Source organism: Leuciscus leuciscus (assembly GCF_965113295.1).
Source record: "Leuciscus leuciscus genome assembly, chromosome: 9".
Classification (NCBI taxonomy): Eukaryota; Metazoa; Chordata; class Actinopteri; order Cypriniformes; family Leuciscidae; genus Leuciscus; species Leuciscus leuciscus.
In genome coordinates this window covers 32,950,243-33,019,580 of record NC_138733.1, presented here as the reverse complement: position 1 = coordinate 33,019,580, position 69,338 = coordinate 32,950,243, and the positions used below count along the sequence as shown (strand labels likewise).

The 69,338-nt window shown below is 41.7% G+C and overlaps 3 protein-coding genes and 1 long non-coding RNA gene across 16 annotated transcripts; 1 reads left to right on the top strand and 3 right to left on the bottom strand.

Annotated features, from left to right (window-relative positions):
• Nucleotides 1-13,589: 13,589 nt before the first annotated feature.
• LOC309506942 lies at nucleotides 13,590-16,542 on the top strand. Its single transcript, XR_014208973.1, has 5 exons — nucleotides 13,590-14,491; nucleotides 14,594-14,666; nucleotides 14,979-15,035; nucleotides 15,389-15,462; nucleotides 15,553-16,542. It is a non-coding gene; the product is annotated as an uncharacterized lncRNA (long non-coding RNA).
• Nucleotides 16,543-18,564: 2,022 nt separating this feature from the next.
• Nucleotides 18,565-40,047, bottom strand: LOC309506915 (E3 ubiquitin-protein ligase RNF14-like). Of its 7 annotated transcripts, none has more exons than XM_082180942.1 (7): nucleotides 39,696-40,047; nucleotides 23,413-24,532; nucleotides 22,876-23,006; nucleotides 22,197-22,700; nucleotides 21,849-22,071; nucleotides 19,131-19,303; nucleotides 18,565-18,811 (listed from the first exon to the last, which is right to left on the bottom strand). In XM_082180942.1, exons 2-7 carry the CDS (start codon nucleotides 23,561-23,563, stop codon nucleotides 18,665-18,667), a joined length of 1,329 nt encoding a protein of 442 aa, XP_082037068.1. In that variant the 5' UTR covers nucleotides 23,564-24,532; nucleotides 39,696-40,047; the 3' UTR covers nucleotides 18,565-18,664. The 7 variants fall into 7 exon arrangements, with proteins under 7 accessions (XP_082037068.1, XP_082037070.1, XP_082037073.1 ...); XM_082180944.1 differs by lacking the exon at nucleotides 39,696-40,047 and adding an exon at nucleotides 26,803-26,854 and having other exon boundaries at nucleotides 23,413-23,573; XM_082180947.1 differs by lacking the exon at nucleotides 39,696-40,047 and adding an exon at nucleotides 26,803-26,825 and having other exon boundaries at nucleotides 23,413-23,570.
• Nucleotides 28,373-42,778, bottom strand: LOC309506916 (E3 ubiquitin-protein ligase RNF14-like). Of its 6 annotated transcripts, XM_082180949.1 has the most exons (8): nucleotides 42,550-42,730; nucleotides 40,075-40,201; nucleotides 34,013-34,173; nucleotides 33,503-33,633; nucleotides 32,815-33,318; nucleotides 32,467-32,689; nucleotides 31,907-32,031; nucleotides 28,375-30,182 (listed from the first exon to the last, which is right to left on the bottom strand). In XM_082180949.1, the coding sequence occupies exons 3-8, from the start codon at nucleotides 34,161-34,163 to the stop codon at nucleotides 30,048-30,050; spliced, it is 1,269 nt and encodes a 422-aa protein (XP_082037075.1). In that variant the 5' UTR covers nucleotides 34,164-34,173; nucleotides 40,075-40,201; nucleotides 42,550-42,730; the 3' UTR covers nucleotides 28,375-30,047. The 6 variants fall into 6 exon arrangements, with proteins under 6 accessions (XP_082037077.1, XP_082037076.1, XP_082037075.1 ...); XM_082180951.1 differs by lacking the exon at nucleotides 40,075-40,201 and having other exon boundaries at nucleotides 28,373-30,178; XM_082180950.1 differs by lacking the exon at nucleotides 40,075-40,201 and having other exon boundaries at nucleotides 28,373-30,182; nucleotides 31,955-32,031.
• Nucleotides 42,779-42,912: 134 nt separating this feature from the next.
• On the bottom strand, nucleotides 42,913-67,739 carry LOC309506917 (E3 ubiquitin-protein ligase RNF14-like). Of its 2 annotated transcripts, XM_082180954.1 has the most exons (7): nucleotides 67,611-67,733; nucleotides 56,959-57,119; nucleotides 55,742-55,872; nucleotides 48,789-49,292; nucleotides 48,449-48,671; nucleotides 47,910-48,019; nucleotides 42,913-44,912 (listed from the first exon to the last, which is right to left on the bottom strand). In XM_082180954.1, the coding sequence occupies exons 2-7, from the start codon at nucleotides 57,107-57,109 to the stop codon at nucleotides 44,778-44,780; spliced, it is 1,254 nt and encodes a 417-aa protein (XP_082037080.1). In that variant the 5' UTR covers nucleotides 57,110-57,119; nucleotides 67,611-67,733; the 3' UTR covers nucleotides 42,913-44,777. The 2 variants fall into 2 exon arrangements, with proteins under 2 accessions (XP_082037080.1, XP_082037081.1); XM_082180955.1 differs by lacking the exon at nucleotides 47,910-48,019 and having other exon boundaries at nucleotides 67,611-67,739.
• Nucleotides 67,740-69,338: the final 1,599 nt, after the last annotated feature.

The following is a 69,338-nucleotide window of genomic DNA, read 5'->3' as shown; positions in this document are numbered from 1 at the left end:
GATTCCCACCCATCAATCGTCGACGAGAAGAGCAACCGATCACAGATGCAATTCCACCCCCAAACAATTAACAATAATTTACTATTTATAAGCGACGACATGATTATGAAACTTAAAAGGTGGAATTCAGAAAGAAGTGCATTGTGTCCTTTATGCACAGTATAAATAAATGAAAAAAATCATTAAGAACTTTACTGGCTCATCATTTTTTATTAGAGCGTTTGAAAAAAGAATGACTGCCGAAATGTATTTGCACCGTACTGAATAAATTATTTTGTGCGCTTGAATGTACCCTGTATTTGGCCCCTGAATGTAACATGTGGCCTCTTAATGGCCCCTGTTACAAAAAAATCCTAGAACCGCCACTGCTCTATTTTGATGTAGATCATTAAACCATTACGCAGGCTCTGAAATCAGTTTTGTGAGGTACGTTCATGCGCAAATGCTGCCTACACAGTCATTGCCTTACAGAGCAGCGAGGCAACAAGTCAGCTTCCTAAGTTTCCGCAGCCAGCTGGTGTGTTCGACATCGGCTGCGGCTGGATGCTGGTGGGGAGGAGCTAAAAAATGGAGATGTGAAGTCGGACACTTTCTGCTTCCAGTGACGCTTGCACTGTGTTTGATATTTACCGCAGCTGAAGTGAAATAAGTGCAACATTTGTCAAATACACAGACGTTCCAGATACGTTTCCATTTAATACTTTATGTACTGCATAATACAGCGTCTGTTGGTAAAACAGAATAAAAGTTCAAATATAAAAGAATAAAGTTCAACATTAGCCTATACTATTTAAATACTTTTTTTTATCGGTTTTATTTTGATAAACATGATACAATATAATATCGCGACTACATGAAAAGAGATTTTACTTGCTGATTTAAAATGCTGATTTGTGAGCATTAGTGGAACTGAAGGTGTGAGAATAAACATGAAACACGTGATCGTGATTGTCATTCGCGCTGTGAATCCGGCCAATCGTGGAACAGTTGTGTCGTCATCAGAGCTCGTGCAGCCGCTCTTGAATGAACCAGTCGGCTGCTCTCGAATCGCTCTCGCGGTACTTTGTCTCAAGTCGGAAAAAAATTCTAACCGGCATGCACTGCTTCAAGTCAGCTGCAGATCGATCTATGCGGCGCAGCATGAAGTCGAACAAGCCAAGCGATTCCAGAGGGAAGGGCTCTGATGTCATCCTGAATGCCAGTTTCATTGTAGGGGGCATAACATGTGGTTGGGGGCATGGTTTGTCTACCGTGGGACGCAGTCGGACATACTTGGAGAGATGGTGCATATCGGTTGCAAAGGGGGCACTAGTGAGCACCTAAAGTGACAAGGGCCACCCTACAGTTTTGTGAACTTAACGGACACGTGCACGCGGTAACCATTGCAAGACCAAAAGACCTCAAGTGCAGACAAAGTGTGCCATTTGGGACAGGGTCATTGAAAGTGGCTTTGTTCCCTCTCCTAAATTTTTCCACAAGTCGTAGAAGAGCCTGCCAATCAGCATTAGCGCCAACCTCAGGCTGAATTACGCAAGGACACTAGACCTCTGCCAAAAGTGTTCTGCATGTGTTCAGTCATTTGAAGGTCAAATTAGATTACTAGCAGTTAATCAAAGTCATACATAGCTTACAATATGACCCAGAATCTGCCCCAACTAAATTTATGGTCAGGAGCTGCAGCCGCTACTGGTCAACACTTTGTATGTTAAAACAACTTATTGCATGAAAGTTTGTACCGTGCCGACGTTTTACCGCAGTGGGTAACATTTTGAGACGGTCCCTTAATATCATGCGCTTCCGCGTCCGTACATTAACCTGTATAATGCCGCTATAATAACATTTGGCTGTTAGTAATTTTTTATGCCCGTGCATAAATGTTGAATATCATTTAAAACTAAATGTAGTATTTAGATGGAAATCAATTCTAGTCAAAACATCCCTTACGAAAAATAATCATGGTTTTATTATAGTAAAAGTGTACCATGGTCTTTTGACAGATTGATTACCACTTGTACAGTTTGATTACAAATACAAATACCATGGTTAAACTAACAAAAACATGGTTAATTTGTGGTTACCACGGTCTAACTATATTAACCAAGGTTTTTGTTTTGTTTTTTTGAGTAGCCTATAACATGATACATTTTAGTAGCCTAAGGTAGTTGCTCAATACAATGCATACTGGTAGGGTACTTACCTAAACGGTAGCACATTGTAAGATGCAAACTCAACTAAATAACTAGACAAATTAAATTAAAGGGTTAACACGTCCAATTACGTCCATAACTAGCCTACTTTAACGCTGGACTGATTCAGTTCACTCTTTTTATTTTGAATGATCGGCCAAGAAACTTAAAAGCTTCTAAAGTGGTTAATATTCTTACTTCCTTCTTCTTCTTCTTCTTCTTCTTCTTCTTAGTTTAACCAGCTCTTCGTGTGTTCCGCCAGTACTGGGTGTGATTCCCAGTGGATGTCGTATAGTGGCAGAAGCTGACCGAGTCTTCTGCTTGGTCTTAAAGCCTTCGGATTACGCGAACGTCTACAATTATTTCTCTCTCGCTGTCTGTGATTATGCATAATCGTCTGTCTTCTTTTTTTATTTCTCACTACACGTGTTAAAATATCTACTTTATTTGAAATGAATGCTCATTGCTTTACTCAAAATATACTGATTTCATATTTCATTAAAATCTGCATTTTAAAATATGTGTGTCATTTCTAGTTCCATGGCTGACATTGCATAATGCTGAAGAACTAAATTCTACGATCCTGTTGATGCTGTCAGTGGAAAATGCACAAAACGCACACTATGAAACAATGACGATACAATTTTTGTTGCATTTCTCTCGATGCTCAGACTGACCACCACAAATTCAACAAGTTTTATTATAACAAAGCAAACAAATGCAATAGAAAAGTATGGCTTCACAACATCTTCCTAAGTGCAACATTTAAAAACTTACTAAAACAACACATCATAATATTAACCAGAAAAAGAAAAATGACCTTCATTTTTTCACAGAATTGTGTGTACTGAGGTTTCAAAAAGCTTTTTTGTTGTTGTTGTTGTTGTTTTGTTTTTTGCATTAGGCAAAAGTATTCTTCATCGCTGATTGGTTATATCGAAGCACCTTGAGATGTAGAAATATTGTGGATAGGCAACATGTATTTGTCAAACATGTCAAAAGCTGATGAATAAATACAGGGGAAAATGTGAATGTTATTTTCTGGTTGATTAAAGTACGTAAATTGAAAAAGTGAAATGGATAAAGTGAATTAAAAGCTGGTAAAAATCCTCCACTTCAGTGTCCATTTCCTGATTTAATCAAGAGCAAAATAATAACTGTATTTTAAACCTCAGCGAAGTACACCAGCATCTTTAGCATACATTAAATGTGAAATTTACTGTGCATTTCAGAGAGATTAAAGGTTTATAGAAATACAGTACTCTGTTTATAGCAGAAAGATTATAGTGCACTATTGAGGATTTCTTGCATAATTTTTAGCTAAAAATGAATTATTGACCCAGTACCTAAAAAAACAATGTTCAACACCACTTTATTCCTTTAACGAGTCAATATGATAACCTGTATAAGAGGATTAAGATGTTGATAGAGATCTCATTATTCCGTTGCACCTTTATGTTTGTCAAGATAAAATGCAGACAGTTCTAAAAACACTCCGTATGTGCACATGATTTGGGGATAAGTGTGGATAATAAATGGATGGATAATTCTAATCTTGGATACTGTTTAGGGTGAATAGTATGTGACTATATGATGTTTCGGTGTGGTTGCATGCAAACATCAATTTCAGTTGGACTAAAGCAATAATTTATCTTTTTTAAAGTTACGTTTTTTTACTTGTCTACAGTTTACAGTCTTTGGTTCTACAGTAAAACAGCCCTTGAGAGGTGAAATAAAACCAGTCACATAACATCTCAGGTTACGACTGTAACCTACTGTATGTTCCCTGAGAACAGGGAACGAGACACTACGTCATAGACGCTTTGGGGAACGCCTCAGGCGTGACAGGTGTCTGAAATGCACAGCTAAACTTCTGTTTAGCTGTGCATTTACTGAATGAGCACTGTGCCGCTGTTCGTCCGACTGTTTGTACTGTACTGTATTTTATTTTATTTTTCTAAACTGTTTTAATTATTCTTATTTCTTTTAATTATTTTAATTTCTCCTATGTCAGCAGGGCATTTAGCCCGTAACTGTAAATGCCCACTCAGAAGGTGTAAAAGAAAGTGATAATGTGAAAGTGACGTGTATTAATGTGGGTTTGAAAGTAGAACAGTATTTAAATGACGATATTAAAGTTTTCGTCTGAGAAAGAATGTGAACGCAGTGCTAAAGAAAGTGAAAAGAACGTGTGAGTAAATGAGGGAGAAAAGAAAGTTAAAGGAAAGTTGATAGATGGAAGTCGTAAGAAGATTGAAGGTTAAAAGAAGGTTGAAAGATTTAAGTCTTAAAGATGAACTGAACTGAAAAAAAAAATGTTTTATAACGTGTTGTTTATGACAATTAAAAGTAAATTACACTAAAAAAAATAAAAAAAAATATCAAAATAGCTTTTTTTTAAAGCAACACAAAAATTGCGTTTGTTAGTATAAGAACGCTGGCAATTCTGATGACGTCACTGGAATGGTAGGACCTGCGAAGGTATATGGCAGCTGCAACTGCAGGTCCTATACACACGAAAATGAGTCATTTTGGTTACGTGTTTGAGCCTGTGAGGGACAGGCCAGTAGTACTGACTACCACCACAAGGAGGACGATCAGTTTCAGGCTCCAACTACAGTACAGGATCGTTTGGGGGGAGCGGCGCGCGCTGTATCGATTCGCCTCACTGATCAAGTGCAAAAGAAACTACGAGCATGCAACGCCGTTACGTTGTAAATTACACGAAATAAAAGTAATGCAGGTATGATCCAGATTGTATTTGCAATGTACATAGTCAATTATTAATGGAGCAATAGTGGTTCATGGTGTTGAGGGAAATGTGGTGGGAGGTTGGAGGGCTGTAGTAGCCTGTCATGCACTCTCATTTATTGTATACAAGCACATTATGCATTTTATTAAATAGAGACTGCTTATATATGTCGTGTGCATTTAGAGAAAAATACTAAAACATGGTTGAGGTACTGTGCGTTTTAGAAAGTCAAGGCAGATAAATGGCAAATGTGATTGGACGAATTCATCCAATGGGATCGCTTGTTCAGTTAGCTGCACGCAAAAATGTTAAAATCAAAATACTCCCTGCATCAACAATGTTAATCCTGACACGATGAACATCAGCTAGCTTCAGGGTGAGTAGAGAGGGACATTGGATTCTGTTGACAGACCTGATGCGGTTTAGTTAGCTGCCAGTAAACGCATCAATCTGTGATATCGTCGGAGTCATTATTTATTTATACAGTTTATATGGTCGGAGTGGTGGCTAGCTTGTGGAGTTTGACAAAAGTGCTTCCAACTCGTTTAGCTGCTAGCTTTACCTAGGTTGGATCGTTTGGTATCTAGCTTGGTTTTGTGACTCAATTTCAATGAATGCCGAGTGTGTCAGTCTCAGTTTTGTTGAACGCTATAAAGCCTGGTTTCCTTGTCAAAGGTAACGTTAGCCTGTGAAAATGTATCGTAACCCCAGCTGCCTTAATAATGCGTTTACTAGCAGCTAACTAAACCGCATCAGGTCTGTCAACAGAATCCAATGTCCCTCTCTACTCACCCTGAAGCTAGCTGATGTTCATCGTGTCAGGATTAACATTGTTGATGCAGGGAGTATTTTGATTTTAACATTTTTGCGTGCAGCTAACTGAACAAGCGATCCCATTGGATGAATTCGTCCAATCACATTTGCCATTTATCTGCCTTGACTTTCTAAAACGCACAGTACCTCAACCATGTTTTAGTATTTTTCTCTAAATGCACACGACATATATAAGCAGTCTCTATTTAATAAAATGCATAATGTGCTTGTATACAATAAATGAGAGTGCATGACAGGCTACTACAGCCCTCCAACCTCCCACCACATTTCCCTCTTATAACACCATGAACCACTATTGCTCCATTAATAATTGACTATGTACATTGCAAATACAATCTGGATCATACCTGCATTACTTTTATTTCGTGTAATTTACAACGTAACGGCGTTGCATGCTCGTAGTTTCTTTTGCACTTGATCAGTGAGGCGAATCGATACAGCGCGCGCCGCTCCCCCCAAACGATCCTGTACTGTAGTTGGAGCCTGAAACTGATCGTCCTCCTTGTGGTGGTAGTCAGTACTACTGGCCTGTCCCTCACAGGCTCAAACACGTAACCAAAATGACTCATTTTCGTGTGTATAGGACCTGCAGTTGCAGCTGCCATATACCTTCGCAGGTCCTACCATTCCAGTGACGTCATCAGAATTGCCAGCGTTCTTATACTAACAAACGCAATTTTTGTGTTGCTTTAAAAAAAAGCTATATTGATATTTTTTTAAACATTTTTTAGTGTAATTTACTTTTAATTGTCATAAACAACACGTTATAAAAAAATTTTTTTTTCAGTTCAGTTCATCTTTAAGGGAATCCTTTGAAGGAAAGATCTATAATAATATTCTTTCTTTTATTTTTTAAAAGTACTGTATTTTATTTTATTTCTCTAAACTGTTATAATTATTCTTATTTCTTTTCATTATTTTAATTTCTTCTATGTAAAGCACTTTGAATTGCCATTGTGTATGAAATGTGCTATATAAATAAACTTGCCTTGCCTTGCCTTGAAATCAAATATCAACTCACGGCAATCATGTTGACCGGCGACAGCCCGTGAATCATCAGCTTGATTGATTAACGCGCGACCTGGATGTATAAAGGGGAGCCTAGAAAACATGACAACATCCTATCGTCTGAAGGGACTGTTGGTAGGCTGGCCCCGAGGCATGGCAGGGAGACGTAGTGTCTCATTCCCTGTTCTCAGGGAACATAGGTTACAGTCGTAACCTGAGACGTTCCCTTTCGAAGGGAACTCGACACTACGTCATAGACGCTTTGGGGAACGAAATACCCACATGCTGAGGGGAGTGCATGCCCAATGGCAGTGACAACTGTCAGAACCAGCAATTCAAATGACGCTAGAACGACTCACCCTCAGGTCACACTGGGCTGTCAGTGACAGCACTCCCTACGGTCATAGCCCAAGCTAAAATATACCACAGAAAACGTCCATAGTTTAAAAGGAAGGTCTACCTGGGCCAGCTCAAAGGCCTAGGACCACAATTCAATAATAGAAGGGGTCCCTTCTAGAGAATGTGGTTAGGGGACACGAGGGAACCCCAGCCAGTCACTATTCAGGGGAACGTGCCACCTGAAATACCACCAGGCAGGCCTGACCTGGTGTCACAACATAAGACACTACAGTCTGGCCACTTCCTGTCTGTCTGAAGACAGAGCCTCTGGACACTTGCCTTTAAGTAAGGCATCCAGCCCGAGGGACTGCGAAGCAGGCAATGAACCACTCGGCCCGGATCTCAGAGACGGGATATCCTGGAGAGTATGACTCAGCATAGCGCCTTACAACCCTTACCAGCGAGGGGAGTTTCTCTACTCGATCCACGGATCTACCCAGTGTTTGTGTTTCAAAACACTGAGGAGGCCTGGGAGGGCCTAGGAATGAAATGCCACCAGGCAGACCTGACCTGGTGTCACTACATAAGACACTACAGTCTGGCCACTTCCTGTCTGTCTGAAGACAGAGCCTCTGGACACTTGTCTTTGGGTAAGGCATCCAACCCGAGGGACTGCGAAGCAGGCAGTGACCACTCGGCCCGGATCTCAGAGACGGGATATCCTGGAGACTCAGCTGGTCGGGTGCTGCGCTCATCACTCCGCCCAAGTAGCAGTGCTTCGCCTTCTGAGAAAATAGTTCCCAGTATTTAAATGTTTAAAAAAATGTCTGTCTCATATGACCTTGTTATTTGTACACACTGTGACTATACAAATCACAACATGTAAATAGGAAAATGTTGGCGTTATTTTGTCACTTATTGGGATTAGTATGCTAGCTGTAGCCATTTACATCCAGTCTTTGTGCTAAGCTAGGCTAGCGGTGGGTGCATCAAACAGACTTAAAGCACGCACGGAGATGCAAAAGGTATGTATGGACTTATCTAACTCTGGGGGATACGGTGAATAAGCTAAAGTCCCAAAAAGTCGAAGTGTTCCTTTAAGAATGTATCTCTAGGTATAGCTCTCAACTTTATCAATCTTGGTATCTCGTTAACCGTCTCGTCCTGACTGATCGAAACATATACAGGATATTACAGTAAAATGTATTATTCTATGTGTACCATCTTTCTGGAGTAGAAATGACGAATTCTGACATCGTCATAAACTATGCAGATGAACCGTCCCGACAGGACAAAGAACCTCTTCCCGCTCGAGAATCTCTGAAGGTGATTTGTCATTCACGCAAAAGGAGGCGTGAACGAGGATTTCCTTAAGAGGACGGGACATTTAGTTTCATTTCACTTCAGTTATTCTTCAGTTATTCACCTCAGCTATCCTTTTCGGTTTTCTTCACTTCGGTTTTCTTTTCTTTTTAGCTTTAGTTTTAGTCTTTTGTCTTTGTTTTTCATATTCTCCTTTGTTCATTTCCACATACGAGTGAAATGAACTTAGCCTGAATTATTTCTTTGGTAACTTCACTTTCAATGGACCTTTAAACTCCCCGCGACTCTGTGCGCCCCAGAAGAAACGAGAGAGCACGCCCAGCTCCGAAGGACCGACACGCGCACGCCTTCTTTCCTCAGCAACACAAAAAGAACCATATGCAAGTATTAGCTTTATCGAGCCTTTAATGCGTTAAGAGTGTTCGCCCCAGCAGGGTGATATGATTTCTTGTTGTCTCTCAAAGGTTACTTTGTCTGTGATTTTGCCATACTGTGATCATTCTGTGATCTCTCTCTCTCTATTTCTCTCACTCTCTCAGGCTACATTTACACGGAAACGATCTGAAGAGAAAACGCAAAACTGATCACTTTTTATTCTGCGTTTAGACGAGCGTTATGGGGGGGAAATCTGCGTGCATACGGTGATGCAAAAGTGTGTGAAATTCGATGTAGTATGCACTCCAGGCGGCTAGGTGGCAATGTGAAGCACTGATCGGTGCCTTCACTGACTAGCAGACTTTCTGTTGTCTTTATATATATATTCCGTGTGTAACTGTAGTCACATGTATTCGTAGTTTCATTTATTAAAACCCATTATATTCTTTATTGTTTCTGTCTGCTGCTCACATTGCGAAGTCCCTTAAATGTTCGATCTAAGCTACAAGCTTTACATCTGTTGATACTTTAACTAGTATTTTTATAGAACAGGAAAGTTATTTTTCGCAGCCAGGAAAATAGCCTTTTCGTGAGAGTCTATAAAAGGATAACTTTTCTTGAAAGTTGATAAAAGATTGTGCGATCAGTTCGCTGGATGAACAGATTATTCGATAACAAATTAATTCCATTAAGGGTTATCCTGAGAATTGATCTATTCTAGACTATTGGTATATTAATGGTTAATTATAATTCGTTGTGATTAATTATTGATATATACAATTGATCTATTTTTGCCTACTTGTATTGATAATTGATTATAATCCGTTGTATTTAATTGTCCCTCTATACAGATACATTGGCAAAGGTATTCCCTTTTCGGGTTATTTAACCTGTATGCGATACGTGATCATATTCATGATCAGTTATTAAAATATATTCCCTTTTTTGAGCTAGTGTCGTTACACTATTAAAAAAATCACTGCTGTAATTAAATCTGTACAATATAACAGTAGCCTACTTCAAAAATTTATTAAAATACCCAGCAGAGAAGTGATATGATTATTTATTACTTAAATACGCTTAAATTGAGCACATAAATAAGAATATTTGCTATCAACATAATATCTGTTTTAATATAACAGTAGCCTACTTCAAAAATGTATTAAAATACCCAGCAGAGAAGTGATATGATTATTTATTACTTAAATACGCTTAAATTGAGCACATAAATAAGAATATTTGCTATCAACATAATATCTGTTTTAATATACTGTATATATATATATATATATGTATGTATTTGTTTTTTTCAGCACTTCAGGGTTATTATGGAGCCATAAAAACATTTCAGTTCATTACATTTCAAATGTTCATTATTTGTTTAAAGAAATCAAATTCAGAACTATTTAAAATTCCACATAATATTAAATTTTGTTAGATTACACTTGTCAATAATTCAAATTTACACAATTCAAATTCAAATCATTACATTTCAAATGTTCATTATTCGTTTAAAGAAATCAAATTCAGAACTATTTAAAATTCCACATAAAATTCAATTTTGTTAGATTACACTTGTCAATAATTCAAATTTGCACAATTCAAATTCAAATCATTTTGTCATATTATAAGCTCCATAGTAATAACCTAAAATTTGACAAGGGACCAATCAGGCTGGGTAACTCAGGGAAAATAATGTAGTGCATAATGCATTCTAAACACCATGTTCTGAATGACGCCTGAAAACAATTCAATATATATAAAAATACATGTATATTGCACAGCTATCATGTCAAAGAGCAACTTAAGATCCATTTATACCTGGTTCCTCTTTGCCAGATGGGTTTTGGGTTGCTCTCTGAATGACAGTGAGGGCAGGTACACCACAACAGCTCAGTGCAGTGGTGTTAGCGCACATGGACTGGTTGGGTAAGATGCAGCCTTTCCACACCACAAGAGAGGCCTATTCAGAGCCAGTGTCTGCAATTCTAGCCAAAGGGATTGCAGCAGCAAGACAGGTTGTGGTGCTTTTGAATGGGCCTCTAGAATAAAGGCAAGTGCTTTGTATGTTTTTGTGAGGTATATTGTCTCATTACCTGACACTGTGTGCCTTGCAAAGACCCAACCCTACAAACACTGAGACTGGGCAGACATTTACTTAACTTAACATCAGTTCATATGCAAGCATAGAAATGTACAGTTATTTTAAAATATTTGCCTATTAGATTCTCCATCAGTCTTACAGGAAAAAAAATTAATTTGGTAACATTAATATACTTTAAAATTCCACAAACTAAGTTTCACTTTCATTGTTATCATTTTCTTATTTTGGACACTTTACTTAGAGAAGAGTATAGTTATAACAGGAAAATATTAGGAGAACTGGGGAAGGAACAAGATCAGGAAACTACTTGAGCCAGTTTCAAACTTACAGTGTTGTACAAAAGGTTCTTTATATGATTTATGTAATCTTTTAAAGGGCCATATTTGATGATAACATTGAAAATCTTATTTTAATCACCTTATTTTGATATTTCTGTAGAATGTGCTATCTAGCTTTTAAAAATATATATAATTTTGTGCAGTTGATAACCACACATGCTTTTACAGGCTAGTCAAACATGCTCAACTAAAAACAAAATCCAGAAAAATTGCTTGGTACTTCTGGGGTCTGTGGTATTGTTGCCAAACACATTATTAAATTGTTATGGGTCTGCTAAATGAATAAATGTTTTAAAGTTTCTTTATTCAGAGGGAGTGCATTACAGTGATGGAAAATCACTTTAACATTTAATGTAGGCTATACTTAACACATTATACACATTCAGCAGGTAATAATTGATAAACAATAAAAACTTTATTGCGTTTCTCAGTCTCAGTGCTTTGTGTTCTTCACAACATCCTTTAATACTTAAAAAAGTACTTGTGAAAATAAAACAGCACACATTGTAATATCTAATAAAAGCAATACAAGTGACCAAAATAAGAAAATACGGAAAGTGAAACTAAGTTTGTTTTTGTCTTTAATTCCTGTAAGACTGATGGAGAATCTAATAGGCAAATATTTTAGAGTAACTGTCACAGCAAAATTACATTGCAGAAATGGTTGTTGTACTAACACGCACTACAAAAGAGAAGAGAACTAAAACAGTCTTTAATAAATCCACAAGAAACACTCAGAAAATCGTAGGAGTAAACATGAACACAACCACGTTAAATAAAGACGATACTGGACATATTAACTGAGAATACATGAACGTAAATATATTGAGAGAGTAATCAAGATTTTTTTTAAAAAAAAGGAGTGTAGAACTAATTAACCACCAAGGAAACTAACTAGAGAAAACTAGAGAAAACAGGCAACACAGGGAAAACAAAACAAACTGGAACTTTTTGGACCCATGCATAAGCAGTAGGTCTGGTGAAGGAATGGCTCATGAACACCATGTCAGTCCAGGGTCAAACAGAGCCGTCTGATTATGGAGCGCTTTGCTGCAGCAGGAAATGAAAATCTTGCAGGAATAGCCTTTAGTAGTTTTCCAGAGGTTTCTCTGTTCTTACACAATACACTTTATGAAATACCAGTATGTGCAAATAAATATAAACAAACACAGTATAAATGTTCATTTGATGGCACATGGATATGTAACCTATGCAATGGCACTTGAAAGTTAGATTTAAAAAAACATAATGTGCCCTATCTTGCACCCAGCGCAAGTGACTTTGTACACCGACGCATATATCATTCCTATTTTGCACCCGCGCAAAGCGGACTTTTCCCTCTACAGAAGCACGCCGATAAGTTAGGAAATACATTTGCGCTCGGGGGGCGGTTCAGCACAAAGAGGAGGCGTGTTCCGGCGCAAACGTTCCTTCATGCTATTTTGCAGGTTTAGAAAACAATTGCGCCACTAACCAGGAAAAAATTGTTTAAAGTCAGAGGCACGTTGCGCATGTTATTCACATGGTATTTTAAGGGCGCATGCTTGGCCATAATCAATGTACCGTGTGACCAACGCGCATACACTTTGATTCTCTCATCTACACAGAAGCAGCAGTTTTCATTTTTGCAAATCATACATTATTACGATAGATAGATAGATAGATAGATAGATAGATAGATAGATAGACAATTTATTATAAAAGCATAGGCTACATCTAGCTTACACATTTACCCAAATTATCATACGCCTGTTTAACCGAAGTTAATTTGGGTGGGTTTCTCCATTTCAATGTAACTTCTCTCTTTTACGGCCGAGACGAGAGCGTTGCTCTCCTTGGCTGTGAACCGCTGCTGGCGCGCGCCTGGCAAATCCGCCGTTACAATAGCAATCCGCTATAGAAAAAGCGCGTCTGCTCTTAAAGGGAATGTGAGATGACGCTCTGATTGGTTTATTTCACGTTACGCCCAAACCACACCTATGAATAATGAAGCTACTTCAGACCAACCCATTTTAGATTTGCGCCTGGCGCAAGAGTCATTTATCCCGCCGGGAAAATAGCAACAGCGCCGAGACCCGCCCACAAAGTTACTTGCGCTTTGCGCTTGACACTTGCGTTTCAGATCGTTAAAATAGGGCCCTGTGTCAGCATGAAGCTTAGCCATTTTTATGTATTCATTTTAATAGTTATAAACGTTCTCATGGTTAAATCATTGTTAATTTTCTAATTAACTTCAACACTAGTGGAAGGTTTCAGTTCATATGAGTGATTTGAAAAAATATATATTGCTCATCAATCAGATATCTGCTGTCACAAATCAGTCCACTGTACACTGTAAAAACTAAAGGAGCCTCAAATATCCTGTCGGATACTCAAGGAACTTCAAAATGTAATTTAAGTGCCTCAAAGCTCTTTCTCCTATAGTAGGGTTACTGGAGGAGCACTGACAATCTTTGAGGTTCTTGCTGGAACTTATGGGATCCTTTAAGCACTTTGTATTTAGTTCAGAGGTTCTGGAGTCACCTTTTCATTACTATGAGACCTCGAAGTGCTTTGGGGGAAAATAGAGGAACTTGAATGCGATAAAAGGGTTATTGGAAGATCTTTTAACATTTAAGTGGTTCCTGGAAGATCTCTTATGTTAAAGCCAGCATCTGGAGGAACCCAATGGTTCAGTGAGGCCAGAATGAGATTATTATTATCCTATTATTATTATTATTATAGGCTACTTAAGTTTGATTCAGTATACATACCCAGGTGAAAAAGATGTACAATTAAAAATGTACTTGAGTGTGTTTTTAGTAGGCCTACAATACAAATATACTTTAATGCATTTTTAATACATTTAACAGTAGCCTACGTCTTTTTCACCTGGGTAGCTTACATTTATTTAGTATCTATAGGCCTATTTTATTGATTAATTTAAACCTTAAACAACAACACTAAATTATAATAATATTAATAATAAGAATTAATTAATTATTATTGAATAAATAATAGTAATAAAATAATAATTTTTACCTACTTCTTCATAAATTATTATTTGAAGAAGAAGAACCAGGAGGAGAAACGTTTTATTCTGTCACGAAACTGCTGCTAATCCTCTGCTGTCGTCGCTTCAGTGATCCTCGCGCTGCTCGCGCGCAACAAAGCTCAGCTGATCCTCGTCATCGGGAAAGTAACGGCTCCTCTCATCAAAGCTTCCGCCGTTTGTTCGGCTCTCCGTTACAAGGTTTGTAAACTCGCCAAATAAATATAAATACAGAGTCTACTCACTATATTCAAACACACATATATATATAAACTAAATTTATTATACATTACTACGTTACAGTGTTTACCACTCGTTTATTGCATAGTATCTGGTATGAAGGTTTTAGCCGCGATGCTAACTACGTTGATCTAACGTAAGTTAATGAACAAATGGAAATTATTGACTTATTGTCTTAGATTGATTTAGTCATTCAATTCAACATATTCTGTAAAACTGTGTCTTCAAATTGCTGATTTAGCCTAACTAATTTAACTGATTCCTGCTGTCCTCATTGGCGTTTGTTATGAATAACAAAAGCAGGTTAATATAGTTTGGTCTGTTTTTGTTTAGCCTAACTTTACTTACTACAGGTCCCCTCATTCTCTCAAATACCATTTTAAAGCCATTTACTTGTCAAATAAATATTATGTTGTGAATAATCAGCTTTGTTCTTTTGTTTCCCCAGAACAACCAGTACATTTCTAAAATAATCTGAACATTTCAGAGGCAACATTGAATTACAGTAAGTTACCTATACACCACATGCAGGTACTTTATTACTATGAACTTTCTCTGCGTGAAATTGTATTGTTTGACTGTGTACTTTTTTAATCAGTTATACTGAATTATAACTTCAAGTTTAGTCTTTTTCGACAAAAAAAAAGGAAAAAGCTATTATATGGCTTCATAAGACTTACAACACAACCCATAACACATGAGTTGTGAACTCATTGATTATTTTTAGGATCTTTTCTGGGACATTTTTGGAGCTTAACCATTTTTACATAAATTGTTGCATTGAATTGAACTAGACAAGTGTACATAAGAATGGTGTGAATGAATTACACAATTTTTTTATGCTTGTGTTTCATGCAGTGATAATGAAATGGTGACGGGTTGCATTATGCCTGAGATCTGCTTTCGGGTTCCACAGACAGAAAGTCAAACAGGTTTGGAACGTCACAAGGCTGAGGAAATTATTTAAATTTCACAACTATCACGTTAATAACCTTACTAACAGTAAATGTTGTACTTTGCAGGGATCTCGGTAAGCTGAAATACAAGTTTGATCAAGAATAAAAATCCTCCTGTAGACCTGAAAATCACTGAAGTGCCTGGACCATCCACCAGAAAAGAGGAAAAACAAACAGGAAAATGAAGCTGATGCACCTTTTCACTTTTCTAACTCGTTAAGTACCTCACATGTCCCTTGTGAAGATTTTATAATTGATTGCATTTTATGTTGCAGTGGGTAAAGGTGCATCACATTTGTGAATTTCGTGAAATTACACAGGCAAAAAGGTCCACTGACCGTTGTCAGCAGTGTAGTGACGTAATGTATGAAGCACCACACAAAATTGCTGATCGTGTGGATTCTTATTGAAATGACTGAATTCACCAGTGAACATTCACAGAACAACAGATCATTTTACTGCACCTTAACTTTGGAAAAATGGAAAATGTTTTCTGCTTGTTGTGACATAAGGAATACTGTTTCCGGGTCGAAGCCTTTACTTCTACTTCCTCTATCTTGTTTCTAGATATTGAGAATACTCAACAACCATTTATGGGAACTGTTGATTCAAGTCACACATTTAAGCTTTTCAAAAGCCATAGTGTACATTACAGTCTCCAGTCTCACGGCATCCCAGACTTCAACATTTTATGATTCAACATTTTATGGATAACTAACCATCTGAGATTTCGGAATAGAGATAAATGTTAGGATCATAATTTTCAGGAATATTACAGCACAATGAGTGTATATTAGCACTGTTTGTTGTTTGTTTTTGGCATCTGATAGAGCTTTTGGACTTGGAAACAGTGACGTCAGACTTAACAAGCGGACTGAAACACATGTTTTAAAATTAAGTGAAGATGGACATTTTTAATTAGTCAAAATTTGAATTTTTTACATTGATTTATTACTTGGAACATGTTTTTTCCATGCATTTTGTTGAGATGTCTTTTCTTGTGTAGCTTATTGTATACACATGGTTGATTATTCATGTTACTTATGTATTATACTATTATAAAAAATTGTTTTGTGTATTCATTGATATTAATCTATTACTAGTTTTTTTTTCCAAGTGTATTAAAATGGATCTAAAATATGTAATAAACAATTCTTATTTTGTATTTGGTTCAGTTTGTTTATTATAATAGAAGTTAATGGTGGTAACCATAGTAACAACATGAAATTAATTTAATACAAATAAAATAAAATTGAAATTTGGTTCCTGGAAGCACCCACAATGGTTCCACACAGTGCCTTATATAAGAGTTCCTCAGGAAACCTGTGTGGTTCCTCAGAGAACCGCCCCTTTTTAAAGGGTGCCTAGAGGATCTACAGACGGTTCCGCCGGTGTGGCAAAGTGAAGAACCCCAAAAGGTTCCTCCAGGCACCTTTTATTTTTACAGTGTAGACGAGTTGAAGAACCCACATGCAGTTTTATTCAGTCCAAACATGAACACAAGCAAAGTCTTGACTTGGCAAAGAAACATGAGACTCACAAGCAGCAGATAGACACTAACAATAGGTAAGGCAAACAAGAGGGCTTAAATATACATGGACTAATCATAACAAGGAACACCTGGAATAATCAAACAATAAGCTTGACAGAGCTGAACAGAGGATTGACTAAACTGAACAGAGAAACACATGAGTAGAATAAACCAATGAAAACATAACACATATAGCAAAGTAGGGATGCACTGATACCAGTTTTTCCAGAACGAGTCCAATACCGGTACTTGTAGTTTTAGAACTTGCCGAGACCGAGTGCGAGTAGCCTACGATACCTGTATTTTCATTGAATTTTTTATAAAAAAAAATTATAATAATAATAATTGGGAAGAGAAACCAAAAGAATATGAATCAAATTAGTTGGCTTAGCAAATAGATATTTCCTTCAGTTATTTTCATGCCTAATTATGCCTGATAAAATTTATAGGAGCTTTTGTTACTTTCACTGTTCATATTATTTCTCTGTCATATTTTATCTTTAATTTAATAAAACAAGGGTGAATATTTAGAGCTGCTCCAGCAGGGCTCAACCAGTCAAGAGCAGTGAATGATTTTCTCTCTCTTTTGTTGTTAGTTTAATATTGAGGACAAAGACAGCCGGTTTATTAGGCTGCTGTCACTTTAAGAGCAGCACGCATCCAGCATAGACATATTCTTTTTAACTGTTTACGTTCACTTAAGACATAGCCAACTATGTTTCACAAGGACACTTGCCTATATGGGCATTTTGACATAATTTTGAATTTGTCCATTCAAGCACATGAAGACATGAAAGAGAACAAGATTCAATGGGATACACATGCTGTCTGAGGCAGCATTCTGGAATTACTGTACCGCCTTCCTGTAATAATATAGAGAACCACTCGTTATCCACCTTATTTTTCAGGTAAGCGCGGCAATGTCATTTGTACTTTTGAATGTGTCTGGCTTCCAGCGTCATTCGCTTCCAGTTATTTTAAGCTGTACAGAACAGCTCGTTATGCTGCTTGTTATTGCAACCTGGTATTCCCTACTTTATTATTTTAATGTAGCCTACTATTTTACAGTTTACTGAACTTTAATATATTCTCGTTATTTCCCTATAGCGGGTAATATCGAAAGTCTCGCACATTCACAGAAAACATCTTACTTCCGCAAGTATGCTGAGTGAATGATCATCAATCAAGATCATGCAACTCTCTTTACTGTCAGTTAACGTTAGTCAATCCACTCCGTGTTTCGCTTATCAGCTCGCGCACAGCAGCTATTTATGCATAAATATTTCATTTGTTTAACATTCTATTAATTCGATACATTAACTTCATAGACATCCTTCTCTGATATATCCATTCTGCTCTCTGTTTGCTCTATTGTCTGTGTGTGTGTTTTTTTTTTTTTTTTTTTTTGTCACAAGCAAATTTGGGCAGCATTTTAATGAGTATGAGTAGGCTACCCAATCACAGTATCGGACCCGATACCTCAGAGCAAAGGAAACACATTACATGTGGATCACATGTGGAACAGGGGAATCCCGAATTAACCAGGAAACATGTCTGTGAGAAACTACAAAATAAGACCTGAACACAAACAAAACACAAACTAAAAACATCTGCCATATTTTTTGGTTGACGTATAGGTAAACGCAACTATTCGTCGTTGTCTACCTGGTTGCACAGAGAGACAGAGTCTACGAAGTGGCTGTAGGGGTCCCTTCTGTCGAGAATTTCAAGGCAGATCCAGCAGAAATACTGACTACAAGAGGAGCAGGTCATCTTGTTACAGCCCATTATTTTCTATTAAAAAAAAAGGAAAAAAGGTGCACAAACATGAAGTTTTTGGAAAGTGTCAGATTACAATAACTGATGGATGTTTCTACATTTCAAGCAGTATTGTTTACTGTATTTTTAGAATCACTTTTAATGAATAACAAATTGTTGGAATTTAGGATCAAATCCGATCATGCACGTGTCAAGGCCCCAATAATTCTGCTTCTGTGTCTATTATTTTTCTCAGTCAACAAAAGAGATTTTTATAAGATTTTTCTAAGGAACACACCTTTAGGACCACAAAAGTGAAATGTCTGTTTGCAGTCATGAGCTAGTAGTTGCTGACCTGTATGTTAATGCGACAGGAAGGGCAGCTTTTAGAATTATCCTTCACCCAGTCTTCGCTTAACAAGTCTTCCGTTGCTCTTTGAATTTGCTGCATTTCATAACTCATTTCAAGTTGTTTCTTCTCCTCTTCTCTGGCAGCAAGGTACTTAGCCCTCAACCTGCGGCGCTCCTCTGTTAAAGAAATGTAGACCTATTATACTGAGCAAAGGAGAGTCTGAATGTCATATACATATATACCTGTACATATATAAACATGCTGTAAAAGAACATACCAATACTGTATGTATGTATGTATATATGTGTGTATATATATATATATATATATATATATATATATATACAAATAATTTTATAACAGTTAGGCCCAGCCTCTCAATATTAACTTTTTTTAACGTTTACTTTAAACAAAATACTACGTATATATCGAACTGTTCAATAAAAGCAAGATCACATTCATAATAATGATGTAAGAATGAATATCACAGATGCAACGAACAGATATTGTATAATGTTATAATATTTTATTCTAATGACAGTCCGCTAAAAACATTCTGTAAGAATGCTTGTGTTTTTGTGTATTGTGAAAAGCAAGTAATCCTTGCAAACCCCTTTAGTTGAACACTTTTCAGGTGGTGTTTTACAACACTAATGGCACCCAGGGCAGCATGAAAATGTCTGGATTTACTAAAGGCACGCAGTGAAATATTAGCAACGAATAGGCGTGGACACTGTTAGTTTTTGTAGCTGAATTTCAGACCCAAAATTTTTGGGAGGAGAGTATTTGAATAAATCACGCAAAGTGACTTACTTTGGTTTGCGATAGTCAATTTATTGGTATTTTCTATTTAAAGCCAAAAAAAAGCATGCCTTATCCCATTTTACACTTGACATGACTACTTTTGGTAGATTGCTTTGGTCTAAATGGAAATGAGCTGCTGCTTCTGTGTTCTTTGATTTGTGCATTGTCTGTAAATTACCTTTTTTTTAAGCAGTTTAATCAGAACTTTCCACTCCCATCCTGCTTTTATGGGATTGGGGTCTCACAGCAATTTGCCCTGTTTAGTATATCTGGTCCTAAACCTATGCAGAGCCTCTCCACAACCTTAACCAAGGCACTTATAGACAGTGTTGGAGGTAACACATTAACGCAACTTACGCAATCGGATTACTTTTTTTTCAAGTAACTAGTAAAGTAACACGTTACTTTTAAAATGACATCAAATTATCTCAGTTCATTTTTCTAAATAAGTAGGTTCCTTTGTTTTCCCAAGTATTAACTGACTGCTCTCCTGTCCTCATGTTGAAAGAAATCATGAGTGAACATGACATTATTAAAGTTCTAGATATGTGAGCGTGCATTTACTCAATTGCAAAAAAATATGGAAAAATTAATAACTGTAATGCAAACTCAGAATATTACGCAAACCTGCAATAATTAAATGTTAGATAACACAAATAAATGTTTTATCCAATGTCTTTGCTGCTGACCTTCGATGATCCAATTCAACCATACTTATATACTAATACAAAAATTACTTTATATAAACATCACATTTGTGTTTAATTTTTTTGTTTTTATTGCTGAAGTAACAGTGTTGAAATTTCTTCTCCTGCATCCTTTTCTAGAATGAAAGCACAGCTGGAACGTTTGTTTGAACTGCGCCCTCTACTGTACAGGTGTGATTTTGCATTTCCTTCAGGCCCCGTCCACACTACTGCGTTTTAGTTTAGAAACGGAGAATTTAAAACGAATACGATCTCCGTCCACACCAGCGTTTTAGCTGCGTATTAGAATTGATCTCCGTCCGCATTAAAACGACTGAAAACGCGGATCACGTGACCATTCACCAACACTGGGCATGCGCGTGCCGGTGTAAACACAACTTCATTGATAAAATTATCCCACCATGCGCTGGTTCTTCCCGGGTTAACCCAAAACCGACGCTCCATGTACGGTCGGTACCGCCGCTGCACACAGGAATTGTCACAGATTGCTCGAATAATAGCTTGCCTCCGGCACATGTAGGCAGTTATAGCATTGTAAAATGCAGAATTTACTTGCACAACAGCTGCTAGCAAAGATATACGCCATGACTGATGACACCCAATCATAGAGCCGAGCGTGAGCCTCTACTACGTCATCGTTTCTAAAGTCCTCCGTTTTGACTCGTCCAGACTAAAACGCCCTCCGGAGATTCAAAACGAAAAACGGGTCGGCAGCGTTTCTAAACTTCTCCGTTTTGGGTCTCCGTTTTTGCCGTTTAGTGTGAACGGGAGGTGCAAACGTAGCAAAATGTCTTCGTTTTTAAACGAAAACGCAGTAGTGTGGACGGGGCCTCAGAACTTTTCCCTTTTGGTGTGAATGGACAATTTTTATTATTATTAAAAAAACGAACAAGCAAGCCCAGCCCATGAGAAAAGTAACGCAAAAGTATGTAACACATTACTTTCCATAAAAGTAACTAAGAAACACATTTATTTACTGTTTTGATAATGCATTTCACATCTGTTTTAGCTAGTTGCCTAATCTAGCTTTATGATAATCCTGCCGTTGTATACTATGAATATTGTTGGCTCTGTGACAATTTCCTTCATCTATTGTTGCTTTGGATAAAAGCATCTACTAAATGCACAAATGTGAGTCGCTATTCAAATAAAATTGATTGACCTAACTCTACTTGTGTTTATGAACATTGCCTCTCCACTGTGATCTTACCTTCTATGCAGAGAGAGAGGGGATGATATGCTCGCTTGCAGAGGGTGCAGAAGACGAATCGGCAAGAGGGGCAGATGCCCATGTTGGCGTCAGGCTCGATCATCACAGCCATACAGCAACTCATGCGTGGACAATAAACAATATCTGCCATTCGGTCCAGACTCGACTGCAGAAGGAGGCGGTCATAGCGGGCGAATTCATCTTCACCCACCAGAAGTTTCACCTTCAATATAATAGCAGTACAGTGGCGTTAGTTCCTCTTAAACTACTGTTCAAACAGCTAAAGTGCTTAATAGTCAAAACCTATTCATAGCTCATACTCAGGCACAAACACACAAGAAAAAGTACCTGTGCAGGAGAGGCCAAGGACATACACTCGGGCTCAGGACAGGTGAGGCACTGGACTTTGCCATCTTTTATCTGGATCTGAAAGTATTCCTTCACACATGTCTTGCAAAAAACATGCTGACACTCTTTGAAGAGCAAAGAGTTGGAACCCAGATTCTCAGAGAAGCAGATTCCACAGGAAAAAACCTTGCTATCAAACTCCTTCTGTTTCTGAGCTTCATTAAAATCCAGCAGCTGGGTTAGTATATCTGTGTGAGGGTCAACTTCTTGGACTGCTCGTGGGTCCAACTCTTGCACTTTGCTCTTTTCTACAGCAGTGTTTTCTGCTTGGTTCTGACCAGATTCACAGTGATGCTGCCCACCAATGGTTTGGACCTCGAGGGGAGACTGGATGTTCAGAAATTCCAGAGTTTCTTCCTTTAGAAACTGGATCCAGGTAAAAAGAACCACATTGCCCCTGTTCTCTTCCCAAAGTTCATCCAGTCTCTTGCAAAGTGCAGTGATCTTTTAGACATTAAATAACTTATTAATTGAGCAGAGATTATCTTAATGATTATGCCATTATCATTATGCCAATATCATGCCCAAAACTAAAATACCAAATAATTCTATAAATAAAAATACAAAACAATTTAATGTTATCATCTAATTGCACAAGATCAGTGCTAAAAATACAAACCTGAACTCTTGAAAGCCATTTGGAGCTTAAAGTAAAGACTGGAGCCGATGATGAAGGGTAGTCTGTAGGTAGTTCAAAACTCAGAACCAAGGGGGGTAGAAAGGATATTCCAAACTCTACACATGCCTCTCCTATGAAAAATATGCACAAAACATCAGCTTATAAAGACTTTACTTAATACATTTTTTTTTTTTTTTTTACTTTTTATCTCACACCGTGGACTTTTTTCTCACAATTGCATTTTTAAAAAGTCAGAATTGTGAGATATAAACTCGCAGGTGCAAGAAAAAAATCTTACCACTTTTAAGTTTTGGTACAGTTTTAATGCAAAGATGAAAAAATGTGACTTAACTGTGTGTTTGAAAAAAAAGGCATAATTGTTGAGTACGAGAACTGCTGTTTTTTGCCTTGGTATCATGTTTTATTATCATCATGGTTTAGTAGTCTAATAGTTCACAATACAATATTTTTCCAAATCACATCCGTTTTTACTTATTTATTTATTTATTTGTAAGCAAATCTTACATAAAATCTTACCCTTGACTAGCAGTCTGAAGTTAGGAGGAAGCTCAAGGCACAGTTGGATCTTGCCCCTCTGTCTTGATTCTGTCCTGTGAAACTCCTCTTCGTCATATATGCTCTCTAGCGCCAGCAGTTCATCTGTTTGTGCTTCCTGGTCGGCTGACATTTGAACACTCCTGAGATAAAAACAAGTATTGTGAAACTTCTCCAATGGATTTTTAGACTGCTAACTGCCGAACTGATGCATGACAGCGCAAGAACAGGGACTGCATGTAGAATATTAAATAGTTTTAAAGTCCACATAAAACAATATTCACATTTAACTTCTGTAAAGTGATGTATTCACAAGTAAAACAGGATATTCAGTGAGAAAACAAAGCTGGACTTTATTTTATCTATGATTGGAAATGCATGAAAAGTGGTGTCTGACCGCCCCTAATAGACTCTGGCCTAATAGACACCTCACAAGGAAAAACAGTCAACTTTATAACGGTTACTTTTCTTAAATAAGACATCCTTGATGACTAATGCAGCCTTCAAATGTGACCTCCGAAGGACGGAGCCTCTGAAATGAGACGCAACTTAAGTTATACTATCTGTATGCCTTATCACTAGGTGGCGATAGTGAAGCTTAAAAAGCGAGTAAAGTGAAGTAGAAGACGATCAGTACTATAGTGACAACATCAGCAGCTGTGTCCGAAAGCTGATAAATGCCATAGACAGCAAGCTTCTCCTCCTGTCCATACAGTAATTTCTCTACTGTGCGACAGAGAGTCGCGTGGTTATGACGCAATCGTTAGCCTATTTTTACAAAAACTGCTTCTACGGGGCCATAACGTAAGATACAAGGTAATGGAGCCTTTTATACATTTTCGTGTTTCTTTAGAAATAAATAATGGACAAATTGAGTCTTTAAACGCCTCAGATGTAAAGTTATTCGCTGTCAAAGTGACGCCAAAATGAATGGGAGTCAATGGAATGCTAACAGCAGGTGATGGTCTACTAATCAATGGCGGCCTCCGGGGAAGCTTCAGTTTCCGGCTGAAAGATTACCCCCTTGATTAATGCTGCCTTCGGAGGTGCCATTTCAAGGTAGGAAGGCATCAAGGCACGTCCGAATCCAATGTTAGTTTCACTTGCTGTCTCCTGAGATACCTTCATGTGATCAAGTTTTGAAGACCGCATAGATGTATCCTTCACTGCCTTTGATATCCCACAATCCTGTGCTTTCCATTCTGTGACAGTTGAGCTAAAAAATAAAGATGGTGTCTGAAAGTTGTGGTTGGTGGAAAATTGTACACAATTGCGGTTGGTGTGTAAATGTACATTTTTAACCAACTTTTTCACTTCTGATGTCATTTATAGCGAGAAATTTAATTAAATATTCACCTAGTTTTCACCAAAGGTCACTCTATTTTGATGTAGATCATTAAACCATTACGCTGCCTCTGAAATCAGTTTTGTGAGGTACCTTCATGCGCAAACGCTGCCTACAAAGTCATTGCCTTATAGAGCATCGATGCAACAAGTCAGCTACCTAAGTTTCCGCATCCAGCTGGTGTGTTCGACATCGGCTGCGTCTGGATGCAGGTGGGGAGGAGCTCAAAAAACGGAGACGTGAAGTTGGACACTTTCTGCTTCCAGTGACGCTTGCACTGTGTTTGATATTTACCGCAGCTGAGGTGAAATAAGTGCAACATTTGTCAAATACACAGACGTTCCAGATACGTTTCCATTTAATACTTTATGTACTGCTTAATACAGCGTCTGTTTGAATAAAATAAAGAAATAAAGAATAAAGTTCAACATAAGCCTAAATACGTTTTTTTATTAGTTTTATTTTGATAAACATGATACAATATAATATCGCGACTACATGAAAAGAGATTTTACTTGTTATAAAAATGCTGATTTGTGAGCATTAGTGGAACTGTGTGAGAATAAACACGAAACTCGTGATCGTGATCGTCATTCGCGCTGTGAATCCGGCCAGTCGTGGAACAGTTGTGTCGTCATCAGAGCTCGTGCAGCCGCTCTTGAGAAGCTGTGCAGAATGAACCAGTCGGCTGCTCTCGAATCACTCTCGCGGTACTTTGTCTCAAGTCAGAAAAAATGTCTAACCGGCATGCACTGCTTCAAGTCATGCAGCGCTGCATGAAGTCGAACAAGCCTAGCGATTCCAGAGGGAAAGGCTCTGATGTCATCCTGAATGGCAGTTTCATTGTAGGGGGCATAACATGAGATAGGGGGCATGGCTTACTTTGTAGTACCGTGGGACGCAGTCGGACATACTTGGAGAGATGGTGCATATATCGGTTGCAAAGGGAGTGCTTGTGAGCACCTAAAATGACAAATGGGACACCCAACAGTTTTGTGGACTTAACGGACACATGCACGCGGTGGACATTGCAAGACCAAAAGACCTCAAGTGCAGACAAAGTGTGCCATTTGGGACAGGGTCATTGTTCTGAGAATCAAAGTGGCTTTGTTTCCTCTCCTAAATTTTTCCTCAAGTCGTAGAAGAGCCTGAATCAGCATTAGCGCCAACCTCAGACTGAATTACGCAAGGACACTAGACCTCTGCCAATAGTGTTCTGCATGTGTTCAGTCATTTGAAGGTCAAATCAGATTACTAGCAGTTAATCAAAGTCATACATAGCTTACAATATGACCCAGAATCTGCCCCAACTAAATTTATGGTCAGGAGCTGCAGCCGTTACTGGTCAACACTTTGTATGTTAAAACAACTTATTGCATGAAAGTTTGTACCGTGCCGACGTTTTACCGCAGTGGGTAACATTTTCAGACGGTCCCTTAATATCATGCGCTTCCGCGTCCGTACATTAACCTGTATAATGCCGCTATAATAACATTTGGCTGTTAGTAATTTTTTATGGCCGTGCACAAATGTTGAATATCATTTAAAACTAAATGTAGTATTTAGATGGAAATCAATTCTGGTCAAAACATCCCCTACGAAAATGAACCATGGTTTTATTATAGTAAAAGTGTACCATGGTCTTTTGACAGATTGATTACCACTTGTACAGTCTGACTACAAATACAAATACCATGGATAAACTAACAAAAACATGGTTCATTTGTGGTTATCATGGTCTAACTATATTAACCATGTTTTTTTGTTGTTGTTGTTTTTTTTGCAGTATAGCACGATCAATTTTAGTAAGGGTTGTTTCTCAATACAATGCATACTGGTACTTACCTAAACGGTAGCACATTGTAAGGTGCAAACTCAACAACCAGACAAATTAAATGAAAGGTTACATGTAATTACGTCAACAACTACTTTAACGATCTACTGATTCAGTTCATTCTTTTTCTTTTTTTCTTTTGAATGATCGGCCAAAAAAAATTAAAAGCTTCTAAAGTGGTTAATATTCTTACTTCCTTCTTCTTCTTCTTCTTAGTTTAACCAGCTCTTCGTGTGTTCCGCCAGTACTGGGTGTGATTCCCAGTGGATGTCGTATAGTGACAGAAGCTGACAGAGTCTTTCTGCTTGGTCTTAAAGCCTTCGGATTACGCGAACGTCTACAATTATTTCTCTCTCACTGTCTGTGATTATGCATAATCATCCCAACAAATGATGTTAAGCTGAAGCTACTCTTATCATTTTTCTTCTTTTTTATTTCTCACTACACGTGTTAAAATATCTACTTTGTTTAAAATGAATGCTCATTGCTTTACTCAAAATAGGACTATAGCACTGTAAAAAAAAATTACATCCCCAAGTCAAACATTTCACGTGACCGATAACATCTACATTTTTCAATTAGTCTGACGTATTATTTCTCATTGAGCCAATGTTAACAGACTATTGCAACAAGAATTTAACTTGGGCCAATTGAAAAATTTAGATGTTATCGGTCACTTGAAATTTTTGATTTGGGAGGGTTAGACATTTTTTACAGTGAGTGATTTCATATTAATTTTCATTAAAATCTGCATTTTAAAATATGTGTGTCATTTCTAGTTCCATGGCTGACATATTGCATAATGCTGAAGAACTAAATTCTACGATCCTGTTGATGCTGTCAGTGGAAAATGCACAAAACGCACAAAATGAAATAATGACGATACAATTTTTGTTGCATTTCTCTCGATGCTCAGACTGACCACCACAAATTCAACAAGTTTTATTATAACAAAGCAAACAAATCCAATAGGAAAGTATGGCTTCACAACATCTTCCTAAGTGCAACATTTAAAAACTTACTAAAACAGCACATCATAATATTAACCAGAAAAAGAAAAATGACCTTCATTTCATTTTTACACAGAATTGTGTGCGTACCGAGGTTTCAAAAAGCTTTTTTTTTTTTTTTTTTTGCATTAGGCAAAATTATTCTTCATCGCTGATTGGTTATATCACAGCACCTTGAGATGTAGAAATATTGTGGATAGGCAACATGTATTTGCCTCTGATCTGTCAAAAGCTGATGAATAAATACAGGGGGAAATGTGAATGTTATTTTCTGGTTGATTAAAGTACGTGAATTGACAAAGTGAAATGGATAAAATGAATTAAAAGCTGGTAAAAATCCTCCACTTCAGTGTCCATTTCCTGATTTAATCTAGAGCAAAATAATAACTGTATTTTAAACAATATCTTAGCGAATTACACCGGCATCTTTAGCATACATTAAATGTGAAATTTACTGTGCATTTCAGATATATATTTAAGGTTTATAGAAATACAGTACTCTGCCCTGCACGCTTAATAAAACTACAGCTAGTTCAAAACGCAGCAGCTCGAGTTCTTACCAGAACCAGAAAGTATGACCATATTAGCCCAGTTCTGTCCAGCTCTTAAAGGGATACTCCACTTTAAAATGAAAATTCTGTCATCATACTCACCCTCATGTTGTTTCAAACCTGTATGAATTTATTTCTTCTGCTGAACAGAAAGGAAGATATTTAGAAGAATGTCAGTAACTAGACAGTTTCTGGTCTCATTGACTTCCATAGTAGTAGTGACTTCCAGTCTGGTTACTGATATTCTTCTAAATGTCTTCCTTTCTGTTCAGCAGAAGAAAGAAATTCATAAAGGATTGAAAAACAACATGAGGGTGAGTATATGATGACAGAATTTTCAATTTAAGTGGAGTATCCCTTTAACGCATTATAGTCCTTCACGTCTATTGCGATCTCAAAATTCCGGCCAGTTAATACCTAGAATATCAAAATCGACTGCTGGCGGTAGATCCTTTTCCTATTTAGCACCAAAACTTTGGAACAGTCTTCCTAACATTGTCAGGGAAGCAGACACACTCTGTCAGTTCAAAGCTAGATTAAAGACACATCTCTTTGACCTAGCATTCACATAATACATTATAGACTTCTATAATCCAATGTTAGGCTGCATAGATTAGGTCAGCCGGAACTGGGAACACTTCCCATAAATCTTGATGTAGCCTACTCGTTACATCATAAGAAGAATGGCATCTACGATAATTTTAGTGTCTTTGTTTATCCCGAGGTTTTCCCGCAGCCTGCCGGATCCAGGCCGTATCCAGATCTGATGAAGGACCTTCGCCTGGACCCGATGACAACGCAGTGCCTAAGTGCCTAGTCTCTCCCTATGGAGGATCCCTTTACCACTCTACAGATAAAGCGTTGTCGGGAAAATTCGTTTCGCGTTCCTACCCCCGAAGTTACCAAATAAAATACAATTCTGTATCAAAATTTATAAGGGAAGACCAGTACTTTGTTTAGGCTTGGTTTGTAGGGAATTACAAACCTGCGCACATATATTCAAACGCACAGAACTACAGAACCAATTCTTAATGTGCATGTGAACGCCATCAGCGTTTATCAAAGGTTCGCGTTTAAAGTCTGTGTAGAGAGAATGGTGTCGTGTTAGCAGCCCCTAATTTAATAACAAATGATCTTTGCGACGGAAGCGAATCAATCAAAACTAACTTTAGCTGGAAAATAACTTTATTAAAGAACCGCTATAAAGCCAAAACAATCTCTGTTACCTTAAATTATCCGTTTATTTCTGTAAAGCTGCTTTGAAACAATCTACATTGTTAAAAGCGCTATATAAATGAAGATGACTTGACTTGACTCTGTTTAGAGCAGGAAGATTATAGTGCACTATGGAGGATTTCTTGCATAATTTTTTGCAAAAAAATTTATTATTGACCCAGTAGCCTACCTAAAAAACAGTGTTCAACACCACTTTATTCCTTTAATGAGTCAATATGATAACCTGTATAAGAGGATTAAGATGTTGATAGAGATCCCATTATTTCGTAGCACCTTTATGTTTGTCAAGATAAAATGCAGACAGTTCTAAAAACACTCCGTATGTGCACATGATTTGGGGATAAGTGTGGATAATAAATGGATGGATAATTCTAATCTTGGATACTGTTAAGGGTGAATAGTATGTGACTATGATGTTTCGGTGTGGTTGCATGCAAACATTAATTTCAGTTGGACTAAAGCAATAATTTATCTTTTTTAAAGTTACGGTTTTTACTTGTCTACAGTTTCCAGTCTTTGGTTCTACAGTAAAACAGCCCTCTAGAGGTGAAATAAAACCAGTCACGTAATCGACATGAATTTTGTGACGCATGCCTTATTATTTGTATGTGAAGAAAAAACACTTTATGTCAGCATTTAACTTAAAAGTTATTGCACGGATTGGTGTCCCCTCTGAAGTGGCTGTAGGGGTCCTTTCTGTTGAGAACTGCAAGGCAGATCCAGCAGAAATACTGTTGACAGGAAATGCAGGTCATCTTGTTGCAGCCCAGGTCTTTCTAAAAAAAAAAAAGAAGATGAATAAGAAACTACTCATTTCCAGAAAAATTGGGACATTTTGTAAAATGCAGTAAAATCAGTAATCTGTGATTTGTTAATTCTCCTGAAGCTTTATTTAACTCACAAAATAATTTTTTTAACATTTCCAAAGTTGTCACTGACCAACTTAATTGTAATTGTAAATATAAACAAATTTTGATGGCTGCAACACATTTAAACAGTTGGGACAGAGGCGAAAAGTGAAAAAGCTGATAGAATATCCAACAGTCCACAATTAACAGGGGAATTAGTAATAGGTGATGGTGTTGTGATTAAGTGTAAATGAGCATTCACCAAAGGCTCTTTGCCATGTGCAAAAATCACATTTCTCAATGCAACATTGCAAAGAATTTAGGTATTTCAGCATCTATACAGTACATATATATTGTGAAAAGATTCAGGGAATCCAAATCTCAGTCTGTGTTGGGCAAGGCAGGAAACCTCCGTTGAATCTGCGTGACCTTTGAGCCCTCAGACGGCATTGCATGAGAAACCGTCATGCAACTGTGTTAATATACCCACATGAGCTCAGGAGTCAGTCTGCAGCCCCATCAAGAAATGCAACTCAAATCTCTGTTACTCAAGGAGAAAGCTATACATCTGTTCAATGCTGAGATGCCGCTGAGTTCTCTGGGACCGAGCTCATAGATGGTCAAAAAGAGGAAAGATGAATCAGATGAATCCACTTTCCTCAGCGACAGGTGCAAAAGCAAACATCTGTCAAGGTATGGGGGTGCATCAGTGCAAACAGTATGTGTGAAGGTACCATTGACGTAGAGGCGTATATTGGGATTGTACAGAGGCATATACTGCCATCAAGATGACATCTTTCCAGAGAAGCCCATGTTTATTAGGGAAAGACAATCCCAGGCCTCATTCTGCACATGCTACTGAGTGGCTTTGTAGACACTCAACAACTGCAGTCCAGATCTGTCTCTTATTGAAAATGTATGGCCCATCATGAAAAGGAGAATCAGACAATGACGAGCACGGACTGTTGAGCAGATGTCTTGTATTAGGAGAGATTAGGGAAAAAAGTCCACTTGCAAAACTGCAACAATTAATTTCCTCAATTCCCAAATGATTAAAAAAGTGTCATTAAAAGGAAAGGGGTAAACATGCCTCTGTCCTAACTCAAAATCAAATTGTTTAAATGAAGAGTTCAGATGCAATCTGAAATTTTCTTGTAGAATGATCATTTTGATCAAGCTCGTATGTTTAAGTTCAGTAATTTCACATGAATGACAATTAAAAGGTCATTTTCATTGCCAATTAAGTGAAATTACTGAACTTAAATATACAAGCTTGATAAAAATGATCATTCTAGAAGAAAATTTTAGATGGCACTTAGAGGCTTTTGCATCTGAACTCTTCAAATTTACTAAATAAAATAAATTTAGTCAGTGAAAATTTTCTTTGTACTTTTGTCAGTTAAATATAGGTCAAAGAGAATTAGTGAATAAATGTATCCAGATTTGTCAGGCACTTTTAATAACTAACACATCCATGGAATTTACGATCAAATCTGATCATACATGAGTCTTATAAATCATGCCCCAATAATGCTGCTCCTGGGTCTTTAAAAAAAAAAAAGTTTTATCTGTCAGCAAAAAGAGAAAACCTTTTACCTTTAAACCACAAAAGTGAAATGTCTGTTTGCAGTCATGAGCTAGTAGTTGCTGACCTGTATGTCAATGCGACAGGAAGGGCAGCTTTTAGAGTTATCCCTCACCCAGTCTTCGCTTAGTGCAGCATCATCCTTTACTCTTTGAACTCGCTGCTTTTCTTGTTGGTCCTTTTCCATTTGTACTTGGAAAATAAGATTGTCTTGTTATAGCATTAGCAAATATAAAACCCTGTGTATTGTAAAAAGCAATTAATACCTGCAAACCGATCAGATGACCACAAAAATCACTGTTCAAATGGGGTCTTACAAAAGACAGTAGGGAACCTGGGGGTAGTGTTCAATGACCAACTGAGCTTTACCACTCGCATTTCAACAGCTTAGGTTTACACACACACACATACACATACACTTCTTCTTTTTCACATCTCACCTCTGTTTTAGCTAATCTAGCTTTCTAATAAAAACCTGCCATTGTATACTATGAAAAGTGTTTGCTTTAATTGCTTCCTTTGTTGTAAGTATCTGCTAAATGCATGAATGTAAATCGCTATACAAATGAAATTGACTTGCCCTAATTGTACTGGTGTGTATTAAAGGACACTCCACTGGGATCTTACATTCTTTGCAGAGAGAGAGGGCATGATATGTTCGCTTGCAGAGGGTGCAGAAGACGAATCGGCAAGAGGGGCAGATGCCCATGTTGGCGTCAGGCTCGATCCTCACAGCCATACAGCAACTCATGCGTGGACAATAAACAATATCTGCCATTCGGTTCAGACTCGACTGCAGGAGGAGGCGGTCATAGCGGGCAAATTCATCTTTACCCACCAGAAGTTTCACCTACAGTATAATAGCAGTACAGTGGCGTTAGTTCCTCTTAAACTACTGTTCAAACAGCTAAAGTGCTTAATAGTCAAAACCTATTCATAGCTCATACTCAGGCACAAACACGCAAGAAAAAGTACCTGTGCAGGAGAGGCCAAGGACATACACTCGGGCTCAGGACAGGTGAGGCTCTGGACTTTGCCATCTCTTATCTGGATCTGAAAGTATTCCTTCACACATGCCTTGCAGTAAACATGCTGACACTCTTTAAAGAGCAAAGAGTTGGAACCCAGATTCTCAGAGAAGCAGATTCCACAGGAGAAAACCTTGCTATCAAACTCCTTCTGTTTCTGAGCTTCATTAAAATCCAGCAGCAGGGTTAGTATATCTGTGTGATGGTCAACTTCTTGGACTGCTCGTGGGTCCAACTCTTGCACTTTGCTCTTTTCTACAGCAGTGTCTTCTGCTTGGTTCTGACCAGATTCACAGTGAGGCTGCCCACCAATGGTTTGGACCTCGAGGGGAGACTGGATGCTCAGAAATTCCAGAGTTTCTTCCTTTAGAAACTGGATCCAGGTAAAAAGAACCACATTGCCCCTGTTCTCTTCCCAAAGTTCATCCAGTCTCTTGCAAAGTGCAGTGATCTTTTAGACATTAAGTAACTTATTAATTAAGCAGAGATTATCTTAATGGTCATGCCATTATCATTATGCCAATATCATGCCCAAAAAACAAACAAACAAATAATAATTCTACAAATAAAAATACAAAACTATTTAATGTTATCATCTAATTACACAAGCTCAGATCAATGCTAAAAATACAAACCTGAACTCTTGAAAGCCATTTGGAGCTTAAAGTAAAGACTGGAGCCGATGATGAAGGGTAGTCTGTAGGTAGTTCAAAACTCAGAACCAAGGGGGGTAGAAAGGATATTCCAAACTCTACGCATGCCTCTCCTATGAAAAATATGCACAAAATATCAGCTTATAAATGTATTTATTTTTTACTTTTTATCTCACACCGTGGACTTTTTTCTCGCAATTGCGTTTTTAAAAAGTCAGAATTGTGAGATATAAAATCTTGCCACTTTTAAGTTTTGGTACAGTTTGAATGCAAAGACGAAAAACTGTGACTTAAATGTGTGTTTAAAAAAAAAAAAAAGCATAATTGTTGAGTACGAGAACTGCTGTTTAAACGTTTTTTTTTATGCCTTGGTATCATGTTTATTATCATGGTTTAGTAGTCTATGATAGTTCAAAATACAATATTTTTCAAAATCACAGTACGTTTTTACTTATTTATTTATTTGTAGGCAAATCTTGCATAAAATCTTACCCTTGACTATCAGTCTGAAGTTAGGAGGAAGCTCAGGGCACAGATTGATCTTGCCCCTCTGTCTTGATTCTGTCCTGTGAAACTCCTCTTCGTCATATATGCTCTCTAGCGCCAGCAGTTCATCTGTTTGTGCTTCCTGGTCGGCTGACATTTGAACACTCCTGAGATAAAAACAAGTATTGTGAAACTTCTCCAATGGATTTTTAGACTGCTAACTGCCGAACTGATGCATGACAGCGCAAGAACAGGGACCGCATGTAGAATATTAAATAGTTTTAAAGTCCACATAAAGCAGTATTCACATTTAACTTCTGTAAAGTGATGTATTCACAAGTAAAACAGGATATTCAATGAGAAAACAAAGCTGGACTTTATTTTATCCATGATTGGAAATGCATGAAAAGTGGTCTCTGACCGCCCCTAATAGACTCTGGCCTAATAGACACCTCACAAGGAAAAACAGTCAACTTTATAACGGTTACTTTTCTTAAATAAGACATCCTTGATGACTAATGCACCCTTCAAATGTGACCTCCGGAGGACAGAGCCTCTGAAATGAGACGCAACTGAAGTTATACTATCTGTATGCCTTATCACTAGGTGGCGATAGTGAAGCTTAAAAAGCGAGTAAAGTGAAGTAGAAGACAAGCTACAGTATACTATAGTGACAACATCAGCAGCTGTGTCCGAAAGCTGATAACTGCTGCCTTTGGAGGCTGCATTTCAAGGTCGGAAGGCATCAAGGCACGTCCGAATCCAATGTTAGTTTCCTGAGATACCGTCTCGGTTACTAACGTAACCTCGGTTCCCTGAGATGAGGGAACGAGTGTTGCGTAAGCCTTAGCTTACGCTACGGGAAAGCCCCTTTTCTCGAGAAGATTGAAGCCAAAATTATCCTATAATTTTCATAATTTAAAACGCACTTGCTGCAGCAAGCAGACCTAAGCGAGACGGCTTAGCGTGCTTATTGGCTGCTCTGCGGCAACTGCTGCAACCTATGGAGAGGCAGCTGTGACGCACGAACCAATGAGGGCACTTCGCGCCCTTCATGCGTCACGGTCCTCCAAAATGGGCGTGGCTATAGCTATATAACCCGCGCCGACCATAGTTGCCTTAGTTTTATCGACTGAAGCGATACCGTATCGGAGCACAAGCACGGCAAGGTTACGCAACACTTGTTCCCTCATCTCAGGGAACCGAGGTTACGTTAGTAACCGAGACGTTCCCTTTCGAGAGTACTCTCGTGTTGCATAAGCCTTGTTTGGCTCTGTTTGGTGGCAGCCAAACCTTTAGTGCGGCCACCAAAGGATACAAAGAGCTGTTCTGATTGTCTGAAACCAGCAGAACGCTCCACATAAATTCTAAGAGCCCTAACAGGGCAGAGAACATTTGCATCCCTCTCGTCATCAGATATAGGGAGAGCAGACAGGGAAATAACTTGCGCTCTGAATGGAGTGGCAAGTATCTTAGGAACATAACCGTGTCTTGGTTTGAGGATGACCTTACAATCATTAGGCCCAAACTCAAGACAGGTAGCGTTCACGGAGAGCGCGTGCAGGTCACCTACACGCTTGACTGAGGCGAGAGCCATCAGGAAGATGGTTTTGAGTGAGAGATATTTCAAATCTACGTTCTGCATTGGTTCAAATGGGTCATCTTTCATGGCCTCTAGGACCGTGGAAAGGTCCCAGATGGGGACCGAGGGGGTTCGAGGGGGGTTTAACTTCCTAGCCCCCCTGAGGAAGCAGACGACTAGGTCGTTTCTCCCCAGTGATTGACCAGACGCTGGCATTAGAAAAGCCGCTATGGCCGACACATATACTCAGTGGCGGTTCTACATTGAATTACACCCTGGGCGAGACCCCCTTCGAGCCCCCCCCCCCCCCCCCCATAAGAAATTTTTCTTACCCCATTGGCAGATAATGTTTTGCTTGTTTTAAGCAAAAACTACATTTTTATTTATTTCCCCAGAAAACAAGACTTAATATCTTATGTCATTTTACTACTTTAGTAAAATAACGTTATGCATCTTTATTTAAGAAATGTTTGATATTTGGACTGGAAACAAGACAAAAATACTAAGTAAGAAAAGCATTTTTTTGCAGTGTAATAACTGAACTTGTAACAGTTTTGTTGCAAAGCACAATATTATGGTGAAATTAGATCTCGTGTTTGAGTTAAAACCGAATTATTGTTAAGCATAGCAAGAATCATAGCAAAAAGGCTAACAAATAAGAGTTATACCCACCAATTAATATTGCCCCTTCATACATGACATGGATACCGTAATCATAAAGAGAAAACATAGTTGCATACCTTTATCTTTCGCTCGTTTCTAAATTGGGCACCTGATGGCTTTGACCTTTCTTGTCCATCTCTTATTTGGCACTCGACATCGACAATCAACAGATTTCCCCTGATCCCCCATACCAACTGTCACTCACGACGACGAGTCACGACCAGAAGTCAAGACTAAACCAATTCACCTTGGTGGTGGTGACCAAGTAATCGTTTTGTATTACCTATTTTTATTAGCCATTCAGACAATTCAGAAAAACAAAAATGTGCAGGAAATATAGAGGCCTGTATTTATAATAGTATGAATGAAATGTGCGTTATTTGGAAGAAAGTCGAGGTGTGACTGACTTAGATAACTATATGGATCCCCCCCTTGTCCGTTCCATTTTTGAGAGACCCAGAGATGAACTGTCATCCGCGCCCGCGCCTCCGCGCCCCCTCCCCTTTCCCCTTCTCAAACAAACAGCTTCTGTGCACGGCCTCTTCTCAGCAAGCAGGGGCGCAAATTTGCCAATTCCCCACACAGTGAAATGATAGATGATAGAAAACCGCTTCGCGGCGCCGTTTTTTTTTTTCTATTTTTTTTTTCTGCTCGTGCCGGCGGCGGCGCCCCCCCAAAAATGCCACCCCAGGTGATTGCCCGGTTCGCCCGTGCCAAAAACCGCTACTGCATATACTTTGAGCGTGGAGGGGGATCTACCCGCATCCAAGAGCTCTTGGAGGAAGGAGAGTACCTCCGATACTCCACAGCATTGTGGTTCTATGTTCCGTGCTGAGCACCAGCTAGAGAGCACTGACCATTTCAAGGCGTAAAGCCGCCTGGTAGAGGGCGCTCTAGCCTCTGTAATAGTGTTTAACACTCCTTCTGGGAGGTTAACAGGCACCCATTGAGGGCCCATACATGTAGGGACCACAGCTCGGGGGGGGGGGATGCCAGAGCGTTATCAGCTGCATCAGCTCCGGGAACCATACTTGGTTCCTCCAAAGCGGAGCTACTAGGAGCACAGCACAGTTGCTCTCCCTGATTCGTTTGATAACCTGTGGTAACAACGAGATCGGTGGGAACGCATAGAGCGGACGGCTGGGCCAGTCGTGGGCCAGCGCGTCCCTGCTCTTTGTGAAGTAAATTGGGCAATGAGCGTTGTCTTCTGGGGCGAAGAGGTCGACCTCTGCCCTGCCAAAAATGCTCCATACCAACTGAACCACCTGGGGGTGAAGGGACCATTCCCCTGGGGGAACGTTGCCCCTGGATAACATGTCTGGACCCAGGTTCAGAGTGCCTGGTACGTGCACCGCTCTCAGTGAGCGCAGATTGTGTTGAGCCCACACAAGAAGGCGTTTGGCCCTGGTGTACAGGCTCCGGGATCTGATGCCGCCTTGGCGGTTTATGTAGGACACCACCGCCATGTTGTCTGATCGGACTAAGACGTGGTGACCCCTCAAGTATGGGAGAAAAAACTCCAGAGCTAACTCGACCGCTCTCATCTCTAGACAGTTTATGTGTAGGCATTTCTCCGGGCCTGACCAGAGGCCGGAAGCTGGCCTGCCCTCGTACAGGGCACCCCAACCGAGGTTGGAAGCATCTGTCGAGACTGCTTTTAGCTTTGAGACCGTCCCCATGTCGACGCCTGACTGGTACCAGTCGGCTGACTTCCAAGGTTCCAGGGCTTCGATACAGCCCTGGGTTACCCTGAGACGAAAGTGACCCGATGTCCATGCACGAGACGGGACTAGGGGCTTTAGCCAGTACTGGAGGGGGCGCATTTGTAGCAGACCCAGCTGAAGTACTGCTGAAGCCGATGCCATGCGGCCCAGAATCCTCTGAAACATTTTGAGAGGAGTGACGTCGCCAACTTTGAATGACGCCGCTAATAGCTGGATGGAGAGTGACGTAAGCCTTTGACAGACGGGCCGAACAGACCGGATGGCGAGATCGGTGAATCCAGGAAGGAAGCTCTGTCCGCGTCCTTCATGTCTGTTAGCGTCAGCCACAGATGGTGCTCCAAGACGGTGAGTACCGCCATATTTCTGCCGATAGCCTGAGCGGTAGTTTTGGTCGCTCGCAGGGCTTGGTCAGTTGCGCTTCGCAGGTCTCTAAACGCCTCTGGGTTCGGGCCAACCTCGTCCATAGTGTGGAGAAGGTTGGCCCGAAAAACTTGAAGCACCGCCATCGTGTGGAGTGCTGATGCAGCTTGACCAGCGGCGGCTTAGGGGGCTTATTTGGTTAACTCATCAAGGAGTTCCGGGAGAAACGGAGCGGGCCTTTGCTGAGGGGCCTGATGGCGCCCCTGCAAAAACCACTCGTCGAGCCTGTTGCGCGCTGGTTCGGCGGGAGGAGACCACTCGAGGCCGAGGTCTTCCACGGCCTTGGTGAGTAGGCGGATAAGCTCCGCATCGACGCTGGCTCTTACCCTGCTGGAACTAGCCTGGGTTGAGGGGGTGAGGTCCGGAATGGGGCCCGACCAATCCTCACTTCCCGAGGCGGCGAGAGAACAGCTGTCCTCTTCAGCCTCATCATCGTCTGGTCCACCGAAGGTGATGGGAGCGATCGCGGAAACAGCCGGGCGCTGGACATCAGTGAAGGAGACAGGTGAGGGCGATTCGGTGGGCGAGGCACACGGGGATCCTACCGGCGTGAGTTTGCCCGTTGCAGAAGCTTCCGGTGCTCTCTGAGAACGGCGCTTTTTACGGCGCGACCCACGAGAGAGAGGCGAAAGTGTGTCCTCGCCGAAGACGGCTAATCGAGCCCGCAGGGTCGATAAGTCCATCACATCGCACTCCGAGCAGCCGCCTTTAGAGAGAGCGATGTCAGCGTGGTCCTTCCCCAGGCAGGAGACGCAAAGGATGTGGCGGTCTCCGGCCATGAGGGGTGCTCGGCACGAGCCGCAGTTGAGGCGGGGCATTTGGAACAACGGCCGCTTAATTTGCTCTTTTAGAAAAACGTGAGTGAACGCAGCGGCGACACACACGGGGCTTTAAAGGATATATGCACGCCGGATGGCGCAGCGGGAGACGGCGGCTGAAGGCGGCGTAGGGAGGTGTCCGAAGCCGGCTTCTTCAGTCCTGCAGTGCAGTGGCTCGTCCCGCTGAAGTGCTGTTTTCGACGGCGCAAGGCTTCTTCCAGAGTCAGCGAAGAGGATCATTCGCTGAAAGGAGATGAAATCAAGGTAACTATGGTCGGCGCGGGTTATATAGCTATAGCCACGCCCATTTTCTCCATAGGTTGCAGCAGTTGCCGTCTCGCTTAGGTTTGCTTGCTGCAGCAAGTGCGTTTTAAATTATGAAAATTATAGGATAATTTTGGCTTCAATCTTCTCGAGAAAAGGGGCTTTCCCGTAGCGTAAGCTAAGGCTTACGCAACTCGAGAGTACTCTCGAAAGGGAACTTCATCTGATCAAGTTTTGAAGACCGAATAGATGTATCCTTCACTGCCTTTGATATCCCACAATCCTGTGCTTTCCATTCTGTGACAGTTGAGCTAAAAAATAAAGATGTCTGAAAGTTGCGGTTGGTGGACAATTTGTGTGTAAATGTACATTTTTAACCAACGTTTTCACTTCTGATGTCATTTATAGCGAGAAATTACTATTGTAGTAATTAGTAATAAAATATTCACCTAGTTTTCACCAAAGGACACTCTATTTTGATGTAGATCATTAAACCATTACGCTGCCTCTGATATCAGTTTTGTGAGGTACCTTCATGCGCAAACGCTGCCTACAAAGTCATTGCCTTATAGAGCATCGATGCAACAAGTCAGCTACCTAAGTTTCCGCAGCCAGCTGGTGTGTTCGACATCGGCTGGATGCTGGTGGGGAGGAGCTCAAAAAATGGAGATGTGAAGTCGGACACTTTCTGCTTCCAGTGCACTGTGTTTGATATTTACCACAGCTGAAGTGAAATAAGTGCAACATTTGTCAAATACACAGACGTTCCAGATACGTTTCCATTTAATACTTTATTATGTACTGCTTAATACAGCGTCTGTTTGTGAAACAGAATAAAAGTTCAAATATAAAAGAATAAAGTTCAACATTAGCCTATACTATTTAAATACGTTTTTTTATCAGTTTTATTTTGATAAACATGATACAATATAATATCGCGACTACATGAAAAGAGATTTTACTTGCTGATTTAAAATGCTGATTTGTGAGCATTAGTGGAACTGAAGGTGTGAGAATAAACATGAAACACGTGATCGTGATCGTCATTCGCGCTGTGAATGTGGCCAATCGTGGAACAGTTGTGTCGTCATCAGAGCTCGTGCAGCCGCTCTTGAGAAGCTGTGCAGAATGAACCAGTCGGCTGCTCTCGAATCGCTCTCGCAGTACTTTGTCTCAAGTCAGAAAAAATTTCTAACCGGCATGCACTGCTTCAAGTCAGCTGCAGATCGGTCTATGCAGCGCTGCATGAAGTCGAACAAGCCTAGCAATTCCAGAGGGAAGGGCTCTGATGTCATCCTGAATGTCAGTTTCATTGTAGGGGGCATAACATGAGATAGGGGGCATGGTTTGCCTACCATGGGGCGCAGTCGGACATACTTGGAGAGATGGTGCATATCAGTTGCAAAGGGGGCGCTAGTGAGCACCTAAAAGGACAAATGGGACACCCAACAGTTTTGTGGACTTAAAGGGATAGTTCACCCAAAAATGAAAATTCTGTCATCATTTACTTACCCTCAAGTTGTTTCAAACGTGTATGAATTTCTTTTTTCTGCTGAACACAAAAGAAGATATTTTGAAAAATGTCTGTAACCAAACAGTTGATGGACCCCATTGACTTCCATAGTATTTATTTTTTTCCTACTATGGAAGTCATTGGGGTCCATCAACTGTTTGGTTACCGAAATTTTTTTAAAATATCTTCTTGTGTTCAGCAGAAAAAAGAAATTCATACACGTTTGAAACAACTTTAACGGACACGTGCACAGACATTGCAAGACCAAAAGACCTCAAGTACAGACGAAGTGTGTCATTTGGGACAGGGTCATTGTTCTGAGAATCAAAGTGGCTTTGTTTCCTCTCCTAAATTTTTCCACAAGTCGTAGAAGAGCCTGAATCAGCATTAGCGCCAACCTCAAGCTGAATTACGCAAGAACACTAGACCTCTGCCAATAGTGTTCTGCATGTGTTCAGTCATTTGAAGGTAAAATTAGATTACTAGCAGTTAAACAAAGTCATACATAGCTTACAATATGACCCAGAATCTGCCCCAACTAAATTTATGGTCAGGAGCTGCAGCCGCTACTGGTTAACACTCTGTATGTTAAAGCAGCACTCAGTAGCTTCGGGACTTCTTCGCTGTATTCTCGCTTTTTGCTCGCAGGTTTCTCTCTAGAGCTCCCCCCACAGCTTCGGAATAGATATTTGACAACACTGTTGTAAAAACTCGTTGTTGATTCTCAGACACCAGAGGCTATAGATCAACGACATCAAAGCAGATGGGACGTTCTTTAAAACGTCTTCTTCATTCGGGTTCGAACAGCGCGAGGGAGCGCAATAATGACAGCATTTTAGCAGATTTCTTTTGGCCGTAAAGCAATTGTTTACATCGCGAGACCTGATATCACGCGAGACTTCCTGACGAGGCGGCCGGCGGCCCGCCGGCTCAAAGTTGCAAGTGCGTATTTTCCGCTCACGGGCACCAGGGGGGTGCGAAACGACCACCATTCAACCCGAAATAAGTAATATAACCATTCCAATGACTCCGAAGCTGTTCAGTTAAGGTAAAAAAAGTTACTTAGTTCACCTTTAAAACAACTTATTGCATGAAAGTTTGTACCGTGCCGACGTTTTACCGCAGTGGGAACAATTTTCAGACGGTCCCTTAATATCATGCGCTTCCGCGTCAGTACATTAACCTGTATAATGCATGCCGCTATAATAACATTTGGCTGTTAGTAATTTTTTATGCCCGTGCACAAATGTTGAATATCATTTAAAACTAAATGTAGTATTTAGATGGAAATCAATTCTGGTCAAAACATCCCCTACGAAAATGAACCATGGTTTTATTATAGTAAAAGTGTACCATGGTCTTTTGACAGATTGATTACCACTTGTACAGTTTGACTACACATACAAATACCATGGATAAACTAACAAAAACATGGTTAATTTGTGGTTATCATGGTCTATATTAACCATGTTTTTTTTTGTTTTTGTTTTTTGAGTATAGCATGATACATTTTAGTGCCCTAAGGGTAGTTGCTCAATACAATGCATACTGGTACTTACCTAAACGGTATCACATTGTAAGGTGCAAACTCAACTATATAACTAGACAAATTAAATTAAAGGGTTAACACGTCTAATTACGTCAATAACTAGCCTACTTTAACGCTGGACTGATTCAGTTCACTCTTTTTATTTTGAATGATCGGCCAAGAAACTTAAAAGCTTCTAAAGTGGTTAATATTCTTACTTCCTTCTTCTTCTTCTTCTTCTTAGTTTAACCAGCTCTTCGTGTGTTCCGCCACTACTGGGTGTGATTCCCAGTGGATGTCGTATAGTGGCAGAAGCTGACCGAGTCTTCTGCTTGGTCTTAAAGCCTTCGGATTACGCGAACGTCTACAATTATTTCTCTCTCACTGTCTGTGATTATGCATAATCGTCTTTCTTCTTTTTTTATTTCTCACTACACGTGTTAAAATATCTACTTTGTTAGAATGAATGCTCATTGCTTTACTCAAAATATACTGATTTCATATTTCATTCAAATCTGCATTTTAAAATCATTTTAAAGTAATTTAAAGTTCCATGGCTGGCATTGCATAATGCTGCTGCAAGAACTAAATTCTACGATCATTGGAAAATGCACAAAACGCACACTATGAAATAATGACGATACAATTTTTGTTGCATTTCTCTCGATGCTCAGACTGACCACCACAAATTCAACAAGTTTTATTATAATAAAGCAAACAAATGCAATAGAAAAGTATGGCTTCACAACATCTTCCTAAGTGCAACATTTAAAAACTTACTAAAACAGCACATCATAATATTAACCAGAAAAAGAAAAATTACCTTCATTTCATTTTTACACAGAATTGTGTGTACTGAGGTTTCAAAAAGCTTATTTTTTGTTTTGCATTAGGCAAAATTATTCTTCATTGCTGATTGGTTATATCTAAGCACCATGAGATGTAGAAACATTGTGGATAGGCAACATGTATTTCCCTCTGATCTGTCAAAAGCTGATGAATAAATACAGGGGAAAATGTGAATGTTATTTCTGGTTGATTAAAGTACGTGAATTGACAAAGTGCAATGGATAAAGTGAATTAAAAGCTGGTAAAAATCCTGCACTTCAGTGTCCATTTCCTGATTTAATCAAGAGCAAAATAATAACTGTATTTTAAACCTCAGCGAAGTACACCAGCATCTTTAGCATACATTAAATGTGAAATTTACTGTGCATTTCAGATAGATTAAAAGTTTATAGAAATACAGTACTCTGTTTAGAGCAGAAAGATTATAGTGCACTATTGAGGATTTCTTGCATAATTTTTAGCTAAAAATGAATTATTGACCCAGTACCTAAAAAAACAGTGTTCAACACCACTTTATTCCTTTAATGAGTCAATATGATAACCTGTATAAGAGGATTAAGATGTTGATAGAGATCTCATTATTTCGTAGCACCTTTATGTTTGTCAAGATAAAATGCAGACAGTTCTAAAAACACTCCGTATGTGCACATGATTTGGGGATAAGTGTGGATAATAAATGGATGGATAATTCTAATCTTGGATACTGTTTAGGGTGAATAGTATATGACTATATGATGTTTCGGTGTGGTTGCATGCAAACATCAATTTCAGTTGGACTAAAGCAATCATTTATCTTTTTTAAATGTAATGTAAATTATTTAGTCCAACTGAAATCGTATTGTTTTTTTTTTGTGTGTTTTTTGTGAAGGTGGACTTTGCCATTAGTCAAATGCATCATTATGCAAAACCATGCATGAGCAAAGTTCTCTGCTTGAAAGACCCATGACCTTTCAGCTACTTTTATATATGGTAGGACGAATTGTTAAGTAAATGAAATGTGGAGTCAGTATATGAAGACATTGACCATGATGATTGCACAGTAAAAATACAGTAAACGCTCCATGGTGTCAAGACTTGCCGACTCTTCTGCTACACATTTAAAAACGTACTTTTTCTTTACAAAACGAGTACATACTTTAATGTTATAAATAGGCGAATTTGGACATAGCACATTCACTTATATTTACTTTGTGGAATTTGTGGTTATCTGTTCAAATCAATGGTGATTGTTTGATAGACTGTGCACCGGCACTTGAGGGTTTTACTTGTCTACAGTTTACAGTCTTTAGTTCTACAGTAAAACAGCCCTCTAGAGGTGAAATAAAATCAGTCACATAATCTACATGAATTTTGTGATGCATGCCTTATTCTTTGTATGTGAAGAAAAACCACTTTATGGCAGCATTTAACTTAAAAGTTATTGCACGGATTGGTGTCGCCTCTGAAGTGGTTGTAGGGGTCGTTTCTGTTAAGAACTGCAAGGCAGATCCAGCAGAAATACTGTTGACAGGAAAGGCAGGTCATCTTGTTGCAGCCCAGGTCTTTCTAAAAAAAAAACCCCAGAAAAGTTGGGACATTTTGTAAAATGCAGTAAAATCAGTAATCTGTGATTTGTTAATTCTCCTGAAGCTTTATTTAACTGACAAAAGTTAATTTTTAAAGGAACACTCCACCGTTTTTTGAAATAGGGCTTATTCACCTTCTTTCCTACATTTAGATAGGTGGGCAAATGCATTTTTGTCTCAGTGCATGCATTGTTTTAGTTTGACAGGGTCGGCGCTAGCTTAGCTTAGCTTAATGAATGGAATCCTTTGTTGCCAGCTAGCATGTCCTGAGTAAAAGTGATCAAAAAATAAATAAATAAAAACACCTAATTACTTATTGCGTAAGCCTGCGTATTCACAACGAGTACAAATAGCAATGCAGATTAACACTAGGCGATTGCCTAGGCAGATATTGACTTAGGACTATATTAGGGGGAAGCACAGGCGAAGCACTGCTACTTGGGCGCAGAGATATCACGCAACACATGAAATCCCCCTCATGTTTAAAATAATCACTTACTCTGTGGACAGCTGTCCATTTGGTCCATTCGGCGTGGGGCGTTTTTTCCAGTTCACTTTATCACACCGGAAGAAAAAAAATCGAGTACTGCAGGATGGATCAACGCTGTGAAATCCTCGGTAGCTGTGACACAACTGCGGGCACGCTCATCTTGATCTGACGCGTTGAGCCTGGTCATCGATGGCAGTAACTTGTCGCCACAGCACAGACACTCTACATTTACATTTAGTCATTTAGCAGACGCTTTTGTCCAAAGCGACTTACAAATTGGGACTAAATTAAGCAAGTCATCGTGAAGAGGCAAAAAAACAACGCAAGAAGTGCTCAAAATACGAAGTTCAGGCATTATTCAGAGTAGCATAAGCCTGATAAGCGAGAATTTACAGGGAAAAAAAAAAAAAAAAAAAAAAAAATATATATATATATATATATATATATTTTTTTTTTTTTTTTCTTTTTCAAAGCACGCAGCTCATCTTCTGAAAACTCTGGTTCATAGAGATATGGTTCTGGATCTTGACTGTCTGAGAAGTCACCCTCTTCATCTCTCACAAAATCAGCCATGTTCATCGCCATTCATGTACTGTAGGAAAAATAGCCAGCTACTATTAACGCCGGTATGTTGACGGAAGTCGTGGGATTTCATGTGTTGCATGATATCTCTGCGCCCAAGTAGCAGTGCTTCGCCTGTGCTTCCCCCTAATATAGTCCCAAGTCAATATCTGCCTAGGAAATTGCCTAGTGGTAATCTGCATCGCTATTTGTACGCAGGCCACAATAAGTAATTAGCTGGTTTTTTTTTTTTTTTTTTACTTTTACTCAGGACATGCTAGCTGGCAACAAAGGATTCCATTCATTAAGCTAAGCTAAGCTAGCGCCGACCCTGTCAAACTAAAACAATGCATGCACTGAGACAAAAAACGCATTTGCCCACCTATCTAAATGTAGGAAAGAAGGTGAATAAGCCCTATTTCAAAAAACGGTGGAGTGTTCCTTTAACATTTCCAAAGTTGTCACTAACCAACTTAATTGTAATTGTAAATATAAACAAATTTTGATGGCTGCAACACATTTAAACAGTTGGGACAGAGGCGAAAAGTGAAAAAGCTTATAGAATATCCTACAGTCCACAATTAACAGGGGAATTAGTAATAGGTGATGGTGTTGTGATTGAGTGTAAATGAGCATTCACCAAAGGCTCTTTGCCATGTGCAAAAATCACATTTCTCAATGCAACATTGCAAAGAATTGAGGTATTTCAGCATCTATACAGTACATATATATTGTGAAAAGATTCAGGGAATCCAAATCTCAGTCTGTGTTGGGCAAGGCAGGAAACCTCCGTTGAATCTGCGTGACCTTTGAGCCCTCAGACGGCATTGCATGAGAAACCGTCATGCAACTGTGTTAATATACCCACATGAGCTCAGGAGTCAGTCTGCAGCCCCATCAAGAAATGCAACTCAAATCTCTGTTACTCAAGGAGAAAGCTACAGTATACATCTGTTCAATGCGGAGATGCCGCTGAGTTCTCTGGGACCAAGCTCATAGATGGTCTAAAAGAGTAATGATGAATCAGATGGATCCACTTTCCTCAGCGACAGGTGCAAAAGCAAACATCTGTCAAGGTATGGGGGTGCATCAGTGCAAACAGTATGTGTGAAGGTACCATTGACGTAGAGGCGTATATTGGGATTGTACAGAGGCATATCTGCCATCAAGATGACATCTTTCCTGAGAAGTCCATGTTTATCCTTATAAACATGGACTTCTCAGGAAAGATGTCATCTTGATGGCAGTATATGCCTCTGTACAATCCCAATATAAAAGACAATCCCAGGCCTCATTCTGCACATGCTACTGAGTGGCTTTGTAGACACTCAACAACTGCAGTCCAGATCTGTCTCTTATTGAAAATGTATGGCCCATCATGAAAAGCAGAATCAGACAATGACGAGCACGGACTGTTGAGCAGATGTCTTGTATTAGGAGAGATTAGGGAAAAAAGTCCACTTGCAAAACTGCAACAATTAATTTCCTCAATTCCCAAATGATTAAAAAAGTGTCATTAAAAGGAAAGGGGTAAACATGCCTCTGTCCTAACTCAAAATCAAATATTGTTTAAATTTACAAAATAAAATAAATTTAGTCAGTGAAACATTTTCTTTGTACTTTTATCAGTTAAATATAGGTTAAAGAGAATTAGTGAATAAATGTATCCCGATTTGTCAGTCACTTTTAATGATGGAAATCTATGGAATTTACGATCAAATCTGATCATACATGAGTCTTATAAATCATGGCCCAATAATGCTGCTCCTGGGTCTATTTTTTTTTATCTCAGTCGACAAAAAGAGAAAATCAATCCTTTGTTTTTTGTTTTTTTTAAGCTTTTTACTAAGAATCTACACTAAGACCACACCTTTAAACCACAAAAGTGAAATGTCTGTTTGCAGTCATGAGCTATTAGTTGCTGACCTGTATATTAATGCGACAGGAAGGGCAGCTTTTAGAGTTCTCCTTCACCCAGTCTTCGCTTAAAGCATCATACTTTCGCAGCTTTTCTTGTAGGTCCTTTTTCATTTGTACTTTGTAGAGGAAAATAAGATTGTCTTGTTATAGCATTACCAAATATAAAACCCTGTGTATTTTGAAAAGCAATTAATCCCTGCAAACCGATCAGATGACCACAAAAATCACTGTTCAAATGGGGTCTTACAAAACTAACCTAGGACAGTAGGGAACCTGGGGGTAGTGTTCAATGACCAACTGAGCTTTACCACTCGCATTTCAACAGCTTAGGTTTACACATACACTTCTTTTTCACATCTCACCTCTGTTTTAGCTAATCTAGCTTTCTAATAAAAACCTGCCATTGTATACTATGAATAGTGTTTGCTTTAATTGCTTCCTTTGTTGTAAGTATCTGCTAAATGCATGAATGTAAATCGCTATACAAATGAAATAGACTTGCCCTAATTGTACTGGTGTGTATTAAAGGACACTTTGGATATTACCTTCTTTGCAGAGAGAGAGGGCATGATATGCTCGCTTGCAGAGGGTGCAGAAGACGAATCGGCAAGAGGGGCAGATGCCCATGTTGGTGTCAGGCTCGATCATCACAGCCATACAGCAACTCATGCGTGGACAATAAACAATATCTGCCATTAGGTTCAGACTCGACTGCAGAAGGAGGCGGTCATAGCGGGCGAATTCATCTTCACCCACCAGAAGTTTCACCTACAGTATAATAGCAGTACAGTGGCGTTAGTTTCTCTTAAACTACTGTTCAAACAGCTAAACTGCTTAATAGTCAAAACCTATTCGTAGCTCATACTCATACGCAAGAAAAAGTACCTGTGCAGGAGAGGCCAAGGACATACACTCGGGCTCAGGACAGGTGAGGCACTGGACTTTGCCATCTTTTATCTGGATCTGAAAGTATTCCTTCACACATGCCTTGCAAAAAACATGCTGACACTCTTTGAAGAGCAAAGAGTTGGAACCCAGATTCTCAGAGAAGCAGATTCCACAGGAGAAAACCTTGCTATCAAACTCCTTCTGTTTCTGAGCTTCATTAAAATCCAGCAGCTGGGTTAGTATATCTGTGTGAGGGTCAACTTCTTGGACTGCTCGTTGGTCCAACTCTTGCACTTTGCTCTTTTCTACAGCAGTGTCTTCTGCTTGGTTCTGACCAGATTCACAGTGAGGCTGCCCACCAATGGTTTGGACCTCGAGGGGAGACTGGATGTTCAGAAATTCCAGAGTTTCTTCTTTTAGAAACTGGATCCAGGTAAAAAGAACCACATTGCCCCTGTTCTCTTCCCAAAGTTCATCCAGTCTCTTGCAAAGTGCAGTGATCTTTTAGACATTAAATAACTTATTAGTTGAGCAGAGATTATCTTAATGGTTCTCTTACGAGAGGTCTCTCGTACTGCGTTAGTATCTTACGCTAGGGGAAAATCCCTTTTCCGCGAGATATTGAAGCCAAAAAATTATCCTTAATTTTGTATTATTGTAAAACGCGTTGCAGCAGCATACAGACATAGGCAAGACGGCTCGTGTGCCTATTGGCTGTTCTGCGGCAACTGCAGCAGCCTATCAAGCGAGGCCTAGCGTGACGTCAGACCCAATGAGGGTGCTTCGCGCCCACTGCGTCACGTCCCGCCGAAACGGGCGTGGCTTAGGCCTATAAATACAGCTCGCAGGCAGCTGATATCTGATTTTTCATCTCTTCAGCGAAGCACACGCATCGCTGGATCCGGAGAGAAGCCGCGCCGTCTGAGGAAGCACTTGCAGCGGGACGAGTCGTCACTGAAGTCACTGGCCGCGCCGCCTTCAATCGCCTTCCTGCTGCGCTATCCGGCATCTATATCCTTTACACTCTCTGTTGTGTGTGTGTTCGCCGCCGCGACACACACTGTCTAAAAGAGCTTGCGTCTTTTTAAAGATGCCTTCCTGCGGCTCGTGCAGAGCCACACTCAGCGACGGGGACCGCCACGTTATCTGCGTTTCCTGCCTGGGTGAGGATCATGCAGCTCTCGCGCTCGCTGACGGCGGCTGCCATCACTGCGAGCTACTGCCTATGGCGACTCTGAGGACTCGCCTGGCATATTTCACTGAGACTGCACCTCCGCCCGCTGTAGTGCCGCGCCGTAAAAAGCGCCGTGCTCAGCGGGTCCCGGAACCTTCCCCCACCCGTCAAAGCTCGCCGGTTCGCCCGCCAGCTTCACCGGCTTCGTCAGTGTCTCTTCCTGATGGACAGCGGCCGCCGTCTGCCGCCGCTTCCGTCGATGACGCTGAAGAAAAAGCCGCATTGGGGGAGGATGATTCCTGCTCTCTTCTGGCATCGGGCAGTGAGGATTGGGCGAGCTCTGTGGATCTCGCGCCCTCTGTCCGCGCATCGTCAGGCAAAAGAGCTAGCATCGAGTCAGAGCTGATGCGCATACTCGCACAGGCCGCGGCCTCGAGTGGTCTACGCCTGAACAGCCTGCTCACAACCGGCTGGATGGATGTTTTCTTCCCGGGGAGCGCGCTTCGCCTGCGTCCAGACCAGCGCCCTTTCTTCCTGAGTTACACGAAGAAGTCGCTAAGTCTTGGAATGCCCCCTTCTCAGCTAGAATGCGCTCTTCTGTTTCGCTAGAATTCTCCGCTGTTGACGATGCTAAAAACAGAGGTTACCATTCGCTGCCGCCGGTCGAAGAAGCGATAGCAGCCCACCTTTGCCCGCCCTCCGCTGGACGGCGCGCTAAGCTGGCTCTGCCTTCAAAAGCTTGCCGCATGACGTCAACCCTGCTCGGTCGCGCTTTCTCCGCCACTGGGCAGGCTGCGTCAGCGCTGCATACTATGGCCACACTGCAAATTTTCCAGGCCGATCTCCTCCGAAAGCTGGACCAGATGCAATTTGCGTGCCAGACTTGAGAAGTGCTACGGACCTCGCTCTCCGCGCTACTAAGTCTGCTGCACAGGCCATAGGACGGAGCATGGCCTCTCTCACTGTCACTGAGAGACACCTATGGCTGAGTTCCTCGACGCTCCGCTTTCTCCCGCTGGCCTCTTCGGAACTTCCGTCAAAGATTTCGCAGAAAGATTCGCCGAGGTACAGAAAGCGTCACAGGCTATGAAGCACTTCCTGCCGAAGCGCTCCAGTTCTGCAGCAGGCCGTGCAAAACCGTCTGCTCAGAGCTCACAGCCTCAGCCTCCGCCCACCGCCGCCACTTCGCAGTGCCGATAGGCCCGAAGCGCGAGACCGCGCTCTCACTCATCTGGCCGCCGCCCCGCCCCACGTGGGCCGCGGCCCAGGATTGCGGTAAAGCCCGAGGCCCCGAAGTCGTCCTAGCACGCCTAGGGAAACGACGGTGTCCAAGTCCCGCTGCGGCCGGACTTCCACCAAAACTCATCGCTCGTTCAGTTCCAAGAAATGTGACTGTTCCAGTGTATTTTGCAGTCAACAAGCCGGTTCCACTGCCCGCTTGCCTGCACACAAATGCCGTTTTTACGGCTACCCAGATAAATCCCATAAAGAGTGTATTTTCTGGTGTCCCGGCCACGGCCGATGGTGTTATGAGTGTAGACAAAATGCCCACTACCCAGTGCCCATTCCTACACACAAGCACAGCCCATCACACAGGGCTCGCGCACATAAAATCGACCCAGTTCGATTGCGCATTAAACGTAGCAGATGTGCCCACTGCCCAGTGCCCACAATCACTACGTCCTGCATGTCTCGAGGTTTCTGTAAAAATGAAACCAACGTGCATTCGCTCTGCTCAGGCGGACAATGCTCTCGGACAATGCTCAATGCTATCCCGCGCCCACATCCACACACAGACATGACAAGTCCTACGGGACTCGCCCAGCCCTCCCCCTCTCGGTTAACCACCGCAGAGGAGCCGAGCGCGGGCAATCTGCCCGCTATTATCAGCGCGCCCTCTGCCTCGAATGTCATAAGCGCGACGCTTGTGTTACAGCACACCAAAGCCCCTCTGTCGCTGAGCGACCAGAGCGAGCTTCGCATTCAACCCCTAGCCATTCATGCAGATGCATGGGCGAGGCTACCCGGGGTTTCGAAGTGGGTGCTAGACATTATAAACAGAGGCTATTCGCTACAGTTTCGCCGACGCCCTCGTCGCTATGCGACGCGCGTCGAGACTATGGTAAAAACAGAAGTAGCACACCTACTTCGAGCCGAAATTTTGAAACTATTGAGCAAAGGGACCACAGAGCCGTTATCTCTAGCTCAGAGCGAAGGAGGGCTATACAGCAGATACTTCCTGGTACCGAAAAAAGACGGGGGTCTCAGACCCATACTAGATCTAAGGCAACTAAACAGAGTGCTTGCAAAGCGACAGTTCAGAATGCTCATGACCAGAAAAATCCTCGCGCAGATTCGCCGAGGAGATTGGTTTGTGTCAATAGATCTGAAAGACGCGTATTTTCAAATACAGATAGCGTCACGTCACAGGCGATATTTGAGATTCGCCTTCGAGGGCCAGGCATATCAGTACACAGTCCTACCGTTCGGCTTGTCCCTAGCACCCCGTACATTTACGATGTGCATGGACGCAGCGCTCGCACCCCTCAGGCTACAGGGCATGCGAGTATTGAACTACTTGGACGATTGGCTGATTCTAGCTCAATCTCACTCAATGCTCATAGAGCACAGGACCATTTTACTCGATCACCTCGAGAATCTGGGTCTCAGAGTCAATTGGGCGAAGAGTTCCCTCTCCCCCAGACAGATAATATCTTTTCTGGGCACAGAACTGAACTCGCTGTCTATGATAGCGTGACTGCCACCACAGCGCGTGCTAGACATTCAGCGCGCAGCGAGCTCTTTCCGCTGCGGCGCATCTGTCCCGCTCAAGAAATTTCAGAGGATCCTAGGTCTCATGGCCTCAGCATCATCAGTTCTTCAGCTGGGCTTGCTTCGCATGCGCCCGCTACAGTTCTGGCTGAAAGCGCGAGTGCCACGCCGAGCGTGGGCTTCCGGTCTGCTTCGTCTCAAGGTCAATCAGAAATGCATCGCAGCTCTGAAACCTTGGAAAGCAAACGACTGGTACCAATCAGGTGTAAGCCTGGGGACTTCCTCGAGTGTGAAGGTGGTGTCTACGGACGCATCCACCTCGGGATGGGGAGCGCTGCTCGAGGGCAGACCGTTCTTTGGCCAATGGTCGGAACGGGAGAAGCTTCTGCACATAAACTGCCTCGAAATTCTGGCAGTAGACAACGCGCTGACGCGTTTTTGTCCCCAAATACGAGGACACCACGTCCTGGTCCGTTCGGACAACATGTCAGTGGTGTCCTACATAAATCGCCAGGGCAGCCTCAGGTCCCGAAACCTGCACAGGCTTACAGAACGCCTCCTGGTGTGGGCTCAGCGCAACCTGCTCTCGCTGAGAGCAGCGCATGTGCCAGGGCTCCTAAACGTAGGACCGGACAGACTGTCCAGGAACAATGTTCCGACAGGCGAGTGGTCTCTACACCCACAGACAGTCCAGCTGCTGTGGAAGAAATTCGGCAGAGCGGAAGTAGACCTGTTCGCGTCTCAAGAAAACGCTCACTGTCTGGAATTTTTCTCCAAGAGCAGGGATGCGCTGGCTCATGTATGGCCCCGCCGCCCACTCTATGCCTTTCCTCCCGTCTCTCTCCTGCCTCAGGTGATAGAGCGGATCAGGGAAGAAGGATGCTCAGTGCTACTCGTAGCGCCGTTCTGGAAAAACCAACCCTGGTTCCCAGTTCTGATGCAGCTAGCGAGCACTGCCCCATGGCCAGTGCCAGTGAGGAGGGACCTCCTCTCTCAGGCCAAGGGCTCGATTTGGCATCCGCGCCCAGAGCTGTGGTCCCTTCATGTTTGGGCCATCAACGGATACCCGCTGACCTCCCAAGCGGAGTGTTAAACACGATCACGCAGGCTAGAGCTCCGTCTACGCGACGTCTCTATTCCTCGAAATGGTCAGTGTTCTCCAGCTGGTGCACAGCTCGTGGTGTGTCGCCCCCAGACTGTGGGGTGACGGAGGTTCTCTCATTCCTACAAGAGCTGTTGGACAAGGGCAGGTCCCCTTCCACGCTCAAAATTTATGTGGCGGCCATAGCAGCGTTCTCAAAAACAACGCTTGGTCAGTCAATAGGAAGGAACGATTTAGTCATCCGCTTCCTTAGAGCGGGAGACTGAATCCTCCCAGACCTCCCTCAGTCCCTGTATGGGACCTTTCTGTGGTACTGGAGGCCATGAAAGGTGACCCATTCGAGCCTTTACAGACGATTGATCTTAAACACCTGTCTTTCAAGACAGTGTTTCTTCTGGCTCTCGCTTCGGTGAAGCGCATAGGGGACTTACACGCGCTCTCAGTAAGCGCGACGTGCATGGAGTTTGGGCCTAATGACTCAAGAGTTATACTCAAACCTAAGCACGGTTATGTTCCAAAATCCCTCAACACACCGTTTAGGGCGCAGGTCATTTCCCTGTCAGCCCTACCGGTCTCTGACGAGGAAGGAGACGCGAGCTTCCTTTGTCCAGTCAGGGCATTAAGAGCTTATGTGTCTCGCTCATCTGTCTTCAGACAGACGGAGCAGCTCTTCGTTTCGTTCAGCGGACGTTCCAAGGGACTAGCCGCGTCGAAACAGAGCCTATCCAGATGGATAGTTGACGCCATTGCGCTGGCGTACACTTCCAAGGGTATGCAGTGCCCGTTGGGTGTCAGAGCGCACTCCACGAGAAGCATGGCTTCGTCGTGGGCCTGGTCAAGTGGGATTGCCTTGCAAGATATATGTATGGCGGCAGGCTGGGCCTCCCCATCTACATTTATAAGGTTTTATAACCTAGAGGTTCCCGCCTTACAGGCCAGGCTGTTGTCGGTCTAAATATACCAGTACTGTCTGTTCTGATGCTATCGGTTCAGAATACTGTGTCTGCTGAGCACTGCTCGATGAGCACTGCCCGCTGATCGACCGCGAAATGCTTATGGGCAAATAAATAAGACCCACAATTTTCCATCAGCTCAGGCCGTACTCCGCCCTGTCTGTATGATGTAATTTGCGTCTAAGGGACGCTGCTATATGTGGAAGAGCGCGGCTCCGCCCCTCCCTCTTCCCGGACTCCCTGTGAGCTCCCCTGGTGATTATGCACTATATGAACCCCGGGCTTTCGCCCTTGGGTCTTTGGTGTCAGATCCCAGCACGCACGGCGTTTTACATTGGGTCCTCTAGCGTAAGATACTTACGCAGTACGAGAGACCTCTCGTAAGAGAACGTACTCGGTTACTAACGTAACCTCGGTTCTCTCTAGAAGAGGGAACGAGTACTGCGTATCTTGCCGTGCATGCACACGCTCTGGTTAGCTTCGGCGATGAAAAACCAGATATCAGCTGCCTGCGAGCTGTATTTATAAGCCACGCCCGTTTCGGCGGGACGTGACGCAGTGGGCGCGAAGCACCCTCATTGGGTCTGACGTCACGCTAGGCCTCGCTCGATAGGCTGCTGCAGTTGCCGCAGAACAGCCAATAGGCACACGAGCCGTCTTGCCTATGTCTGTATGCTGCTGCAACGCGTTTTACAATAATACAAAATTAAGGATAATTTTTTGGTTTCAATATCTCACGGAAAAGGGATTTTCCCCTAGCGTAAGATACTTACGCAGTACTCGTTCCCTCTTCTAGAGAGAACCGAGGTTACGTTAGTGACCGAGTACGTTATGCCATTATCATTATGCCAATATCATATCCAAAAAAAAGACCAAATATAAAATACATTATTTAATCATTTAATGTTATTTACTTACACAAGCTCAGATCAATGCTAAAAATACAAACCTGAACTCTTGAAAGCCATTTGGAGCTTAAAGTAAAGACTGGAGCCGATGATGAAGGGTAGTCTGTAGGTAGTTCAAAACTCAGAACCAAGGGGGGTAGAAAGGATATTCCAAACTCTACGCATGCCTCTCCTATGAAAAATATGCACAAAATATCAGCTTATAAAGACTTTGGGGAACACATGCAATAGAGCTCCAAAGTTATTTGGATTAAAATCAAGATTGCAATGTGGCCTTTTATTTGCAATTATTAATCCACACAATCTGTGATTTAATTAAATAAATATACTGAGTGTGTACTTGGCACCACTTCGTTCTGCCTGTATATAAGCTTGTTTCTGCCACAGAAGAAAAAAAATTAAAAGGTAATTGTGACTTTTTGTCTCACAATGTAGACTTTTTCTATGGAAGCTTGTTTCTGCCACAGAATAAAAAATACTTTTTTATTTTTGTGACTTTTTATCTCAGAATTTTTATCTCAGAATATCTCAGAATTTATCTCGTAATTGAGTGTTATACTGTAAAGTCAGAATTGCGCAATATAAACTTGCAATTGTGAAATCTCGAAATTATCTTTTAAAATGTTTTATCCAGTGGCGGAAACAAGCTTCCATATTTTCCAGTTCTAAGTATATTTTTCACAATTTTAAAATCACAATTCTGAATTCTAAAGAAAAATTCTGGAGAAAAAAAAGGGGAGAATTGTGATATATAAACTTGCAATTGTGAGGAAAGAAAAAGTCAGAATTGTTCAACAGTTCAAGAAAAAGACATGGGACTCATGGGAATTAAGTCTGGTTCACTCCTGAGAAAAAAAAGAATGAGATCAGGATCCACTTTTAAATGTTGGTACAGTTTGAATGCAAAGTGAGAAAAAAATCCTCAGTTCACTTGTGGAGTAACTGAAAGAAGTCTGAGTTTGGTAGTTTAAAGAACAACACAAGTAAACATCTTGAACAACTAACTCTTTATCAACAGCTGAATATGAGTAAACTATTACTTAGTTTGGAGAAAAAATGCACAATTGTTGAGTATGAGAGCAATTGTTTAAATGTTTTTTGAATAGTTTTTTTTTTCTTTTTTTTTTTTTTTCTCTCTTGGCCTTGGTATCAAGTTTATCGTGAAGGATCTTAGTACAATAGCTCAAAGTACAATATTTTTCAAAATAACAGTTAGTTTTGCTTTTTGTTTTTTACCATATCTTGTATGAAATCTTACCCTTGACTAGCAGTCTGAAGTTAGGAGGAACCTCAGGGCACAGATTGATCTTGCCCCTCTGTCTTGATTCTGTCCTGTGAAACTCCTCTTCGTCATATATGCTCTCTAGCGCCAGCAGTTCATCTGTTTGTGCTTCCTGGTTGGCTGACATTTGAACATACCTGAGATCAATAAAAAAACAAGCATTGTAAAACTGTAGCAAAGTTCATGTTCAGTGCATTGCAAAGTGGTTTCTAGACTCTAGATTGCCCTAGACTGTGGCACTGTTGCCAATCTGCGAAGTCCATGTTGATTTTTTATACTTAACAAAGACTAATAGTTTAAGGTCTACAAATATGATCAAACATAGACTTAAATATTTTACATAAAAAATCAACTACAACTTCAAGTTCTCAAACTCCGCCTCCACTTTGTATGCGCACTAAATTGCTACACTAATCGTACTGCAGTGTTCGTGGGAGGATCGCTTTGAACTTCAAATGGACAAAACCCAATTATCTTAATTTATCAAAGTACAAATAGGTCTTTGAAAGAACAATTAGAGATTGCCCATTTTTTATAGTGTAAATTTCAGTGTCACCTTTTTCCTGGCTGTTTCACACGGGATGCGCAAGCAGAGCCGAGGCAGCGCAGAAGCTGATTTGTCTGTGTCTCAAACTTTGTGATACACACAATACTAGTCGTCCTCTATCTGTGAACATGATACTTCAACATTATCTGTGTCTGTATTCCGAAAGAGCAAGTATAAAAAAGCTTTGCCTGGACGTGTTCATCTTAGTTTTCTAACCTATGTACTCGTTGGTGTCAACTTTTAAGGTTTAATGTCATTCCCAGTTATAACAGACCTCCAACGAGGTAAATGGGCAAGGTGCTTGGGTGGAGCCGGCAGGGCAAGACGCTTGGGTGGAGCCGGCAGGGCAAAGACGCATGGGTGGAGCCGGCAGGGCAAGGCGCTTGGGAATGGCCTCCGTGGCCATAATGGGGAGAGCAGGGAGCTCTGGGACCACCAGACCTTGTGAGATGGAAGCCTTCCTCCGCTTACGTCAGCAAGGTGATGGCATGAAGAAATCTGCAGTGTTTACTGCTGCCTCAGGTGAAACTGCAGTGTCTACGGCCACCTGTGGGGGAACTGCAGTGTCTACGGCCACCTGTGGATAAACTGCAGTGTCTACGACCACCTCTGGGGGAACTTCAGTGTATATATTAAGTTTATAACTTTAAACTAAGTTTTTACATACAAAAAAAGGATTTTTTTTTTTTCGAGAAAAGGTTTAGTGCATCAAAATGCTTACCAATATAGCTGATGGAAATGCCAATTATCGATACATTTTTGAAAACTTTAGCGCATAAATTCTATGTTGATACTTCAAATGTCGGAAAACACTTTTTCTCGACAATAAATGTGCTGTCACACAGAATCAGCCTATACACAGAATCCGTGTTTGTGCCGTTGTTCACGTTAAAGCACCTTGTTGTCTTGTGTTCCCCTTGTCTTGTGTGGACTTTTGTCATTTCCTGTCCTGTGCCATGTTTTGTAGTCCTTTGTAGTTTTTCTTTGTTCTTGTTTTTCTTGTAGTCTCCCCAGGTGTTTCAAATTAGCCACGCCCCCTTGTTATCTTGTTTAGCTTGTTTGCCTGTGTTTGCCTGAGTCCGAGTCTGAGTCTGAGTTTGTCACTGTCAAGTTTTGAGTTTGTTTAAATAAAGTGTGCTGCACGTGGATCCTGCTTCCTCCAATGTTTCAACCGCAACGTTACAAATATATCTATTTCGGTACATTCATATTATTAAATTATTGTATATACAATTATTTTGTTACTATTGGTAAGGACAAAGCGCATTACTTCTCAAACATCATTTATTCTTATCTTTGTAATTTTGTCTCTTTTTTCTTGATTACACATCTTAATTTGATGTTTAAATTAAAACATATTTGTTTTGTTCTAAAGATGTAAAAGTCAAATTGCATTCTGTACACTTAAAAATGTTAAACTTAAAGGGTTTGTGCTGACTTTAAGTTTATTAAGCAACAACTTGGATATTTGAGTTATCTTAAGTTAAATCCGGGAAAGTTATTCTGAGTTTTTAAGTTGTGATAATATATATTGTTTTTATAGGCAGCTGTTACTCCCAATCTAAAAATAATATTACCAAGCATTCTTTTCAGATTACAATCTAAAAAAAGTTCATCAGAAAAATAAAACAACTGCACCCGTTTCTGAATACTGATTGATGATCAAGTCAAGTAATAGTCTTTATAACGAAGTAAAAAAAAAAGAAAAAAGAAACATGACATTTGTTAATAGAAATTATTTTATGTATACAATTTAATAATGTTTTGTTCTCTTACGAGAGGTACTCTCGTACTGCGTAAATCTTACGCTAGGGGAAATCTCTTTTCCGCGAGATACTGAAGCCAAAAAATTATCCTTAATTTTGAAATAATGTAAAACGCGTTGCGGCAGCATGCAGACATAGGCGAGACAGCTCGCGCGCCTATTGGCTGCCCTGCGGCAACTGCAGCAGCCTATCGATAAGGCCCTATCGTGACGTCATCACCAATGGGGGCGCTTCGCGCCCCATACGTCACGTCCGGCCGAAACGGGCGTGGCCTGGGGCTATAAATATAGCATCGAAAGGCTAGCTTACCAATTTTTCATCTCTTCAGCGGAGCTCACTCATCGCTGGATCCAGAGAGAAGAAGCCGCGCCGTGGAAAGAGCATTTCAGCGGGACGAGTTCGGTACCTGGAGTCGCTGGCCGCGCCGCCTTCAACCGCCGTTCCTGCTACGCTATCCGGCGTCATATCCTTTCATTGCATTGTGTGTGTTCGCCGCCGCGACTCACACTCCTTCTCTAAAAGAGCAGAGCGTCTTTTTCAAGATGTCTCGTCCATCCTGTGGCTCGTGCCGAGACCCACTCAGCGACGGGGACCGCCATGTCATCTGCGTTTCCTGCCTGGGTGAAGGACATGCGGCTCTAGCGCTCGCCGACGGCGGATGCCCTCACTGCGAGCTTATGCCTATGGCGACTCTGAGGACTCGCATGGCAACTTTCCACGAGCCTGCACCTCCCGCTTCGACGCCGCGCCGTAAAAAGCGCCGTGCTCAGCGGATCCCTGAGCCTCCCACCGAGAAAAGCTCGCCGGTGCGCCTGCCAGCTTCGCCGTCTGCTTCTCTCGAGTCTCTCACTCCCGGACAGTGGCCGCCGCTGGCCGCCGCTTCCGCCGGAGATGACAAGGAAGAAGCGGCAGTTTTCGAGGAGGACAACTGCTCTATCCTGGCTTCGGACAGCGAGGATTGGGCGAGCTCTGTGGACCTCGCCCCTTCTTCTGCCCGCGAGTCGTCAGGAAAACGGGCCAGCATTGAAGCTGAGCTGATGCGTCTGCTCACACAGGCCACAGAGAGCCTCGGCCTCGAGTGGTCCGCGCCCGCCGAGCCTACACGCAACCGTCTGGACGGTTGTTTTCTGCAAGGGGACCGCGTTTCCACGCCCTCAAGACCCGCCCCGTTTCTTCCTGAGCTTCATGAAGAACTGGCAAAGTCTTGGAGCGCCCCTTTTTCAGCCAGGCTGCGTTCCTCTGCTTCAGCGGCATTCTCCGTGGTGGACGGTGCCAAAGACAGAGGATACCTCGCTCTCCCTCTAGTGGAGGAGGCAGTAGCAGCCCATCTTTGCCCGCCCTCTGCTGGACGGCGGACTAAGACGGCGCTACCTTCAAAAGCCTGCCGCGCTACTTCTACCCTGCACAGTCGCGCTTACACCGCCGCTGGGCAGGCTGCATCAGCGCTACACACTATGGCCACTCTCCAGATCTTCCAAGCTAACCTTCTCCGAAAGCTGGACGAGGAAGGCACGGAAGCAGTCAACGTGGCGGATTTAAGGAGCGCTACGGACCTCGCTCTCCGCGCTACGAAATCCGCTGCACAGGCCATAGGGCGGAACATGGCCTCTCTCACCGTTGCTGAGAGACACCTCTGGCTGACGCTTTCAGAAATGCCGGACTCGGAGCGCTCTGTGTTCCTCGACGCCCCCGTTTCTGCTACTGGCCTCTTTGGATCGTCCGTCAAAGATTTCGCGGACAGATTCGCTGAGGTACAAAAGACGTCGCAGGCCATGAAGCACTTCTTGCCAAAGCGCTCTAGCTCCGCATCAGGCCGCTCTAAACAGCCGTCTGCTCGCAGCTCGCAGCCGCCGCCCCCCGCCGCCGCTTCACAGCGCCGACAGGCCCGGGACCAGAGACCACGCTCTCGCTCTGCCGGCCGCCGCCCCCCACAGCGTGGGACTCGGCCGAAGATTGAGATGAAGCCCGAGGCCTCAAAGTCTTCCTAGCCAGCTTAGGAAAACGACGGTGTTCAAGCCCCGCTGCGGCCGGGTTTCCACCAAAACTTCTCGCTCGTCCAGTTCCATTACATGCGACTGTTCCAGTGTACTCTACAGTAAACAAGTCGGTTACATTACCCGCTTGCCTGTACACAAACGCCGTTTTCACGGCGACCCAGATAAATCCTGTAAAGAGCGTATTTTCTGGTATTCCGGCCACGGCCGACGGTGTTATGAGTGTAGTAAAAATGCCCACTGCCCAGTGCCCATTCCTACACACAGACACAGCCCGCCCCACAGGGCTCGCGCACATAAAATCGACTCATGTCGATTGCGCACAGAATGTAGTGAACGTGCCCACGTCCCAGTGCCCACAAACACTACACGCTGCATGTCTCTCGGTTTCTGTAAAAACGAAACCAACACACATACAGCCGACTCAGGTCGATGGTGTTTTCAGTGCAAATGTGCCCGCTGTCCTGCGCCCACATTCACTCACAGACATGACGAATCCCTAGGTTTCCCCCACGCTCGCCGTCTCTCAGCTACCTGCCGTGAGAGAGCCGAGCGCGGGCGAACCGCCCGCTGTGATCAAAACACTCCCCGCCTCGAGCGCTGCAAATGCGGTGTCTATAATACAGCATACCGAAGCTCCCCGGTCGCCACTATGTCACGACCAGAGCTCCGATCTCATTCAACCCTTAGCTATGCATGCACATGCGTGGGCAAAGCTTCCCGGTGTATCAGAATGGGTGCTGAACATTATAGAAAGAGGCTATTCGCTACAGTTTGCTCGACGTCCCCGCCGTTGTGCGGTGCGAGTCGAAACCACGGTAGAAAAGGAAGTAGCAAGTGTACTTCGTACCGAAATTGCGAAACTGTTGAGCAAAGGGGCAATAGAGCCTTTATCTCAAGCTCAGAGCGAAGGGGGGCTATACAGCAGATATTTTCTGGTTCCGAAAAAAGACGGGGGTCTCAGACCCATTCTAGATCTAAGACAACTGAACGAAGCGCTTTCAAAACGCCGGTTCAGAATGCTCACAACCAAGAAAATCCTCGCGCAAATTCGCCACGGGGACTGGTTTGTGTCAATAGATCTGAAAGACGCGTATTTCCAAATACAAATAGCGTCACGTCACAGGCGATTTTTGAGATTCGCCTTCGAGGGCCAGGCTTATCAATACACAGTCCTACCGTTTGGCCTGTCCCTAGCACCCCGTACATTCACGAAGTGCATGGACGCAGCCCTCGCTCCCCTGAAACTTCGGGGAATGCGAGTTTTGAACTACTTGGACGATTGGCTGGTTCTAGCTCAGTCACGTACGGAGCTCATAGAACACAGAACCATTTTACTCGAACATCTCGAGAATCTGGGTCTCAAAGTCAACTGGGCGAAAAGTTCACTGTCTCCCAGTCAGAGAATATCTTTTCTGGGCACAGAACTGGACTCGCTGTCAATGACAGCTCAAATATCGCTACAGCGCAGATTGACTATTCAGCGCATGACAGAAACCTTCCGCCGCGGCACTATAGTCCCGCTAAAGAAGTTTCAAAGGATGCTCGGTCTCATGGCAGCAGCATCCACAGTTCTCCAGCTGGGTCTGCTTCGCATGCGCCCACTGCAGTTCTGGCTACAAGCGCGAGTACCGCGTCGAGCGTGGACTTCAGGTCTCTTTCGCCTCAAGGTCGATCAGAAATGCGTCTCAGCACTGATACCCTGGAGAGCGACCGACTGGTACCAGTCAGGTGTAAGCCTGGGGACTTCCTCGAGTGTGAAGGTGGTGTCCACGGACGCCTCCACCTCTGGATGGGGAGCACTGCTCGAGGGCAGACCGTTTTTCGGCCAGTGGTCAGAACGGGAAAAGCTTCTGCACATAAACTGCCTGGAAATGATGGCAGTCGACAACGCGCTGAGGCGCTTTCGTCCCCAAATAGCAGGACACCACGTCTTGGTCCGCTCGGACAACATGTCAGTGGTAGCCTACATAAATCGCCAGGGAGGCATCACATCCCGAAACCTGTACAGGTTAGCGAAACGCCTCCTGGTATGGGCTCAGCACAATTTGCGCTCGCTCAGAGCAGCGCATGTGCCTGGCCACCTGAATGTGGGACCAGACAGACTGTCCAGGAACAATGTTCCAGCAGGAGAATGGTCACTGCATCCGCAGACAGTCCAACTGCTGTGGCAGACATTCGGCAGAGCAAAGATAGACCTGTTTGCGTCTCAAGAAAACGCTCACTGCCCGGAATTTTTCTCAAAGAGCAGGGATGCGCCGGCCCACGTCTGGCCCCGCTGCCCGCTCTATGCTTTTCCCCCCATCACGCTCCTACCTCAGGTATTAGAGCGGATCAGGGAAAGCAGATGCTCAGTGTTACTGGTTGCTCCGTTCTGGAAGAACCAGGCTTGGTTCCCAGTTCTTATGCAGCTGACGAGCACTGCCCCATGGCCAATACCAGTGAGGAGGGACCTCCTCTCTCAAGCCAGGGGCTCGATCTGGCATCCTCGCCCGGAGCTTTGGTCCCTACATGCGTGGGCCATCAACGGGTACCCTCTGATATCCCAGAGGGAGTGTTAAACACGATCATGCAGGCTAGAGCTCCCTCTACGAGACGGCTCTATTCCTCAAAATGGTCAGTGTTCTCCAGCTGGTGCACAGCACGCGGCTTTTCACCCCTGGACTGTGGAGTGACGGAGGTTCTCTCCTTCCTACAAGAGCTACTGGATGAAGGCAGAGCCCCATCCACGCTCAAAGTCTATGTGGCGGCTATAGCAGCGTTTTCCAAACCAACGCTTGGTCAGTCACTGGGAAGGAACGATCTGGTCATTCGGTTCCTTAGAGGAGCTAAGAGGTTAAATCCTCCCAGACCTCCCTCAGTCCCCGTATGGGACCTTTCTACGGTCTTGGAGGCCATGAAGGGTGCCCCATTTGAGCCAATCCAGTCAGTAGATATCAAACACTTGTCTTTCAAAACGGTGTTTCTTCTGGCTCTCGCTTCAGTGAAGCGCATAGGGGACTTACAAGCGCTCTCAGTGAGCGCGACGTGTATGGAGTTTGGGCCAAATGACTCGAAAGTCATACTCAAACCAAGGCACGGGTACGTCCCTAAATCCCTCAACACACCGTTCAGGGCCCAGGTAATTTCCCTGTCTGCCCTGCCGGTCTCTAACGAGGAGAAGGACGCCAGCTTCCTTTGCCCAGTCAGGGCGCTAAGGGCTTATGTGTCCCGCACGTCTGTTTTCAGACAGACGGAGCAGCTCTTTGTTTCACTCTACGGACGTTCTAAGGGACTCGCCGTGTCGAAACAGAGTCTATCTAGATGGATAGTCGATGCTATAGCGCTGGCTTACACCTCTAAGGGCTTGCAGTGCCCATTAGGTGTCAGAGCGCACTCCACGAGAGGCGTGGCCTCGTCGTGGGCTTGGTCTAGTGGGATTGCCTTGCAAGATATCTGTATGGCGGCAGGCTGGGCCTCCCCGTCTACATTTATAAGGTTTTATAACCTAGAGGTTCCCGCTCTGCAAGCTAAGCTGCTTTCAGTCTAAAAATCGGTACTGTCTGCCCCGAGTACGTCCGGCCCAGAATACCGAAATAGCTCGAGCAACGCTCGTTTAGATCGCGCAGCTCTATGGGCAGTGTGTAAGACCCACTATATTCATCAGTCCAGGCCGGGGTCGCCCTGACTGAATAAAATACCATCACTATAACTGTTCTTATAGGATGCTGCATTACAGGAATGATGCTATTCTAGCCACTCTTCCTGGGCTCTCTGTGAGTCACTTATGATCATGTACTACATGAGCCCGGGCACTTGCCCTTGGGACTTTGGTGCTGGATCATAGCATGCACGGCGTTTTACACTGTTTCCCCTAGCGTAAGATTTACGCAGTACGAGAGTACCTCTCGTAAGAGAACGTACTCGGTTACTAACGTAACCTCGGTTCTCTCTAGAGAGGAAACGAGTACTGCGTATCTTGCCGTGCCTGCGCACGCTCCGGTTCGCTCCGGCGATGAAAAACCGGTAAGCTAGCCTTTCGATGCTATATTTATAGCCCCAGGCCACGCCCGTTTCGGCGGGACGTGACGTATGGGGCGCGAAGCGCCCCCATTGGTGATGACGTCACGATAGGGCCTTATCGATAGGCTGCTGCAGTTGCCGCAGGGCAGCCAATAGGCGCGCGAGCTGTCTCGCCTATGTCTGCATGCTGCCGCAACGCGTTTTACATTATTTCAAAATTAAGGATAATTTTTTGGCTTCAGTATCTCGCGGAAAAGAGATTTCCCCTAGCGTAAGATTTACGCAGTACTCGTTTCCTCTCTAGAGAGAACCGAGGTTACGTTAGTAACCGAGTACGTTTTAAAATGGATGAGGAAGATGCAGTGCCTTGGAAATCTCTGCAGCTCCTCAAAAAAAAAGGGGGGCATCTGTCAAATGAACGAATGGCTGTTGGAGTTTCCAATGCTGACAAAAAGAAAGGTAAAACACACATACTTCTGTATCTGAATAAATATAATTAATGCTATAAAATCACGATTTCATGGTCAGAAGCTGGCTATACTTGACAAATGAAAATCACAAACATGACACTTATTAATAATATAATTTTATAATTAAATATTAGTTGTTTTGTATTATGTAATTATTAATTTATTAATATGTAACCATTTTATCTCAAACATATTAGGAAAATAAAGTGGGTTGAATCCAAAAAGCTCTAAATGAATTTTAGAATTGTTAAGACTGCATCAGTTAAGCTATAGACCATTTAAAAAAAGTTAAATATAGGTAGGCTATACAAATAAAATGTTTAGGTTACAGCTGTATCTGTATCTTTAAAAAAAATAAAAAATCAGCAACAAATATGTTTTCGATCCATTTGATGTTTCTGAATTCTAAAACCTAGAAGAAAAAAATACTTTTTTGGTTTGAACAATCTGTATGCGTTCTAGGCCATGTCAAATCTCAATTGGCTTGACTGCATGTTCAAGGCTTATGTTGAAGATTGGATATGGCTGAACATTTCACTGTACCAAAATTTTGCATAGGCCTATAGAAAAAAAAATGTGCTGCCCTGTGTCCAAACCCATGGCCTTTGTCAAATAAGGGCGGGTACATGCAGTCTTGTCAGACAAGTCCCACAAGATCTTCTGATTAATATTTCATAATTTAGTAATAAGCCTTCAGAAAACATATTTCAATTGTCTCATTACCCTCAGCATTTTACAAATATTTAGGTTGTGAATTATACAATATAATTTGCGATATGTGTGAAATTATGTGTGGAAACATCTAGAGGTTATAATGTTTTAGCATACAACATATAGGGTGACCACCATCAAACAAACCAAATGTGGTACGATTATAAGTGTGTGTGGGACAATGTGGGACGTGTTACCAACACTAAAACATAACCTGAAACTGTTATATAATGTTTATCTAACTTAATAAAAACATGTGTATTCTGCCTTTCAGCTGATAAAAATGCTGATAAAAAAACAAATTCTTTAGTCCCTTCCAGAAAACACCATTACATCACAGTGTAACATAACATGTCTTTATTTTACATGTCATTTAAATTCAACATCACTGAGCCCAAAGGCAGCCGGCAAACAGTTCTGACCAAGTCCAGCTAAAATCCAACAAAATAAATAATGAACAAATAAAATATAAAACAACATGAAATTAGATCATTGACAGTTTTATAGCCTATATTAAGAATATATTAAACCAAAAGCCATTTTGTCCAATTGGGTGGAAACAGAGGCAGCAAATTTAGCAATCTCTTTTTTTTCTTTTTTTTTTTTTTAACTAAAATTCACTTTGTCGACAACAAAACAACGCAAAAAGTTGATGAAAACTTGGCTAATGTTGTTAACAACTCATTGAAATAGCTTGTACCTTGCCGATGTTTTAACGCAGTGGGTAATTTTCAGACGGTCCCTTAATATCATGCGCTTCCGCATCTAAACATTCGCCTGCAGCTATGCGTTGGCTGTTTTAAGTCATTTGTTTATGCCTGTATACAATTGTTGAATATAATTTAATCTAACTGTGGTATTTATAGGGAAAACAATGGATAGTTCGAGAGCAGAATAGATCCTCACATTTCTACATCTGGTCAAATACTAAAAAAGTTTCCCAATAGCCTATAATAATAAAAGGTATGCACCTTGGTAAAGTGCTTTACTGTCAAACTCAAATTTACATATTAACTACATTTAATTATGTCAACAGCTGCTTTAACGCTAGACTGGTCAGTTCACTCGTTTTATTCTGAAAAACCTATCAAGAAAATAAAGCTTACTACATTACTTAGTAGTAGCCTCTATTTATTACCTTTTTCTTCTTCTGCTGCTTCTTCTTAGCTCAGGGCGGTTGTCAAATCAGCTCGAGGTGTTCCGTCATACTGGGTGTGAAGCAATGACGTAGAGGCAATACAATAAATCGTATGATTCTGTTTATTTAAGACAAGAGAGCTTTACACAGGATTTGTTTAGCAGATGCACACATGTGAAGACCCCCCCACCCCCATTGATTTAAATTATTTGATTAGCCTAGCCTATTTCTCTTCTCTAAACGAGTGGCCAACTTCCTGTCACAGATAAAGGATTTCAGTTATTTATTTGTGAAAATGTATTTTGTTTATTACAAATGTTGTGTAATGTATTTGTAATGTATTGGAAATTGTATTTGAGTATCGCAATAATTTGGTAATAGCGACACCTACAGGTGAACAATGTGTAGTGTTATAACCTGTCATGTGATCTTGCTAGCTTTATGAATATCAGAACCACAAGGAACCGTACACGAATTGACGCAGAAGTTCAGATTTTTCAACTCGGGCGGCAGACGCGAATTCGCGTCAAACGCGTGAATGCACAAATAGCACTAATAAATTTCGCGCGTAACCAAACGCTCAATTCGCGCGAATGAGGCGAATTCGCGTCTACCGCGCCGCGCTAAACGCCTCATTCGCGCCGCAAGACCTCCAGACGCGCGTAAACGCGTCTTACCATTGACTTAACATTGAAATCACTCGCGCCAGACGCATATTCGCGTTTGGTGTGAACGCACCATGAGTCAGACAAAGATGGAGAAACTCAAGAAGAAGTGGCGACATGTAGAATGCAACAGTACGTCTTTGAATGGTTAGTTGATGAATTTATGTTGCTGATGTGGAATTAACTATCTTCAATTTGCATATTCTGTCATGATAATCTACAAATCGCTTGTATAGGAACTGAAAATATTTCTTCAATTATTGCAGTATTTAAGATTAATATAGAGCCTTTTAAATAAAACATTTTGAAGTCAGATTAGCGCCACCTGTTGATAAAAATGAAATATTACATGTTATTGCATGGGTTTACCACTAGATGCCTGTAAAGCTCTTTATGGAGAGGCTTGTGAATTCTCTTGTGAATTTTGGACCAAATTACTTACTTTTAAGATGAGGATTTGAATGTATTTTTGTATAAATGTATAAAACTTTTTGCCCAGATTTCTAAAAAAAATTAAATAAATTTGATGTGAAGTGTACACGTTTTTGCATTATTGCTACAGTCAAACCTGAATACAGAGAAAGCATTTTGTTACAGGTAACATTACGATTCATTAAAAAAATAAAAATAAAAAATAAACAGTAATGCTTTATCACAGCTCATTATTATTTATATAATTTATATATATATATTCATTATATAATTATTAATTGTTATGTTTTTCACTATTGATGTTTTAGAGTGTCACCCTTCATTGTTGAGCACTTTTTTTTTTCTGCATTGTGGCCGATTTGTAGAGAATTTTTGTGTTTTTGTAAATTTCCCATTCATTTTCTATGGTCGGTCATTTTTGACTGAAGAGCACAAGTGTGACTAATTGTTTTTGTACGACCACTTAGCCTTCTCGAATCATGCCTTCATTTTTTTTGTGTGTGTTCACATACCTAATGCCATAAAAGTCACCAAGTTTCATAATATTCCGATGAAGCTGTATTGTTTTAAAATTCAAAACAGATTTATTTTTAATCACAATCAATTGGTGTGTATGTGTATAAAAGTGTGT

Coding starts and splice junctions, on each gene's coding strand:
- LOC309506915 (XM_082180941.1), bottom strand. Junction 23,007..23,412: donor CTTCAGACTGCTAGTCAAGG/GTAAGATTTTAT, acceptor TATTTTTCATAG/GAGAGGCATGTGTAGAGTTT. Junction 18,812..19,130: donor CCTGTCGCATTAACATACAG/GTCAGCAACTAC, acceptor TTTTTTTAATAG/AAAATAATGGGCTGTAACAA.
- LOC309506916 (XM_082180953.1), bottom strand. CDS start 34,163: ATGTCAGCCGACCAGGAAGCACAAACAGATGAACTGCTGGCGCTAGAG. Junction 33,319..33,502: donor AATGGCTTTCAAGAGTTCAG/GTTTGTATTTTT, acceptor AATGTCTAAAAG/ATCACTGCACTTTGCAAGAG. Junction 30,183..31,906: donor CCTGTCGCATTGACATACAG/GTCAGCAACTAC, acceptor TTTTTTTTTTAG/AAAGACCTGGGCTGCAACAA.
- LOC309506917 (XM_082180954.1), bottom strand. CDS start 57,109: ATGTCAGCCAACCAGGAAGCACAAACAGATGAACTGCTGGCGCTAGAG. Junction 49,293..55,741: donor AATGGCTTTCAAGAGTTCAG/GTTTGTATTTTT, acceptor AATGTCTAAAAG/ATCACTGCACTTTGCAAGAG. Junction 48,672..48,788: donor CCTTGGCCTCTCCTGCACAG/GTACTTTTTCTT, acceptor ATTATACTGTAG/GTGAAACTTCTGGTGGGTGA.